A 60,948-nucleotide genomic window follows, 5' to 3' on the forward strand; every position below is an offset into this window, starting at 1 on the left:
TCACATGCAAGTAGTACTAGTAACCAGAAAGGAATAAAAGTTCTCCTCTCTTCTCTCTGCTAGGGTTGAAGCCCTTTTATTCTTGTGGAGTCCAAGAGGGAGGCTGCCGCCGCCACCGCTATCTTGATAAGGTGGTGGCCTCCCTCCCCCCTTTTTTCCTTCCCCTTTCCCTCTCCCTCCTCCTTCTTCTTACTCTATTCTCTCTTTTTTTTTCTTCTTTTGGTTTCTTTCAGTTTTCTTTGTTTAACTCTGTTTCTCTTCTTATTTTCTTTCTTCTCCAAACTTTTTATCCTTTCTTTACATCCTTTGCTTCTTTCCCTTCGCTTTTCTGTTTATCTTTTAATTTGTTTTAATTTCTGTTTTTTAATATCCCTATGTGGTGTATTGTCTCTCCTTTTGTGGTGGTTTATTGTTCTCCCTTTATGGGTAGTGTGGGTACATTGGTACAGATCTATCAGATCTTGGAGTATACACTGAAGTTCACTTGTTGTTCATGGAAATATCTTCAGACTAGAAGAGAATTCAGCTTTAAGCAGAGAAGAAGAACAGTTTTTTCAACATGTTGCATCACTTTTAGTGTTGATTTAGAAATCATAGAGATTCAGATCTGTCTATGTTTCTACTGGTTAAGATTCTTTGTAATTGAACATTGGGCTTACTCTTAGTTTATAGTTCAGCATAGAATTTATGTAATCATCTTCTCTAATTTTAAATCTAATTTATCTCTATTATCTGTAAGTGCCGTTTGCCTTTCCTTTGAATGATATGTTTTTTTTCTGTCAAAAATAATAATAATAATGTGGACTCCCCTCTCTCTCCCAAACTGATACTACCATGATGATGATGATGATGATGATGATGATGATGATGATGATGATGATGATGATGATGATGATGATGATGATGATGATGATGATGATGATGATGATGATGATGATGATGATGATGATGATGATGATGATGATGATGATGATGATGATGATGATGATGATGATGATGTTTGTCTCTTAAGTTTAATAAAAAATTTAAAAATATCTTTATGTTTTATTTTGTTTTAATTTTGTTCTAAAAATTTTTGATTTGCATCAAATATATTCCTGACGGCTAATTTTTTTAAAAAATTTAAGACCAATTCAACAATAATTCATAAGAACAATCCTCAATACAAGTAAATCAAGCATAATTTTCATGCATTATTGTTAGATTGGTCTTAAATTTTTTGAAAATTTAGCCGTCGAAGGTATATTTGATGCAAATCGAAAATTTTTGGGACAAAATTGAAACAAAATAAAATTTATAGATATTTTTAAAACTTTTACCAAATTTCAAGAACAAAAAGTATACTGTACCCTAATGATAATAATAACAATAACAATAACAAAGAAGTAAAAATGGAACCTTCGCTAGAGACTATTGCAAGTAAATCAAAATTGTTGCTGTACACCACACTATAAATAGAGTGTTGAATGCAAAATTTTAATGGATGTTCATATCCTGATCCTGATCTTAAAAAAATTAATCTATTTCCACGGACAAAAATTGATTAAGAAGTTTCATACTTCAAAAACAAGAAGAGAACTAATCTTATACCACCTATAAAGTGGTAGACATTGAAACAAACAAACCAAAGGAAAGAAAACTATATAACAGGAGGGGAACAAAAGGCTTCATGCAACCTTAATTGTGGGATAATTACCTGAATCCTGTTAGTAGTTTTGCTTTAAACTGGTTAGGAGTTAACATTGAAGCTACTGGAACAATCTGCCAAAATGTGTTATTTAGATATGTAGTTTTGAAATTAAAAATATGAAAGGTAACATGAAAAGGAATTTTGCTTGAATCGTTTCATAACTAGGAACCAGTACCAGTGCATTAAAATATAGTTTTCAATTATTGGTAACTGAGCTAAAAGATTTATATTCTTTAAACTTGATGCATTGTATATATTATTTGCACATGAACACCTGTAGAAACATCTTTATTAAATAGTCTTACCCTTTTACGATAGACTGATATTAGTTTTTGAGGAACAGAAAGTTTTCCTTCGTCACCCATCACTGGATCACAAACTGACAATGAAACACAAATTCTTTAATTAACTGAAGATATAAAAATTTGTTTAAATAATTCAAGTCAACTTAGATTATCCAAACTTCAAATATAACCCATCATCAGGAAATGGAGAAAAAAAGAGATTCTAGTCCAATTCTAAAACAGAAAAATTAAGTCGTATTTTCCAGTCTTAACATACCACTAACGAGTTAAAATTGCAATAAAACATTCCAGTAACGTTGAGGCAGTTCGGCACAAATTGTAGTTGATACTAACAGAGAAAAAGCAAAATTCCTTCTAGCTACAACAGTACGTAAATTTCCTTTTCTGTTTCTCACTTTTTCTCTGAGGACATGAGCATTCTTTACTTCAATTAATATCTAAATATTCATAAAGCTAGACCACTATAAGATGGTCACATGCTAAAATAAACCTGAAAATGATAGTGAAAATATTTTATAAGGCAAATATAGGACAAAGAGAAGGTCTGGCCTAATGGATTTGGGATAGGAAAAGGAGGATGCCGCGAAGACACTGACAACGACGGACGGCGGCGGCGGTTCCGCTGACGAAGCTGGGTTTTAGGTTTGGAACCTTAGAGCTTGTTTGGAAACATTTAACATGAGAAAGAATTCTATTTCCTTTAAGAAAAGAATTTATTTCTATTTGAAATTCAATTTCATGATTTGGAATAACTATAATATATTAATGGAATAGAATTTAAGTTTAAAGAGTGTGAGAGTTGATTTGGAAATCAGACCCTTTTTAGTCTAATTTACAAAAGAAGGAAAAATGAGAATTGGAATTCTCAAAGGAATTCAAATTATTCATTTTTAGTTGTTTCAAAGCAAGAACCAGAATTCAACTCTTGAGTGTGTGTTTCGAAGGAGGGATGTTTCGTGATTTGGGGGGGGGGGGGTATTCGGGTGTGGACTCACGTGGGGGACTGGGGTGTGTTTTTTTGTATAAAAAAAACAATGAACACGACGGCGTTTCTTAAAAACCGGTCAGTTTCTGATTCGATTCAACTGGCCGGTTCAGTGGTTTCTCAGCAGTCTAGAGAATGGCGGTTTTAGAAAGAAGATTGGACCGTTTTCACGTCGGTTTCCGGTTGAATTGGTCCGACTGACCAATCTGATCTGATTTTTATAACATTGCATTAAATAAAACTTAAATCTATGATAAATTAATTATTGACTTGTCAGATTAGGAAATACTGTAGATAAAAAATTATATATTTTGTAAATATCAAAAACAAAAGTGGACAACAAAAAAAGTAATATAATTTGTAGATACCAAAATCAAAATGTAATATACTTTGTAATAGTTGTCATAATCGAATCGATAATCAAACCGATCATATTACTAGATTATTGATTTAATTATTGGGTTATTAATTGAACCAATTTACCCGATATTACTTAAATAAAAATATAAAATACTCAAATATTTAAAATTAAAATTTGAATTATATGCTTTCACTAACACTTAAAAAACAATCAAGTCTCAATTTTTAAAATAACTAACACAAAAATAAATATAAAATTAGTCAATATTATAATAGTATCTTAATTTGATAAAATAAAAGTAACATTTCATAAATTAAGTCCATAAAATAATTTCAAATTTTGGATATTCATCTGACAAATTTAGAAAATAGATTCTAATGGTCTTCACTTTGATTTTCATTTTTCTTAGAAAAATTATTAGTTCCATCATCATTTTGATCATCTATTAAATTTAGTTGATTTAGTATTTAAATCATTTTCACAAATTAATATTAACGTTAATGTAAAACATTTTATAAAGCATGTCAAAATCGTAACTAATCATAATTCATAATTCAACTAACGACTAAAATGTTTAACTAAATTAAAAAACACCTTAAATCATTTAAGCTAGTTGAAGAGATATATTTATAAGATTATTTCGCAAAATATCAACTTTTTCTTGAGTTAAGAATAGCGGTAAATATTTTAATATTAAATCCGAATGATTATTAAATGCATTAAGATAAATTTGATTATAATTTTGTTTTTTTTATTTATCTTAATTATCAATTTACTTGATTACTTTTTTAATGACTAAAAGTAATATTTTTAAAAAGTGTTTTATATATTAAAATATTTAAATAATAATTAAAAAAATACTTTTGTTATAGTCTCGAGTTATAATGAATATAAATAAGATCATTAAGTTTTTTATGCTCTAATCATTTTTTTTTGGGTGAATGTATTTAAAAATATTCTAATTATGTTTACAACTTAAAAAATTACAAATTTAGCTTAAAACACAAATCGTCAATTTTTATAAATTTAGTGCTCCACATTCATAAAATTCCTACAATTGATCTTAACATAAAAAATAAACAATATATCACAACAGCAAATATCAAATAAAGAATCAAAGACTCTTCTTAATAAGAAATTCACCTGACATCATTTTACTTCATTCACATATTACAAATTACTTTTCAAAGTCTTATTTAACATTCTTAAAGATTCATTCTCATCTCACTTGCCAGCTTAAAATTCAAATATAGATCATCATAAATATATTTTTCAATGACATCTAATAGGCCAAAAGTCATTTGCTATGCTTTTCAAATTTTTTCTGAATTAAATCGAAAAACTGAATTTAACCAATAACTAGAGCAGCAAGAAGATTATTACGAAATTATAAATTTTAACGTGTATCTAAAATCTTTAAATATCGATCCATAATCTTCTATCTCTTTTGAAACTTTTTCACCATCTCTTCTCTAATCTTATTAATAGCTTAATAAAAAAAATTCATTGCAGCTTTGTCTTCAATATCCACAATACGCAAACACGAATAAGTGGTTTAATAAATTTAAAAATATCAATACATTGACTCTAAAGTTTAGAATCCAATATTTGATTTATAAACCTTTTAGTTTTAGGTTATTTGGAATAAGATGAGGTTGTCCATTCTTTAGAAGCCACCATAACTCTCAAAGCATCCTTTTGAGTTAAAATATTTAAATAAAATAATAAAATTAATGACAAACCGAGTTAGAGATGGACAAAGTAATTTTTGTCAACTTGTAAATTTTCTCATAAAAAAAAATACAACTAATGACTGATTATAGACATACTTAGAACTCATTAGAACTAGTGACACAATAATTTTACTCATTTCCTCTAACTTTTCAATATCTTGGAGCATCAAATTAACACATTAAGAAACACAATGAGACTAGGGGTATTTATAGTCCGAATTTAAATGGACCTAGATCTGTTCTTAAAAAGTTACTGAGTCTATTTTGACCTGACCAGAAAGTGACCTGGAATAAATCGGATTAAATCGGAACGATTCGATTTAAAATTAGTATATACAAATTTGTAAATTTTATATACTAAAGTAATAAAATTTTACTTTTAAAAATTAAATTTAATAAATATTATGTCATATTTATATCAAAATAAATTATTTTAAAATAAAATAATGATGTATAATATAAAAATATTAATTGAAGTATAAAAGTATAACATGACATTACTAATTTTACTATAAAATATATTTTTAATCTAAAAAGAATTTCGAGCCAGAATGGATGACCCGAAATATAACCCGAATCCGAAAATAAAACAGAGTAAAAATTGCAAATACAAACCTGACAAAATATGCCTCGGGTCCAAGTTGGGTTTCAGATCTGACTGGATCTTAAACACCCCTAAATGAGATCAATACAGTTTAAAAAATTCATCAGATTTCAACAACCTCCTAACAACAACATAATTTACATCATTGTCAGTTACTAATGCAAAATATTTTCATGAACAACAAATAAAATAACATTCTTAAATAACTTAAATAAAATATCAATAGTTTTTGAGACACAAGAAACAGAAAAGTTGCGACGCGAATGGAGGCACGGTATTGCAAAGGAGCCAGCAAGAGAGGCGACAATGAGACCGCAACATGCAGTGTCGGTGATAGAGAAGGTTGAGGACTTGAGGGATGGGACTTTTCTCCTTCAAGAAATTAAGGTTACTTTTTCCTTTTTTTTTAATTCAAAACAATGTTGTTTAGAGAATTAAAAAAATTTAGAAGTAATTCAAATTTCATAAATTCACCTGTTCTCGAATTTTAATGAAAGAATTCTGCTAGGGAGACAATGGATTATTTGTACAATGTGTACAATTTTTATCAATTTTTTTCTTCTCCAGTCTTATGCTCAATCTGGACCTGTCTTAAACTTGATTCACCAATTTTTCAGGCTATTTGAATGGGTCTGAATTTTACAATTACTTTGTAGTTTTAATATAGTTGCATATATATAAGTTAATTATAAGAATTTACAGGTCCAAACCAACAAGTTATAATTCAAATAGCATAATCTTTTCATACTTATCTAAAAATTGAAATTTTGAATCTTTCTATCTTTAAGGAGAAAAAAATCCACAAGTCCAATGTAAAAACTCACAATAATTAGAGAAATTTCAAAGTAGAGTACTTACTCCAGTTTAATTTTAGTTGTTAGAGTAAATCCCGATAATAGTTCCTGATATTCGCATGAATACTCAATGTAGTCTTCAAGATCCCAATTTTTTCATAGTAGTCCTTCAGATAGAGTTTCGAGTACTTATAGTGATTTCTGGGTATATTTCTGGTGATGAGTCATCACCGGAACACTTACATAGCGTCGTTTCGCCATGTTGAAGCCAACTTAGCTGGCACGTTTCCAATTTATACCCACATTGGTCCCTCCCTTTATATTTATCCTAAATTTCAAAATCTGAATCTCTAATCTTCTTCTCCGACAGCTCTCAGTCTCTGCCGTTGTCAAACACCGAACGACAACCCACTTCTTTCTTCCAAGCTCCTTTGGGACATCACCGACGAATAAATTCATATGCAAAGCAAGCAATTGCAGGTTACTAATGTTCCCAATTTCAGGAGGAATCTCCCTGGACAGTGAGTTTTGCCATAGAATCAAGTTGGTAAGGTTCTGAAGCTTTTGAAGCTCCCTTGAAATTGAACCTTCTAGCTAATTTTGCGTTAAATCCAATGTCTCCAAGCTGTCACACTCACTAATCTCGGCTGGTATTGGCCCCGATAAAGCGTTCAGTCCTGCCCAAATAACTCGAAGCTTCTTCAACTTATTAATTGATTTAGGAATTCTCTCCGTTAAGTTGTTGTTATATATAATTAACTCCCCAAATGAAGTTAAGTTCCCAAGATCTTCAGGTACCTCACCATGCATATAATTTTCACAAAGGTAAAGCTTCCTAAGTTTTGTTATATTCCAAATTGGAGTTAAAATTTCTCCATGGAGTCTATTTGTACAAAGATCTAGAATATCCAAACTATGGCAATTAGCAAAACCATCCGAATTTGGACTAGAAAAAAATTCTTTGAGAGATTCAACTCAATTAGCTTTGGAAGGTCACAGATTCTAGAAGATAAAGTACTAGATTAAGGTGGTAGAGTTTAACGAAAGTTACCAATAATGAATGGGTGCGTTGCGCACTAGTCCAATTGCATGGTATTCTCAATTTCGGTCACTTTCTCTGTACTCTCTCTCGCCGCCGGTCAGATCTCTTCGTCGATCTCCTCTCTTCTAGTTTTAAACTTTTCATTCTTGCTTGGTGATCAATGTTTGGTTGTTGAAGAAGCTTAGAAAAATAGAAATATGGAATATTTACATTTGCTGTGATGTGTGAATTTTGAATTTGATCTCTGTCTTCATTGCATTTGAAGAAAGAAGTGGACTGTCGTTCAGTGTTTGACAAGGTCAGAGACTGGGAGTTGTTGGAGAAAAAGATTAGGAATTTAGATTTTGAAATTTAGAGTTAAATACAGAGGGAGAAACCAACGTGGGTATAAATTAGAAATGAGCCAGTTAAGCTGGTTCCAATATAGCGAAATAACGTTATATAAGTGCTCCAATGATGACTCATCACAAAAAATATGTCTAGAGACCACTGTAAATGTTTGAAGTTCTATCTAAAAGACTACTATAAAAAAATTGAAATCTTAAAAATTATATTGATGTTTCACGTAAATTTCAGGAACTATTATAGAGATTTATTCTTCGTTGCTGTGTATGATCAAAAGATATAAATCATGTTTGTTAGATGCATAGTCAATGCATCGTTACTTAATTCTTCACCACCATCACATTTCTTCTTTTCTGGCTAATTAGTGTGACTCTGATCCAAGTCAGCACTCATATCTCTGTATATATGGTGAGTTCTTCTTAGGAAGCCTAGAAAATCAGGGGACTATATAGTAATTTATTATATTGTCTTATACAATATGCATTTTTTTTTTAATTAAAGCAAAGACCGTTAGATGTTATATATGCTCCATTAGTGCACCAAACCAACCAGTCCAAAAATAAAGGATTTCATTATTATATTGCGCCTAGTTTAGCCTTTTCTTTTCTTTTTTTTTTTCCTTTTTTTTTTCAAACAACTAATGAAGTAGCCGTGATAGCATTATTTGTATAAATATTATAGAATCAGTATGCATTCTTTTATTCTGATGATTATATTCAGATTTTTGTATATCGATTTTTATAATTAAATTAAAAATGAGAAATATTAAGGTCAGTATATTTTATAATTTGTAGCCATCAATTAGTTATCATTAGTATTTTTAATGTTACGAGATTACATCAATAAATACGAACTAGATTTTAATATGCCAGTTCAACCAATTAAATTACTACATATTAGTCTCTACTCATCCATTTCATGTTTAATTCCAGAATTATTTAAAAAAAAATTATTACGTACATCATATAGACATAAATCTGCTTAAACAAATATGTGATGAGTCTAAAAATTTGTATATCACAAAATTTTAAAATTTTTATATAGGAAAATTAAAAAATTATATATCTAAACCTTGTATTAGATGATTTTTGGTTAGTTTTATAATTTTCCAGAGTTTTATATATATATATATATACGAAAACTCAATAACACTGCTACAAGGTTTTAAGTTTGAACTGCAACATTAATAATATCAGTAATATTGTCTTGCTCAAAACTGGGCATTGTTTATGTAGTAGAATGATATACATAGATTACTGGAAAAGAAATTCGTAATTTATTTATTACCTATATTTATAATTGAACAAGGCTTTGCAATTAATCATATGTTATTGTACTATTATGAATGATGAAAAACAATAAAGATCAGTCGTTAAAAATTATGGTAAGTGTTAAGGTGCAAGTAATTCATATATACAGCACGCACCAACTTTTTCCGTCTTATTCTACTATCAATTAAGAATTCATCTTTCACAAGATAATGCTAAAAAGTGAAACGTACCTAACTTTGTTTGATGCCTCTCAAGTGTCAAATATGATCATGTACTATACCTGCTTATACATAGCCCGCATTATTAGCATGTATACATTTCCTCTGGACTTGTGATAATCTTACGTAATTTATTATAGACTTTATTTTAAATATTAAGTATGATCTGTTATTGAATTTGATCTTGTCTAAAACTTGAAACTTGATAAAAAAAAAATTGATATATATATTTTACCAAAATAAAAAATAAAAAATATTTTTTAAAAATATTTATATACAATATACTAAATTCAATCTTTATAATAATATTTAATTTTTTAAAGTATTTAAAATATAAAAAATATTTATAATAAATTAAAAAATATTTTAATATTATTTTAATTATAAAAAAATATTTTTTTGTATTCCACTCCTACTTACTGGCCGAGGAATGAGAATGGAGAACTCTGCGGGATGGTACTATACTTTTCTCTTGCTCTACCATCAATAAGAAAAATGTCTCCTATTTTTAGATGTTTATTTATTGATTTTTGTAGAGGTGGCGAATTTCTATAGATATATCATATATATGCTATGAGTATTAATTGAAAAAAATTAAAAAATTCAAAATAATAAACGTAACACAATATAATTGAATAACATAATCTAATTTAAAAGATAAAAATTTATAATTTATCAAAAAATATAACATAAATTTAGAAGACAACATAAAAATTTATTTATATTATTCGGTGTCAAGTTATTTTATAAGATTGTTTTTATATTGTCTATCATATTTCTATGATAATATTATCTAGTTTTATACTAATAAAATCAGATTAGGTATTTTTAGATGGCTGAGATGTATTATCATTTGGTTTGAAAAAATTGATTTGAATAGATTAAATAACCATCTTTAAAAAAAAGTCTCAGTTTTTTTTGCATGTTATCCCTAAATTTCTAAATGATAAATTTGATATGTTCCTTCTTAACCAATCTTTTTTTAAATTTATCTTTTATTTTTATTTATTTATTTTTCATCAAATATATGTATATAAATTGTTTGAAAAAATAAAATTTAGTATTTTGAGAAAAAACCAAATTCATGTTTTTTTGTCTATATAAGAATGACTAAAAAGGAAAAAATTAGAATTCACATGGAAGAAAGAAATCGAATTTGTGATACCCACAAAAAGTTATAAATAGTATCATTGTCTCTGTTTTTTTATCTCTATTTTTATATTTTCGAGGAGTTTTGTTTTGTATTTAATGACTCAAATTTTTCGTCGCTAAATTCCTTTTCTAACATAGATTTTAAATTAAACTATAAAAATATGTTCAATTACAAATTTATAGTTAAATTAAATTTCATGGTAATCAATCAATTAGCTTTCATATTAATTATGAAAAATGAGAAGAGAACAAATTTTAAGGATGTAACGAAGAAGAAGAGAGTAAAAGTAATTGTTTGGTTCAATTTAAATTAATTTTTTTAAGAGTAAAGTATTGTTTTTGTCCCTAACGTTTGGGATAAATTCTATTTGTATTCCTAAATTTTAAATCATTTTGTTTGTATCTCTAACGTTTGTAAAAGTAATTCAATGTTATCCTGCCGTCAATTACACATCATGAACGCTTTAGTTTGAGTTTTAAAAATCTCTTCTTGAAGTTAGAATACAAATGTTTGGGATAGAATCGATGATCCACTTCGAAAAATAGCTCATCAAAAGTTGAAACTAATTTCTACAATATTTACATAATTCACTTTTCTAGGGACATAATTGAATCTAAATACAAATAGTGGGTATAATATTAAAATCGAATACATTCAAGTGAGACCTAATTGAGAATGAATACATCCAAGTGAGAATAATTGAAAAATATAATCTGATTTATTAGTGTAATTGATAGTAAGATAACATTGAATCACTTTTATGAACGTTATAGATACAAATAGAACGATTTAAACATTAGAGACATAAATAGAACTTACTCCAAACATTGAGGATAAAAACGATACTTTACTCAAAATTAAAATATTTATATAAAATAAACCTTTTTTTTTCAAACCAAATGATAACAACTTTATGTGAAGTCAGATGAATTTCTCCCCATAAATAATGAATACGACAAAGTAAAAAATAAAATTCAATTTCTATTCGGTCAATGATCATTAAGATTAACAAAAAGTTGTCTAAAATGTTGAATGCAATATATAAAAAATTAATTTATTTAAAAACTGATTAAAAGTTGATTAAATTTGGATGAGTTATTAGCTATATAGCAAATTTTTATTTAAGAATTTAATTTCCGATCCATTGATATTTGATACCCAATTTTAAAGTCCTTTTTGTTTTTCCCATCCCAGATGAGTCCTCTTTGAAAAAGACATTTACTTAACAGCAAACAATACATAGAATAGAATGGAGCCCATCCTACAGTAACCAAAACCACCGGTCAAAGTCAAACCCAGCAATATCCCCCAATGCCATATATCTAATAAGCCCCAGCCACCAGGTATGGATCCATCATCTTCTAGGGCTTCATTCAAACATGAGAAAACCTTGTTGCGACAAGGAAGGTACCAACAAAGGTGCTTGGTCCAAGCAAGAAGACCAAAAACTCATTGACTACATCCACCTTCATGGCGAAGGCTGTTGGCGTTCCCTTCCAAAAGCCGCCGGCCTTCATCGTTGCGGTAAAAGCTGCCGACTCAGATGGATCAATTATTTACGACCCGACATTAAACGCGGCAACTTTGCCCCTGATGAAGAAGATCTCATCATCAAACTCCATGCCCTCCTTGGCAACCGGTACGTCAATATTAGAGAACTATCAGAATTTATTGTGCCTTCACTTTGACTTCATCTCTATCATGCATGTTTGTTACTTTAGGTGGTCACTTATAGCGGGAAGGTTGCCAGGACGCACCGACAATGAAGTCAAGAACTACTGGAATTCTCACATCCGCAGGAAGCTCATCAACATGGGAATTGATCCAAACAACCACAAGTTATATCAAACATCTCCTCTTCTTCCTCACGCTGCTTCTTCTTCATCCCACCACCACCACCTCAATCTTGACCTAACCATTGCTTTCCCTGCTCATTATTCTTCTTCCCCTACATTTACCCTCGCCGAAGAAGACGACAACAATAACAACGATAATCCTAAACCAACTTCTGAGAACATGGATGAATCCAACCCTACCCTTCTTTTGTTTCAATAAGTTGTAACTTGAACCATCATAATGCCTAGTGCTTTTCACATTCATTTATTATTCAGTAAGATATAAGTATTATTTCAATTATACCATTCAGATAAAAACTCACGTGAATTTGCCTTCCAAGTTGATAATCGAAAAATATTAGATAATAATTTAATCAAATTATCTAATACATTTTGACTATTAACTTTATATCAATATAACTCCACATGAGTTTTTACCTTATATTTATATCTTATTTAATAATGAATAAATTGTGATAATAATCAACTAATTTAAACTGATTATATTTATATTTAAATAAATTTGTGTGTATTTGTTTAATAATTTTATCTTATATATATTTAATTGATATAAAGTTACAGCTCCTTTGTCTCGTAACTACTATATGTACTTGGTGGTGATGATGATGTCCTGTGCTGGTATATATGACAAGAAAGTAATTGTGGAATTATGAGAGAAGGGTTAGTTGGCTGATGAAGGATATAATGTCATCATCATCTCGATATGATGCGTGCTTTTCGTGACCATATTTGAGCATGCATGCACTTCAATCACTTGCCACATCTCTCTACTACCAATCTTTGTCTTACTAGCTTTTCTTGTATTTATATAGTTTAAAGGGAGAAAAGATTTCCATAATTTCTGCCAGAAAAATTGAATCTGCCAAGTTTCATTCAACATTTTTTCACATCATTAGTATCTGAATTGTCACTGTTTTGTGACTACACAAGCATATTATCACCATAATGCATAGGTCTTGTTTAATTTAATATAAATATCACATGGTTTACCAGAAGTTCATGCTCTAAGAAATGTATTCTATGGGCAACATATATAAGTAGCGTTTGTTTTCAGGTACTGAGACAGAGACTGAGAGACTGAGACTCAGTATCGTGTTTGTTAGTTCAGAGACTGGTACTAAAATTTCTGTCTCTGTCTCCAAAAAGTCAGTATTTCAGTACCTCTAAAAAGTAGGGACACAGGAGACTGAAATTTTTAAAGATGGAGACTGAAACTTTAATAACATTTTATACCTAAAATACTTTCATTTCAATTAATTAATTCCAATTTTACCCTTTGTGCAAATTAAATTAGAGTTTCATTCTTGTTTCAATTCCTGTCTTCCATTTTGCACCAAACAGAATACTGGGATTTGTTTCAATCCTGTCTCTTAGTCTCAGTCTCAGTCTTTCTGTCTGTGTCTCTCCACCAAACGCTACCTAATAGAGTGTAGTTTAACTCTAAAATTTACTCATAAGCTTGGTAGTGTTTTATATATTTTTTATGTTTTTGTTGAATTGAAATTTTGGAATACATAAATATTTTATAACAAAAAATATTAGTAAGATTATTAAAATTTATTATTTTAAACTTTATTTAAATTATTTAAACATTTTTTTATTTTTTAGTATTACTGTTTTAAATATAATACCCAAATTAAGAATAACAAGTGAGGGAAAGAGAGAGAAAGAGGGTGATAGTTCGGCAGAAAGAGGAACGACCTTGCATAACATATTATGGTAGGATTTATTGTATGTAAAAGTTTTTGTTGAAATTTGTTTAGCTAGAATTGGAACTGGAGCCACATTTAATGTATTTCCATTTTTTCGTCTTATGCTTGTGTCCTAGCAAGGTTATGATGAAAAAAACTTCATTTATTACATTTTAGTGAAAAAAAAATGTAAATGTTAAAGTTTCGTTCAGGGTTATGTAAATCCTTTTCTTCGGCTCTACACACTACACTTTAAATCCTATTTTAAAGAGTGGTGCAGGATGCTATCTAAATAAATTTGTTTAAACTACAGGGACATGCAAATTTATTCAAACCAAAAGTCTTTTCATGATTTTTAGTAAAAGCTGAAAATTTTCAGTTAAGGAAATAGTAATACAGTTACTAAAGCCAAACTGCTACTTTATGATTATATCTTTAATTTTACTTCTCTAAGTAAAAAGGGTTGTGTATTTTATATTTCTTAACTTGAAGTATATTTTGTCCAAATTGCTGTTTTTGGATTTGATCTAAAGTGTGTACCTTCAGAAGATACTTTAACATTTAAGTGAGTATGACTGCACTTAAAAAGGAGATTGGGATTGGAAGATTGAAAATGGAACGAAGAGAGAGAGTGAAACTAAATTAAATTTTTATATTGTGTTTAATATAAAATATATTGGATTCATTTATGTTATAATATTATATTTAGTTTAAAATAAATATGGTGATAAAAATATATATTTAGAATTTAAAAAATAAATAAAAATATTTTTAAAAAATATATTATTAAAATTTTAATTTTTAATTTTAAAATTTTAGTCTCTTCTTTTTTTATTTTCTGAAAGTCTTAAAATTTTAGTTTTAATTTCTAACTACAAATCAATAACAACACTGATATCAGTTTCATAATCTCAATCTTTGAAAACAAATGCTATTTATATATCTATAATAATATATTTCAAAACAATATCAAGGAGTTACAATGACTATTCTACTTTTTTTTTGTTACTCAAGTTTAGAAATGTTACTTAAAAGATTCAGAGAAAGAAAAATATAATAAGCTCAGCTCTATGAGAAAGAGCAGTGATAAATTTGAAAGGAAAAGAAAAATTAAAACAAAGACAAAGACTTGTAATGAGAGTGTAATAACTTTCATTTCTTTTCAGAATCATATATTTGCTAAGTCAAGTTTGTTATATATATATATATATATATATATATATATATATATATATATATGGCTAGTGACTATTGAAGCTCAAGACTTATCAAAAAGAACACTAGTAACTAATCAAGAAAGACAGTAATACAAAGAAAGACAATAATACAGTTTTACACACTGCTCTTGTACACTATTACTCTCTATCCTTAATATCCCCCCTCAAACTGAGGTATGAGTTCTGAAATACTCTCAGTTTGCGCTTATACCTATCAAATAGGTGTTGTGACAGTGGTTTTGTTAAGCAATCTGCAATCTGATCAGAAGAGGAAATATACACAATATAAAGAGATTTCTGATTAACTAGGTCCTTTAGAAAATGCAGATCCAGCTCCAAATGCTTACATCTGCTATGAAGTATAGGATTTGCTGCAAGAAGACACGCACTCTGACTATCACAGTAGATAGTAGGCACCACGGTTTGAGGTATCCGAAGCTCTTGTAGAAGCTGTTGTATGGACATAATTTCTGTTTGAGCTGCACACATAGCCCTGTATTCTGCCTCTGTGCTACTTCTACTCACTTTAGTTTGTTTGTTGCTCTTCCAAGATATAGGATTATTCCCAAGATATACACAGAATCCAGAGATAGACTTTCTATCCTCCAAATCCCCTCCCCATTCTGCATCTGCAAAAGAGAAAATTCGAAAATCAGCAGCTTTTGTGAACACAATCCCATGATCCAACGTACCTTGCAAGTATTTGAGGATCCTTTTTACACTTTTCCAATGTAGCAAAGTTGGACCGTGCACAAATTGGGACACACGATTAACAGCAAATGTGATATCAAGCCTTGTCATAGTGAGATACTACAGTGCACCCACTATAGACCTATATTGTGTTGGATTTTCAAACGGTTCTGAATCATTGGAGAAGAGTTTGACATCTGTAGCCATTGGTGTAGGTAATGGTTTATAATTCTGCATTCCTGCCTTTAGAAGCAACTCTCTTGTGTATCTGGCCTGAGAGAGCATCATGTCACCATGAGGGAGATAAGTTGCCTCTAAGCCTAAGAAATAGTTAAACCTGCCAAGATCTTTCAGCGAAAAAACTCTGTTCAATTGAGATATCAATAGTTCAATTTCTTTTGAATTATTACCCGTTACAATAATGTCATCTACATATACTAATAAATAGATTACATGTGACTGATTATGTTTTATGAACAATGAAATGTCTGATTTTGTATTCTTAAAACCAAATTGGAACAAGGTATCTTCTAATGTCTTGAACCAAGCTCTAGGAGCTTGTTTTAAGCCATAGATTACTTTATTTAGTTTGCAAACTAAATGACTATTGGTACTAACATATCCTTGTGGTTGGGCCATAAAGACATTCTCTTCCAATCTGCCATTCAAAAAAGCATTATCAAAGTCAAATTGTCTTAATGGCCAACCTAAGGAAATTGCAATAGTTAGAATGACTCTCACTGTGGTTGGTCTAATAACTGGGGAATAGATTTGCTCGTAGTCTATTCCCTCCTTTTGATGAAAAACTTTACCTACTAACCTTGCTTTATACCTGAGTATCTCACCATGTTGATTCTTTTTTATAGCAAAGACCCATTTGCTTCCTATAATGGTTGAGTTTAGTGGTGGTTCAGTGAGAATCCAAGTCTGACATCGCTGTAATGCTTGTATCTCTGCATCCATTTCCTGTTTCCAATGTGGACAGTTAAGGGCTTGATTGACAGTAGTTGGGGTATGGTGTATAAGGTCAGTGGTTTGTGTGACAAATGCCTTAGGTTTACAGATGCCTGCTTTTAATCTGGTGATCATAGAATGAGTATTTAAAGGTGTATTGGGAGATAAATTTGTCTCAGGGTCAATGATAAAAATGGGTGTGGGATGGTGTGATAGAGTTTGAGTTGGTAAGGGTTGAGGGGCAGGCTGAGCAAGAGTAGGGAAAGGATTAGGTGATGCCAATGGAAGAGGAGTAGTTGGAGAACAAAGTTGCTGTGTAGAGAGTGGAAGTGAAGAAGGATGATCAATTACAAATTTTGTCAATTTTGCAGGATCTGCAACAGTCTCTATAGCAGATTGGATTGAGGAATCACAAAACATAGATTGATAAGGAAACAAATTCTCAATAAAAGTTACATGTCTTGCAAGATATATCTTACCATTCTTATTCATACATTTGTAACCTTTGTGGGTAGAATCATATCCAAGAAAGAGGCATAAGTCAGATTTATAATCAAATTTATGTCTATTATAAGGTCTCAAATAAGGAAAGCAAGCACATCCAAAAACTTTAAAGAAGGCAAAATTTGATTTTTGATGGAATAAAATTTCATAAGGACTCGTATTGTCTAAAACTTGTGTAGGCAATCTATTTATGATATAGACAGAGGTTACAAATGCATCTTCCCGAAATTGGAAGGGAAGAATGCAGAAGCAAGAAGGGACAGTCCCATTTCTGTGATATGTCTGTGTTTCCTTTCCACACTTCCTTGTTGATGATGTGTGTAGGGACACGACTGTCTATGATGAATGCCCTGTGTGTTAAGAAAATCAACAAATGCTGTGGATAAAAATTCACTTTCTTTATCAGTTTGTAAAGCCTTAATCTGATGTCCTGTCTGTTACAAATAAGTCTTTTATAGTTTTGAAAAGCTAGTAAAGATTGAAATTTATTTTCAAGCAAGAAGATAACTGTAAATTTAGAAAAACCATCAACAAAGCATACATAGTATCTAAATCCATTTCTGGAATTAACCGGGGCAGGTCCCCAAAGATCAGCAAAAACACATTCTAATAGTTGATGATATGTAATTTGAGTTTCATTAAAGTGAAGTCTATGCATTTTAGCCAATAGACAAATTTCACACATATATTGTAAAGATGATCCAGAATTAGAGATAGGAATAGAACATTGATTCATTACTATATGAACTGTTTTCATTGCATAGTCGCCAAGTATTTTATGCCACAAGATTGTATTATTACTATTCTGATTACAAGAACTGTGAAAAGAACAAAAATTAGGAGGATTGGTTTCTTAGTTGCTAATCCTATCTGAATTACATTGTATTGAAATAGAAGGATGATTATTACTAAAAGGTTTATGAGAATAGGTAGAGTGGTAAGACAAAGAAGATTTCGCAGAAGCATGCCTAGGAACTCTGAGATTGTAAAAGGAATAGATCCCATTCCTAGCTATGCCTTGTAGGAGAAATTCTCTGGTAGCCTGATCACGAATAAAGCAGAAATTAGGCCAGAATTCAAAAAAGACACCATTATCAGCTACAAACCTAGAAACGCTAAGCAAATTTTGGGAAATTTGGGGTACATGGAGTAAATTTTGTAATCGAAAAGTGACATTAGCATATGGATCATGCAAAATTGAAGAACCATAGTTTTGAATGGTAATACCTGATCCATTACCTACATACACTTGATCGGAGTCATTGTTGCTCGCAGTGGAAGTTAGCAAATTGGATGGATCGGGGGTCAAGTGATGGCTCGCACCAGAATCTGCAAGCCAGGCAACATCACTTATGGAGGAGGAAGAGCCTGTGAGATATGCAGTTGGTTGATGGAAACTGGAAGGGGGTGGTGGAGGTTGAGCATTAAGGTAGGGACGCTGAGAAGATGAGTTAGGGTTTCCAGAATTAGGGTTGAAAGACTGATAAAATCTATGATAGCAGTTCCATACCACATGGCCCATTCTTCCACACAGTTGACACTGCATTCTTGTGTTATTGTTGTTGTATCCAAATCTGCCTCCTCTATTATTTCTGCCTCCACGTCCTCTTCTAAAAGTATTACCTCTGTTGGGATCGAAATTCTGAGAAGGGTTCTGCACATAATGGGCGATAGGCATGCCAGAAGTTGGTTTCTTGAAGCGTTCAAGCATTTCTTCATGGGAGAGCAAAAATGTTTCAGCCTCTACAATCCTAAAAGACCCTCTCTTTGCTGTAACGGAAGAAATATACACTGTATATTCTTCAGAAAGACCCTCAATAATAGCCTGAAGATGATCATCTTCTGGCACTTCATATCCCACAGCAAATAGAGCATCAACAATTCTTCTAATTTTGGACAAGTAATCACCAGCGGAACCTGTTTTCTTGCACAATCTCAATTGACTCTTGAGACTTTGAACACGAGCAGAAGAGGTTGCCTGAAAGTAATCATCAATCTTCGCCCATACTTCAGAAAATCTTGAGAGGTGAATCACTTTGTTCTTGAAGCAATTAGTCATGGAAGCAACGAGCCACGTTGTGAGGGTTCTATCTCTCTGGCGCCAGGTTTTGTATTCTTCAGATTCTGTTCTTGTTTTCTTGGTAGCATCAGTTGTGAACTGCTCAGGGATCTTGGAGGGATCGGGATGACTTTTAAGACCAAGACTCTCAATAGTGAGAATTGCAAGGTACCTCCATGTAGAATAGTTATCTTCATTTAGTTTTTCAGCAATTGGGGAGAAGGTCTTCTTTGTTGAATCAGAAAGGATGATTTCTATTGTAGAGCTGAAACTAAGCAATAGGCTCTTGATACCATAAAAGATTTAGAGAAAGAAAAACATAATAAGCTCAGCTCTATGAGAAAGAGCAGTGATAAGTTTGAAAAGAAAAGAAAAATTAAAACAGAGACAAAGACTTGTAATGAGAGTGTAATCAACTTTCATTTCTTTTCAGAATCATATATTTGCTAAGCCAAGTTTGCTATATATATATATATATATATATATACATGGCAAGTGACTATTGAAGCTCAAGACTTATCAAAAAGAACACTAGTAACTAATCAAGAAAGACAGCAATACAAAAAAAGACAATAATGCAGTTTTACACACTGCTCTTGTACACTATTACTCTCTATCCTTAATATTACTTATCATTATTGTGTTTTTTTTTTATCGAAATATACTCTAATTTAATTCAAAATTAATATTCATTGTAGCTAACGTTGGCTAACTTTTAGTTAGTTGTTAATTAAGGTAAAAAAAAAACTCCTGCTCTTTAATCATGTTTCATATTACCAATACTACTTTTACATTACTTTTTATTGTTTTGGTTATAGTTATTTTTCTGCTGTTAACAGCCACCTCTAACAACTTAGTATTTCTTTACTTTTACATTAACCATCTCTTTACTATTTCGTATATCATTCCTAAAAATTTTTAATCATATTTTTTACATATTAGTTTTATATAATATATATAAAATAAAAGACGATTTAACAAGCACATCGATATCATTGTCAATACTCAATAATATGTGTAACACTAGACCCCAAAAAATGGTGGGTAAGAGTTCATCATCTTTTAATAAGAATTTTAAACAGATCATAACATGGCATCTCTAAAGCATTATGTACTAGAATATTCAAATTCTGTCATCAAACCTAGCTACAAGCAAATAAAAGAAATAAGTGAATAACAACTGAAGAAGCAACAGAATAGGAGAGAAAAAAAACTGAAGAAGAAAACAAAAAAGATTCTAACAACAAATAATGCACACACATACAGGAAAAAATTAATAGACAAAAGTTTGAAATACCCTAATCTTAATAACTCCTTAAAGAGGAAAAAAGTAGAATGAAAATAGGGAGAATTGCATGCATGACAAAGCTGAAAATCCTCTTCAGGCACGTGTTAGTGTGTTACTTTTTACTGCTTATAAACTTTCTTTCGGCAACTAGAGCTAGCGAGAGCAAATAGACAATTTTTCTCTTTCAACGAGTACAATTTCGAGACAACCTAGTATAAGGTTTTGTCTTCTTCTTCTCTTTTTTTTTAAAAAAAAGGAAAATTGGTTGACCATGTTCACGATAAATAATATTGAGGTAAGAGTATTCTCTTATCAGATTAAATCTTTAAATACTAAATTCTCTCAATATATATACACCCAGATATAGATTAATGATAATTGACCACTGAATGTTTTTTAATCCCAACTAACTAGCTTCTAATTTTGTTATTAGGCCTAATTGTTCTTTTGAGATAAGCTCTGATTATTTTCGTAGTAGTACTGTATCGTCATTGATTTCTCTAACCTATTATATTGAGTGGCAAAAATTCAGAGAGAGATTTCTAAGTGTTCCCTTATGTACAATCTTTGGGGGATACAAAACCAGAGAAATGTTAGAGCTAATAAATTTTATCAATTTTTAATTAATATTTTGAACTAATATCTTATTTTATCATATTAGAATTAAAATTTGTGTTTTAATCTTTAATATTTAAAATTAAGTAAATATTAATAAAAAAAATAAATTTTATTAGAGATATAGTAATATTCAAACAAGTAATTAAAAGGCAATAATTTGACGTCATCATAACAAAGTGATATGATGAGGGGATTCTTTGCATTGGCACATGCAGTATGGTCTATGGCATGCATCTACCATTCAGAATCCACCATACGCAGGCATGTCACATGGTCGGGAACTGATTTCCTTTCTTGTTCAACATATTCAATTAATGTCCAAATATATATATATATATATTCAATTATTTTCGTTGTAGACATATCATATCTCAGTTCAGTTTCTTTCGTTTTCTAGTTTTGGGTCCAGTTCATCCAATTACTCACACTGCACACACATCTGTCCTTGTACAGTCAAAAGCAATCTTATCTTGTACAACATGTAACGTGCGTGAATGATTTTAATAGGATTAGTTTGTACATGGTCATGGCATAATCTTATTATTAGATATGAAATTACTAATTACTAATTTAGTAATAATTTTTTTTTTGTCTACGGTATTTTCAATCCGACAGATTAAAGACTAATTCATTGCGGATCTGAGTTCTATTTAAGGGTCTGTCGCTGGCCAATAAATTACTGTTTACACAAAGTAAAATTTAAATCCTCAACGCTTGTTTAAACAGACAAGTGAGCTTACGACTCGACTAATCCGATTAATCCAAGTTGATTATAATTTAGTAATTTGCTATCGTCTCCGTTGACAATTTTTTGTTGAAATACAGGGGGTGCCAAAGCCCAAAGAGAATAAAACAGGAGCAATCAATTTTAACATCATAAACCATCATGTCTTTTGAATATTGGGCTTACCTTACAGCAACTATTTCCCATGTATGTTTGTGTCATGTATTAATATTCTTTATAAAAAAAATTATTTTATGTTCCACATGTGTTATTGAGGATATAAGAAAGAAAAACAGTTTACAAAAGTATTGGGATAGATGATAAATTTGGAAAAGTCAGAGATTATTTTCAGAAGTCAAATTTCTATCCAAATGAGGGTAAATATTAAAGAGATAGTAGGAATGTCTACATGAAAGGACTTAAGAAAATATCTTGAGCTACTGGCACAGTAGAAAAGATCCAAAAACAAGGCACTAATATAAATAGAGAAAAAGGTAATGAACAAGTTAGAAAGTTGGAAAGAAAAATTACTAAATCAGGTGGGCAAAAAAATTTTGATTAAGTATGTGATACAAGCAATCCTAGCATATATTATGAATGTTGTGATGTTGTCAAAGAATTTCTGTGAGAGAATTTTCGCAAGAATAGCAAAATTCTGGTGGAAAAGCTCAGGAAAAGAAAAAGGGGGTGCATTGGAGAAGTTAAACAAAAATCAGCATGAGCAAAGAGGAGGGAAGCTTGGGTTTCAGGGATATGCAAAGTCAGAACCTGGCGTACCTAGTGAAACAAGCTTGGAAAGTAATAACTAGGAACCCTGATGCCACTTGGGTAAAAATACTGAAGGGTATATACTTCTCAGAAACAGATTTTTGGGAAGCGAAGGAGGAAAAAGGAGGATCTTGGGCTTGGAAAAGCATAATACAAGGAAGAGATTTTCTAAAAAGAAAAGGAAGATGGAGTATTGGACATGGCAAATCAATTAAAGTAAGAGAGGATAATTGGATTATGGGAATGAGTAGAATTCAAGTAGCCATAAACACAACGATGGACATAGTGAGAGATTTAATAGAGGAAGGTGGAGGATGGAATGAAAACAAGATCAGACAAGTTTTTGCATAGAACATAGGAGATATGATTATGAAAACACCTATAAACTTTATTAATAAAGAAGATCAGACAATGTGGCCTTACAGATATGATAAAACATACACAGTGAAGACAGGCTATTATGCGGCAAAGATGGAGAAAAGAGAACATAAAACAGGATTAGCGTCATGAAGTACAAATTTAAAGGAACTTTGGAGGGGAATATGGGGAATGCGAGTCCCTAAAAAAATCAAAATGTTTGTTTGGAGGGTTGTACATGATATAATTCCAGTAAACAATAATATATACAAAAAGAGAATCATAAGAAGCTCTATATGTCAAATCTATGGAACTAAAGTAGAAACAATGGAGCATGCACTATTATTATGTCCCAGGATGAGGGCTATTTGGTTTGGAGCTCAAAGTCAATGCATCTCAGCACCAGAAAATGTTACTTCATATGGAGTATGGCTATTAGAGAACATGAAGCAAATTAACAGGGAGGGCAAAGAATTGAAAGAAACTATGATAAGCAAATTAGGATACCTAAGTTGAGAAATTTGAAAATTTAGAAACTATGCAATTTTTCGGAATAGTAACACAGAACCAATGGCAACGATCACAAGGGCGAGAATTTTGGAAACGGAATTTGTAGAGGCAAATAAAATAGATGAACAAAAGCAGTCAATCACAGACAAAAGAAATAGTATTGAAAATAGAAATTTTTATAGAAGAAGAGTTAACTAGAGGTCGCCAATAGGAGACAGGCTCAAAGCAAATATTGATGGAGCTTTCAGGAAGGAATCCGAAGAGGGCGCAATAGTTGTTGTAATCAGAGATAAGAAGGAAAAGTGGTAGCAAGATCATCTAAAATAGTTATAGCAACATCAAGTTTGTCAGTGGAATCAATGGCATTAAGGAGTGCTCTTATTCTAGCAAAAAACTTACAATTGGAAAATATCCTATTTGAATAGGATAGTTTACCTCTCATCCAAGCAGTAAAAGCGAAAGAAACTATTGGTGAGATAGATCCAATTCTAAGGGATATCTATGTCCTGGTGAAGGGTATATCGAATAGCGGTTTTACGTGGACACATAAGGAGGGAAATCAACTAGCACACCAAGTGGCAAGCCTTGCGATAAATGGCAGACTGAATCGAGATTGGACTTGGGACCAACCGGTGAAAATTAGAGAGATTGTAAAAAGAGAAGCACGGAGTACTTTCAGACAGACCATGGCCGAGCAGCAACATTTTCAACAAAATTTTAAAGCTACGCGAATAGTGAGAGGGCAGTAAAAAGACACCTGAAGTGTTGGCGCAAGATACCTAAAGACTCTAAACCAATCTTGCGTCGTGGCATCTTTGTAAGTAGCAAGAATCAGAGTTGCGGGAGAAGATGGATTAGAACCGTTGGGATTCTCCATAAAAGAAAAGAAAAGAAATCAGTCGCGAAATTTTTGGCTTGCTGTCTTGGTGCGATGCAGGCACCATAATCGAGGATACAGATCTCACTGCTGGCTGGGGGTGTGTTAAATGTCAAAATAGGATGGAGATCCTGCTATGCCTCCCCTAGTGTCGCGATTTAGTGCGGAAGAAGAGTGACGACCACAACGGAGCTACAATGCACCAGCCACTAGGACAAGACTCCTAGGCAACCAACTCTGACTTGGGCGGCGGCAACTTACTCAGAGAGGACTTACCCGGAGATGATGACAGCTGCCGAAGTCCGAAGTGAAGGTGCCACACTTCCGTCTTCGATGATTCTGGCTCGGCATTTCAAGCAAGGCAAGAACGAGGGAGAGAGTAGGACAGAGCAGCATTGCCGATGGTGGAAAACCCTGCGCGAGCGTCGATACAGGAGACGGCAGGAAGAACGGCTAGAAAATAGAGCTCAGATCGGGATAAAGCACTGGTAAGGGAGTGGCGGGTGCAGTATGGGGAAGGAGAATGCATCCAATGCCGGGTTGGGTCATAGGGTTGGGGGCTCCGATTTTATGTAGTCTGGGCCTGTCTGTTGGCTTGGACCTGACAAAAAAACATTAAAAATACTTTTAGAATATTTCATCGTTCACAAAAATAACTTGTAATTTCGTCAATAACAAAAAATTTTTTTTTTACCAAAGATAGGGAGATTCAAACTCGCGACCTCTATTAACAGAATTGGCTGAGGTGGTAAAATATAACTGAATTATAAATTCTTGTCCTAATTGAATCTCAATTAAAATACCTTAATTTCCAAACCACTCCTCTTTTAGCCTTCATCCTTTTACCATCATGGTGCCATAACTACCGCTACTATTGCCAAAGCTTTGTCTTCTTCTCTTCCCAGTGTTATTGTCGTCTTCTTTTCTTCCCAATGTTATTGCCATCCTAATTGCACTTTACCATCGTGGTGCCATAACTGAATCTGGGTTGATCTAGTAGCAAGGGGGTTGTAGCTCAAACCCACTTGCTCCGCGATGGGTGTTTCAGTCCATGGTTAGCTACTAGGACGTGTCGGGTTGGCTATATAACCGACAGATGATATCATCAGTCATAGGGTAGGCATGCATCATTTGTATTTGAGTGTATTGTTTGGGTGTGAATCTTGTTTGTGGGTTTGCCTAATTGAATAATCGCATCGATCTGCTAATTGACCTAATTGCTCTATCTGTACTCTCTAATTGTGTATGCTTTGCTTCGTCTTGTCTGTGTTTGACAACTGAGAGATCTCTCATGCTGGCGGTGGTGACGCTGAGTGTAACAACCCAGACCACCCGCTAGCACGATATTGTCCGCTTTGGCACACAAGGCCTCACGATTTTGCCTTTGACGATAGGGATGATAGCCAAAACCCCCCACACTCACTAGTCAAAACACGTCATGCTAGGGAGAGGTATCCACACCCTTATAAGGCATGCTTCGTTCCTCTCTCCAATCGATGTGGGACCTTACAATCCACCCCCTAAGGGAGCCCGGCGCCCTCGCTGGCACATCGATCCGGGCTCCGGCTCTGATACCATCTGTAACAGCCCAGACCACCCGCTAGCACGATATTGTCCGCTTTGGCACACAAGACCTCACGATTTTGCCTTTGACGATAGGGATGATAGCCAAAGCCCCCCACACTCACTCGTCAAAATGCGTCATGCTAGGGAGAGGTATCCACACCCTTATAAGACATGCTTCGTTCCCCTCCCCAACTGATGTGGGACCTTACACTGAGGGTTGTACTTGATGTTGATGATGGGATGTTTGTTGAAAGCTGAGTTTAACACTGAATCGTTGAAGTATATGTTGATAAACTGTGGTAATGAAAAGAGATAGGCTGAGAGGAGTGTTGGATAAAAGCTTGAGAATGTATGTTGTAGCTATACTGATTTCGGATTGGAATGGGGTAAGTTATTGGGTAAGGAGTCCTATAGACATGCCTGTGGTCCTTTCAATTTTAAACTATTCACCGTACTATTTTGTAAACTAAAGAAGTTTCCTTACGGCTTTTCAAAGGAATACTTTTCATAAAGTATTTTTTTAAAGGGTTATTTCAAGGATAAACTGCTTTTAAAATGAAACTAATTCTATTTGCAAGTATTTCTTTACTTTAATGGTATTCTTGTCTCTACTGAGAATGTGTGGTTTGTTCTCACCTCAATATCTTCCACCCTTTCAATGACACAAGTTCGAAGACTCAGTTTGAAGTTGCGGGCGATTATTGACTTTATTTATGAGTTAAGTTATTTTCATAGAATTCCCTCGCTTGTTGTTTAAAATTTTTATTTTATACAGAGGGATAGGTGTTGTATCTGAGCCTTGTTTTGATTTACTTGTATAAGATTTATTATTATTAGTAATTATGTGATTATTATTACTCGGTGATGTAGTGATATATGATTTTTAATGAGTTGTAAACGTTTTTTTTTTTGACATTTTATTAAATATTGAAACACGATATCAAACTAAAGGCTCAATATTAAATAGTTAATAAAGAAAACAAGTTAGTAACGCCTTACCTTTGATACGATCATGACGTATTAAAAGTTGGGTTGTTACAGATGGCAGAGAAGAAGGAGGAGATTCAATGGCATAGAAGGAGGAGATTCGGCGCTAGAGACAGGCTCGAGGGAGTTAGGGTTGCTGGAGTGGCTGCAACTACTTAGGTTATGTGGATTGTGGAGGAGGCTAGTTTTATATTAGAGTTTTTAAGAATATTGGTTCGGTTGGGTTAAAAAATTTTTTTGTTAGAACTGAAAATTGAATCGAACCACAAAAAAAATAAAAAATATTTTTTTATTTTTAGTTTGTTTGGTTATCAATTTTTCAGTTATTAATTTTTTTTTGTTTGATTAGTCAATTTTGTTTGAATTTGATTGATTTTAAATACCTCTAGTGACAGTGGAATATAGTGTAAAAAATTTGAAAATTAAAGTTTTAAATTAGAAAATTGACAGTGGAACATTTTGTTAATTTGGCATGTTTTTAATATTATTAAAATATTTTATCGTTAACAAAAATAAAAAATATTTCGGAGACATTTTTTTTAGTTAATTCTTTTCAGAACTTATATATATATATATATATATATATATATATATATATATATATATATATATATATATATATAGACAAACAAACACAACTAGAAAATGGATTAATACAGACAAATTTACAGATAGATTTAATTTTTATTATCGACGGATTTTTGGTTATCGACGGATTTTGTCCCTCTGTAAAAGTCTCGTCGGAAATTATTTACCGACGAATTTTTTTCGTCGAAAAATTACCGACGGATTTTTTCTCTGTAAATTCTCCATCCGTTTCATTAAGACGACGAACTTTCCGATGGATTTTTCGTCTATAATTATAGACGGATTTTTCGACAGATTTTTTGTCTATAATTTTAACCTTGGAAAATCATCTTACACTCTGATTACAGATAGAAAATCCGTCTGTGAATCCATCAGTAAAGTAAAATAGATTTTTTTTTATTTTTCCAATTACAAAATAAACTTGTTTTCATACAAAATAAATATAAATTTAATACAAATTTTTATCTAATTTGTATTCGAATATTTATAATATTTCAAAAAATAAATAAATTCATCGTATTATCAAACTAAAAGAAAAGTACTATAAACAAGCAAGTCAATATAATTCAAAATATAAACAAAGTGTATTGATCATCAACTATAATTCTTAGTATATTGTTCAACCCTTATGGCCTGCGGAATAAAGTTCACATTCAAATTCTGATGAGAGCTCCTAAAATTAACAGCCTGCAAATCAGATAGACACTCAATAATTGATGTGTTTCTATTTTGAATCAATAATTAATATGTGTTTTAGGAAAATAAAACCCTTTTAGATAAGAATAAAATTGAGAATATATTATTATAAATTTATAATATAAACTAGTCTTATTTATACTATGTCTTAGCTTTTATATATATATAAACCCAAAACCTTATATCAATATAATATTCTGTTTTACATTAAAATAACTCAAGTAAACAAATAATTTCAAGTAAACAAATAAAATTGATTTTGCTATTCAAGCAGATGAAAAAAGTTTATTGTTTCTTTCGCAATATCAATTATTATAGAACAGAAAATGTGTACACAGAAAATGAAACTTACATTATTTAATTATAAGAACCTGTAAAATCAAACTGCAGATTCCGCACCCTCTCCAACTCAAATTTTCGTTTTCATTTAGCGGCCTTAGCTTGAGCAGAAGCTTTTCCTTCAGCTACTTGTCTTAAGGCCTTTGCAATGGTTAGAAGGAGTTTAAGATAAATAAGTGGGGTTGGTATATGGATACTTGTTGATGGCCACCGTAGATAGACAGATAGAGAAGAGATAAAAGTAAATAAACCTTAGTAATAAAGTGAGTGAGTATGTAAAAATCTCAAAATTCAAAACCCTATTTATGGTAGCAGCTCAACTAAAGTGAGTTTAGTTTTGCATAAATTTTATTTGTAAGTTAAAAATTTGAAATTTGAAAAATGCTTTTTGTTGATATTTTGCATAATCTACCACTATTTGGACCTCAAATAAGATTAACTAAAGAAAAATAAGTTAAAATTTGAACAAAATTTATACATAAATTCAAGGATTAAGAAATTTGTGAGAAACTATGTCAAAAAACAGTTGTACCATTCACTGCTGAAGCTCTTAAATAAAGATTAATTTACACTCTCCTAATCCCTTGCTCTCTCTCCGTTCTAATAAATAGATAAGGAAAAGAAACACTATATTAATAAAATCATTCTTCATAATATATATAATGCTAATTAATCTATCAGAAAAAATAAGATGAATTCAATATATAATGTAAAATAGTTTTATTTATAAGTATATTCAATTACATAATATTAAATTAGTAAAAAAATTTGTTCCGAACTCCATAAACTCATATCTAGTATTTATTCCGAATATGACAGAGCAACTGCAGATTCAAAATCCAAATTGTTTGATAAAGATAGATATTAATGTAGACTTGATTTGGTTCAAAGAAAAATATGTCATCTTAGGAGGAATAAATGCTTACCAAGTAATGATTGAATCCAATTCCGTGTATTTATAAGGTCTTTGTAATTCTTCAAAAATATATCATAGTAACTAAATAAAAAAATAAATAAAACTTATTAATATGACTCAGAAATTATTTACCTAATATCTGACGCAACACAAATAAATAAATAAATAAAATAAAAAAATACTAAGAGATGCTTATTAATATGAGTCTAAATATATGCAATGAAAATTTTATTATGATGATTCAAAGAATTTGAAAAAGCTAACTGAATTTAATTCATCTTCACGTACAAATTAAATGTTTATTTTTGTTCTTTGGAACTATGTTGTAGGAACAACAAAAACAAAATCAAAGAGCAAATGCAAAAGTAAAAAAAAATATGTTGCATAAGAAAAATCATCATCAACCTATGCATGAAATACAGAAAGATAGAAACAAAATGAATTAAATAAATAAGAATGAAAAAAAAGAAAAAAAAATCATTGACTTTAGATGACTGAGGAAAAAATATAGAGCCAAAAATCCCAGAAGAAGGTGATAGTTGAGACTCTTTGGAACCAAAAAACTTAAAAGGAAATGAAGGAGAAGAATAAGAAGAAGAAGAAGTACCCTCTCTTTCTCTCTGCAAGTTTTAAAAACTAAAACCACTGTATCAGAATCACTTTAACCCTTTAACTAAATTGAAGAGTCTTCTTCTCAATGATTAAGACTTTATCATAATTTGACTCACAAAATCATGGTTTTGGGTTTGGGAATGGTTAGTAACATAAAGCATACCAGAATAACTAATCTACTTAAATTAGGTATTTTTTTACAACAAAGATTTTATATGACATAGAAACAGATCTACATTATTTAATTTATACAAATGAAAAAATATAAAAAACTTACCCTCCACCACGGCCTAAACGTCTTCCAGATTTGTCAAATGCCAATCCTGCAAAGTGACATAAGAAAAAAAAATTAAAAAATGATGTGAGTAAGAAAGGGTATACGTACTACCAAAACACCATTGCCAAATGTGTCATTCCAAATCAATATCCCGTTTCTCAAGCTTTTTATCAAACAGTTTACATGCATTATTCAAAATGTTTTGATTAAATAAAAAATTCATCACAGCAACTAAATAAATTACAAAATTAAAAGCAAACGCTAGCTTAATTCCAAATCGAAAATGAAATCAAGCAGCAACTAAACTAACTGGAAGAAAATATAGTAACAAATTCAAATACTTACCATCAATGTTGGGTTTGAAGAGAAGAAAAAGTCACTGAAGGAGGATTAAAGTTTATACTCATAAAAGTAAAGTTAGGTTTAACGAGAGTGATGATTGACGACGACGAGAGTGATGGAAGTCCCAAAGGCATTGATGATGGAAGAATGCGGTGGATGACTATGGTGATGGAACAGCAGTGATGGAAGAATGCAGCGCTGAGGAGAAAGATTTGGAATGTGTATGAAGAGGAAAATGACTGTGAAACTCGTTTGGAGTGTGGACTGTAGAGCTCGAGGGGATAGAAGTAGAGTTTAGGTTTAAGTTAATATTTCCGATAGAAAATTTTAAATTACAGATGGATTTTTCGTCTGTAATAATTTAATAAAAATGCAGCATTTTGTCCATTTAATTACAGACATATTTTTCGTCTGTAATTATTTTTTACGAAAAAAATTAATTTTTTCGATAGAATTATCGATGGATTTTTTTAATTTGTAATTTATGCTAATTTTTTTTTGATAAAAAATTTCTCTAAAATTTTGTCTGTGGGATAAAATTTATTAGAAATATCTATTTGTAATAACTAGTTTTTTAGTAGTGAAAGATGTGGGGGTTGAGATGAATTTAATTACTTGTGGATAAGAAAGAAACGTTCTTCTAACCATTAGTAGAAGTTGGATTTGGACAGCATTATTAAAGGAAGATCGTGTTGGCAGCGGCTGCCAAAGATATGTTACATAAATTGAATCTTATCGATAATCATATATTCATTGTTATTTCAATCCACCGAAAAAGTAATAGTGGCGGTCTCACTAATCCGAAGGAAAAATCGGCTCAATTACTCGCCAAGCTTATTCAAAGTACAAAACCAAAAAATTGCACCATCATTTTGAGATTTGACACCCATTTTTAATTGATAAATTTCAAGAATTTTTTATAAAAAGAAATTAAGTAGAAAAAATATTACAAAAAAAATTTAATTATTTTTTTTAACATAAAAAATATAAATTAATAATAATGTTATTAATATCTATATTATTAATTTTATTATTTTATAACATTAAATTCATTTAAAAACTTTTAAAATAAAAATAAAATATTTAAAACATTAAAAATTAATTTAAATATTAAAAACTAAAATAATATTTTTAGGTTGATAATAATAAAAACAAAAGTGTGTGTATATATATATATATATATATATATATATATATATATATATATATATATATAATGCGGTTACTCGTGTTTGCTTGTCACTATTATTGCTATGAATAGGTCAGAATCCACATTTGATGAATTTGTCATTCACTAATACATACACGTCGTTCTTGCTGATAGGTTGTGAAACTCTCCGGCAATATAACTTCAAAAATACTTTATGGTTTCTATGAATTAGAATTGAAAGATAGCAAGGACTTGAAATATGATCAGTTGTTTTAATTGGAAGTAAATTCATAAAGGTAAAATTTATTCAATTCTTTCTAAAATAAAAGATAAGTTATCTTTTATAATATATTTAATGATTATTGAATAAAATTGATTAATTTATTATGATTAATTTTAATTTTAATTTAATCTAAATTTTGATTACCTAATTAATTGATTAATTATCATATAATTTTTTTGTGAATTTTAAAAATTATTAAACATCAAAATTTTCTAAAACTCTCTTTTAATAAATTAGAGGGAGAAAAGATTACATGTACATATATAATATTGCAGAAGAATCAAAGAAGTTAAAAAAAAAATGAAAAAGAGACTAGAGTGATCAATTTTTTCTTTGTATATATGGTAGGTATTTGGTGAAGAAGTGAATCTAAGGAATGATTGATAAATATAAACATATGAAAAAATAGTTAATAATATTGAACGATAAATCATATAATATAGAGAGTGTAGTAATATTTTTTCTTGGTCTTAAGATAGAATGATATAAACAGAATTGTTATTGATTTTCAACTTCAAAGAGGCACTAAAAATTTTATTTATTTATTTTATTATTTAATTTTTTTATTATGGTTAAAATTACAAAATATCATTTTTTTTAGTAATTTTTTATAAATTCCAAAATAAGTTATATCTTGGTTAATTAGCTAGTTAGATTATCATAATTTAAGTTAAATTAAGAATTAATATTAACCACAATAAATTAAATTATTTTATTCAACAATTATTAGACATGTCATAAAGTAGAATAATTTATCCTTTATTTTACAGAAAATTGGGTAAAATTTACCATAAATAAAATATGTATGTTTTGGTAGTGTGAAAATTCACTCTATTGAATTAAATGAAATTAGAATATAGCATAGTTTGATAATTTAAAAAAAAAAAAGTCTAGCAGGATCTTTGTACTTGCATGATAATCTTCACTTGGTAAGCATGAAGCAGAACAAGAAGAGATTGAAGACACGTACTACATTCATCGCTAAATAAAGAGGTGAACGTTAAAGGAGTCTGAAATGTTAGGTTGAGGTTTGGTCCAGGCTATAAGACTCTATGCCACCCAAGTTTGATTATGGTGCATGTTTATGGTTGGTAATTTTAGTTGATTTGTTGAATTATGACATCTTGTCAATGTCTCTCTCCTACTTTACATATATGATAAATTCACATGGAGACACAAATTTAACACAATATTTTAATATTTTTCCTGGAGTTCATGCTTAATAAATGATTTTCAATAAGATTAGTGATACCCACCAATTTTACTTTTAAGTATGTGTTTTTACCTTCAGCTTTCATACCTTTTATTCTTCCCAGGTCAGATAATTAACTAAACTTAGTAAAAGAATTGATCTAATATGTATCTTAAAAGTATATGATAAATTAATTATTAGTAAAAATTTTAAATATTTTTATTTAATAAATATAAAATAAATATATCAAAAATTTACATTTTTTATATTTTTAATTAATTCTTTTAGTTTATAAACTTAACATGTGTCTTTAAGACACATGTTAGATAAACTCCTAAAAAGTAATCTTAATTATTGAAGTGACTAATTCAATTATTTACCTTTTCTTTGTCAAGAGTGGTATCCTTTATTCAAATTAAATTAATTCTTTTTTTATTTATTTACCCTTGAATAAAAATAAAAAAGGAACTTCATGTTTGTATCACAGAAAGTTTAACGAACTCACTATTTGCTAAAAATTGCCTCTGTAACGTGAAGAAATCGATTGATTTCTTCACGAACGGAAGTGGAATTGCCCTTTTTTTCGCGTTACCCGAAATCCATTTGCCTTCTTTCATCCCATTTTAACGAAACTAAAAACTAAAAAAAAAATTCTTTCGCAAAATAATCCATCTTTTTCAGGCTTATTAGTTTTGTAATGAAAAGTATAGGGCTTTATAGTTTTCGTATTTGAAGGCAGAATAGAGATATTGTTGTCGTTCTTTTTTCGAAAAAAAACTAAGAGTCTAATTTCAGTAGAAAATAGAATTCTGAATTGTAATAAACTATTGTTATCATTCTAATGAAGGATAATCAAATTTTAGTAAACAATTCCGATATATATATATATATTATATATATATATATTTATATTATTTATGATAATATTAGAAAGACAAAAAAAATTTTAATTTATCTTATTTAATATTTACTAATTCTAATAATAATTAATGAATATTAAATAAGATAAATTTTAACTAATTTTTTTAAACAGACATTTTCGATTATTTAAAACATGTTAATCATTTTCCTTTTTGTTTCATATGGCTTATTCATTTGACGTAGTAACGATTAGTAGAAGACTAGATGTAACTACAGACATTTAAGTTGGTTTGGTGAGATTACCTCAGATACGTCCCTAGACTTTGAGGCCTTGATGAGAGGAATTCGTTATCAATGCAACTTTTTACTAATTATTAAGGTTCAAATAAAAGATCAAACTGCACTTTAATTTTGTCTAATTACACTACAGTTATTTCATCATACGTTCGTTGTTGAATCAGTTAGTTTATATGAATAGTTAATATGGTTAAAATTCATTTTTCCGAAGCTTTATATATATTATATATAATTTATTTCCCGTACCATGTATAAATTGCACTAAGAGTGATAAAGGTTGCTTTTTAATTTTTTGGTCAACATATTCTCACAACCAACTGACCTAAGTACAAGTTGCTTGGCTTTTAATTAATGTGTACCGACAAAAATGATGAACTCAAAGCGAATCAGAGAAAGAAATTTTTAGAAAATTGAATGCACAATAGAGAAACTCGGTTTGCAAAAGTCCATATTGGAGGATCCTCTATACCATTTAAGAATAAAAAAATGGAAAACTAAAAGAGATCAGAGTACAAAATGTTATTAAGGCCCCTTCCATCCTAGTCCTGGCTGCTATCCATTTTAAGTGTTGCCTAACATGCATTATATGTAGTTTTTATATATACATATAAAAAAACCTCTCTATATATATATATTGCATAAATCAAAATTCAAACATTTAAACACACAATGCAAGATTGTTGGCTTTTTTGAAATAAGATATACTCTTTGGCTCATCATGTTCGGTTCAATTGTTGCATTATGGCTGGTATACAAAACAAAAGGTTGAAAAGTTTTGGTTCTATTTTGACCCAAGTGTCTGTATTAGTTACATGTCTACAACACCAGAAAGGGGTTGGGACTGTAGATGAGTAGAAATAAGTTCTTGAGCGAAACTTCCATACAATATGATAACCCAAATCCTGTGTTGCTTTAGTAGTTATTCTAATTAGAAAAGTTATAATTAATGTATAGTAATTTATGTAATACTGGACCAATTTAGTATTGTTATTTCATTATTGATTATTTAAACTAATCAATTTTGTTAACAAAATTTTAAGACTATTAATCTAAAATTTGTATAACAAATGCTTACCAACTAACCTTAAATACAATACCACAATCAAAATAGCATGTGACAACTCTTACTAAATAGACAGGTAGAGTAGGAATAGAAATGGAATAGCAAAACATTTTTTAGCTAATTATTTTAATTTTCGTAGAGATCTAGATAAACCAGATATGAAAAGAATACTATGGGAAGATTTTTTCTTTATTTCTCACTAGGAGGACAAGAGTTCAATTGAGTTTGGTATGGCTTGCCCCACAACCCATATTTAAACCTATTCAATTCTTGATCTTAACCCCACCAAACTTTGTCCCCATGTAAATCTTTTTGGTACCGTAAAATATGTTGTCATCACATGATGATTGAGTGTCAGCTCATTTTTCATTATTTACAATTGTAATTAACATGTATTGCCTTAGGTCTTATATTATTTTATAATTATAGTTTCAAATATAAAATATATATTAAAAATAAGTTAAATTATATAAATATATAATATTTAATTTTAATGTGTAAATAATATTTTAAATTATTTTGTTCTCCAATACATCAAATTTCTTTCTATAAGAGATCGAGCACATATGCTGCAAAATACGTAAATTATTACGGTCCGAATTTTTAACAAATAACTAAAGGAAAAGTGTAGGGACGAGCACTTAACTATTAAAAGAAAAATGAGTGATTTTTTATTGTTAAATATAATTTTACACTATTAAAAATATTATTGATAACCAATTGATAATTACAAAATACCAAAATTGCTAACCTTAACATTCCTCAATCACAAGTGTCTCTTGTGAAAATAATTAAATTAAAACACAATTTTTTCATAAATAAATTTAGTTATATATATATATAAAGAATACTAAAAAATTATCAAAATTTATTAATTTTAACTATAATTTTTAATTATTAATTAAATTTTTTTAATTTAATAATTTGATAACGTATTTTAATTTTTTTTAAATATTAATAATTAACTAATAACGAAAACACAATAAATTTTAATGACATGGTATTTCTCCACAGACAAAGTTAGTTCATTAATCATTATAGATAATTTTAGGTTAATAATTACATTGAACCACGTAGCACCGAGTTTCATGAAAAATCCAAGGCTTCACACCACTATTTAATACTATACGTCTATGGTGGCTACAATCATAAAATTTATGGAATCTTGAGCAAAATTCCACTAATTCACACCACATCTATAAATTCAAATCTGCTTTTTGTCAACCTCTTATTAATCCTATGTCCATGTTGGCAATATAAATAGTTCCCACCACCACACTTTGTCTGTTAGAGAGAGAAAGAAAAAGAGGTAGCTATGGGAAACGCTATGGCGAGGAGTAAAAGAGCTAAGGTGATGAAGATAGACGGAGAGACCTTCAAGCTGAAGACACCGGCTGTAGCCAACGACGTCGTTAAGGACTATCCCGGTCACGTTCTACTTGATTCTGAGTCAGTCAAACAGTTTGGGCTTCGGGCCAAGCCACTTGAGGCCCACTACGAGCTGAAGCCCAACAAAGTTTACTTCCTTGTTGAGTTACCGAAGCCTCAGCAACAAGTTGAGAAGAAGCCACCACTTCCTCGGAGGGCGCGATCCAGTGGCATCATACGTGGCATGAACGCTCAGGAGAGGCTCGATTTCTTGATGCTCTCTAAACGCTCCGTTTCGGACCTTGCACTCGTTAAGAATTCCCCTCCCGCTATTGGTGGGCCAGGCCCAAATAATGGTGGGCCCATGAGGGTGAAGATGAGGATCCCTAGGGCCCAATTAGATATGTTGATGGAGGAGAGTGGCGACGGCGGCGAGGTGGCGGAGAAGATCATGAGCTTGTATATAGGGAACAATGCTGCTGCTGGCGGAGGAGGAGGAGAGGCGGCGGAGGCCGAGGGTGGGGTGGCTGGCGGCAATAGAGAGGTCAACTATCATCATCATAAGGCTCGAGGGGTATGTGTTTCTTTAATTGTCACTAGCTATTTTGTTAATTATAATATTGTTGATTACTTTCTCGAATCTTTGAAAAAGTTGTTTGATTTTGGTGGACTTGGTGGGCTGTTATGCTTTTTAATAATGATTTTATTTACGCGATTGCTTGATACCGGGATGCAGCGTAGGTATGATCCTTTTCTTCATTTGGACTTTATAGTGTGTTTATACGTGTTATTCAAATGCTAAATTAATATAAATTCTTAACAACGTGGAATATGTCGGGTTGCAGATTAGTTATATTTGCATTGCATGTGTATTATACTATTATTATACTTGTTGTCTGTAGACTTCCGTTGAGTTTGACCACCTAAAAATAGATATTGAGAAATAAATAAATTGAAAAAATTGCAACCATGAGCGTCTTGTCATTTTTTAAGAACAAAGAAATTTGCAACAAAAATGAAAAAAAAGGGAGAATAACATGTATAATAAAATAGTTAAGCCGACAATTTAATAATTGTTTTCATGTATCTCATTTAAGATTTGTATTTAATTCTCACATCTCGTCCAGCATCTCCTAAGAGTAATGCTTAACGTTCATACCATCATAGCAATCAGCCGTAGCTTGCTGATGTTAAGAATGTGGGAAAATTAATTATGTTCGTACTTCTTCACATGTTTAAGTTTTGAAGGACTTATTCTGTCTTTACTTGTTTTGTCTTAAGCTAAAAGAGCAATACATGCATGATGTATCGCCGTTTTCTTAGGTCTGCTGATTCATTATTCATATATGGACCACAAAGGAAAATTAGAAGTGGAAGCCAAAAGTGAGAGCGTATGAAATTAACGTCGGTGCTTCTTTTTCACACTACTATGAGAAAAACATTTTTTTTTGTCTGAATCGTCTATCAATTTTTTACAAATTGCAACTTGAGAATTTTATTTTATTTTTTGAAACGGCTTCTTAAATTTCTTCGTTGTTAAAAATAAGTTATTCAAAATATAATTTCGAAAAGGACATGTAACGATATATAAGCACTAAATTAAATATGATGCTTCAGTCGCATCTACTTTTCAATTGTATAAGCTTGAAAATTTTGTAGTCTTCACGTGAAGGTAAATAGTTCATGACAGTAACGTTTAGTTGTTTTATGGAGCATAGACTCTTCCTTTGACCTTTGAGCAAAGTTCCCTGCAAAGAAGGCATATAAACTATGATGGTTCCTCGATCGTTTACTATTTTGTGGTACTTATCAAACGTGTAATTGAAAACCCGAGTTTACAAGTAAACATGAGTACGAGCAATCTACATTCAAACGTTAGTTAGTTAGCCTAAGATATCATATCTATAGCTTCCTAGTGATTTGTTTCAAATTCCAAGTTAATTAGCTATTAGCTATTTTTTTTTTTAAAGAAAAGAGCTCAAGACAAAATGGTGGAGAATTAAAAAAAAAGTTAATTAGCTAATATGAAAAATGAAATTTTCTTGGGATTATATTAATGTTCTTTATTGAATGGTATGAATTTTCAGAAACGAGTGAGTTTCAGACCAGTGGAACAAGGAGAAATTCGTGTGGAGGCAGCAGCTCCTCCTTCCTCATAGTCATTCATGTGGAAGCAATCCTAGCAAGATAGCCACAACCACAACCTTCTTTTAACTCTCTTTTTGAAGCTAGTTAATTTTTGTACTATAATCTGTAGACTTTGGTAGTCTGGTATGTATATTGAAATAGACATAGACAAGTCTATAAATTCATAAATTTTTAGTGCTCAGATAAGATTAAGCAGATGCAAATGTTATCTCAAATTATTTTTTTCCCCCTTAAGAAAATAGCTTCATATGTCCCTGTGGACATAAAACTATAAAGATGAGACATTCAACAAGGAGCAATTGGTGTCTAGCAAGACCACTCAAATCAATCAACTTTTGAAATGTGTAATAGCATCCATCATAATTCACAGACATGAAGTATTTCAAATGTCAAATGTCCAAGTCTGAGTATTCAACTTCAATTTTCTACTTGATATCAAGAGTTTGATAGGCACTGAATTCCTTGCCAAAGAATCACAAAATTGTAACATGATTATTTAGACAACCTAAGGTCATACTTACCTCTAATGGATTCCCAGAAGGCAGGTATTGAGATTTCATCACCTACTTCCTTAAATGAAGGGAGATAATTAACATCCACAATTACATGATCTCGCGTACCTTCCTGAATTACAACATCAAAACCAAAAATGGTAAGCTGAAGCCTTCTTCGAAGCCAATTTGCAGCATCTGTAACCAGTTTAACATCGATAGACTCTCCGCTCGTTGCGCTGCAGTCACCGCTGGCGGTGGGTAAAGATTTTAAGCTGTCAAACTCTAGAGGTTTGAGTTCATCGCCATTGGATGATTTCTTCAAAACATCAGCATTTGGTATAGAATTCTTGACAGCATGAAAAATTTTCTCACCCAAAACATAAAATTTATACAAAGTAGATGAATGATCCACATATTCCTGGATAACAGCTGGAAGAGGAACATCAACATTCTTAAAATCATCAACTCTGAAAACAATTGCCATCTTATGTGCATCACCAACACCACAAGCAATCTTAGGTTTCACTATACATGGAAGAGACAATCTAGCTTCAGCTAACCCAGTCTCGAAATTAAATTCTTCAAAATTATCTATCTTAAGAAAATGGGCCCCTCTAATCAAATGGCTTCCTTCCCTATTTAGTTCTTCTAAGCCAAGTAGAATTTGCTGTATTTCTAGTCTATCCAATAATGGATATATGTTCGTCAGTGGGTCAATCACACAAAGATCCTGGTGAAGTTCCAAATATCTTTGCAGTTCTTGTATGTTTTCCGTGAAAGTAATTTTATTGTCTTCAACGGATAATATCTCATCTGTGGCTTTGTGGAGAACTATATCAATGTTCTTCAATTGAGTTGATAAAGGAAGCATGGGTGTGAGAGGCACAAACATCAACCCATTTTGAGTAGGACATAATGGAAATGCACCCCTGTTTGCAAAATCTACAACTCGAGAAGGCTTCATTATATACCCCACAGTTGCAGCATTAGTTCCAGTTGAACTTTTATTCAATTGGCACATAGTCAAGGGAAACTCTGCCAAATTTTGTATCCGAAGTGCATCTGTTGTGTAATACAAGCTTTCATCTCCATCGTTCAAAACAACAAGAAGCCATTTATAACTGCTTAATTTAGGTAAGACCTCCTTCTTGTTAGAAACTAGATAAACAATCCCGCCATCAGTATTAATGCTCCATGCAGGCATAATCTCATTCGTAGGATCATTTAAGATAAAACAATCAAAATTTTTCAAACTTGCATTACTTTGAAGAACACTCACCTTGCCATCTGGAGAGTCCACGTCATACGAGATTCCTATATGAATTTTGGACCGGGAGAGTGTTTGGATGAGAGACTCGGCTCCTGGCCGTAGTATGAATCCATTTTTATCCTCACCACCTTCAGTTAAGAGTACCGATTCATCCAATATCACTCCTCTCACTACACCCATCTGATAGTGTGAGCAACAACACAAAAGGGATAAAATTATTACAAACTTTGGCAAGTAAAAAAATTAACAAGCATGACTTCAAAGTTTTTCCAATCAATCTATTATAAATTCTCAAAAAAGAAAGAAATGAAAATGCACTAGATTTATCCGGCATATATTCTATATAGTATATAAACAATGGTCTAAATACCAACTTTTCTTCGCAATCCCCCTCCCCCAAAAAAAATTCCTGTTTACTATGACATGATTAATTGCATAGTCTCTTCCATTACCTATTTTATTTCATATATCATCAAGGTTGAGCAGATCTCTAGAGAGGAAAAAGGCATTTAATGAAATCGGTAGATTACAAGTTTAAAATTTTGGAAATAGACCTAAGTTGACATTGGGAATTTGTTTATTAATGAACATGGTGAATGCGACCCAAGAAAAATAAACTTGTGGATGTAACATAGAATACAGGGAGAAATAGAAACGTGTAAAGTAAAAAAAAACAAACATGCATGCAAATTGGATGAAGAAATCATGGAAAGGGTGAAGAATTACCGAAGACCTGGTTCAGATTTGAATTTGTCTCTGCGATATGAGAAAGTTGTGTGTCCTAATAGGTAGCTGGAATTGCGAGGGATGGGTTCTAACTTCTGAGTACGAAGCTGCAAATCACAATTTCAAAGCTTTACTAAGTGAGAGTTTGGAAGAAGAAAAAGAAGTATCAAGTGCGGAAACGGCTGTTGATGTTGACAAAACAGTTTTATTCGGATTGGATCGGGTTTGAACACCCCATGTAACTGCCTAATTAGTACGCAAAGCATGCTGGCAGGGAAATTTAATTTTTTGGTAAGTGGCAGGGAATTATTTTATAGAGCTTGCGATTAGGGGATTCTTTTTATTTTCTAGGGCCAAGGCCCACTAAGAAGGTCATTAACAAAAAGATGTGTCTAGGCCTAGTCCCTGTACACTGTTTCTTTCATTTCTTTTAGCTTCATTTATGATGTATCTGCTATGTTTAGTTAGCCATGGCGAATTCAAATTTTTGAATTAAATCTTTTAGTGTTTGTGGGTGAATGTATAATATATAGGCCACGATTCTGGTGGCTGAGGTAGTGGTGACTAGTGGTGACTATTGGTTGACTAACCAATAAGATGATGATAGATGGAGTATGTAGTGATGTCTTTAATTTGTATTTAAATGTTTAAGTACAGTAATTATATTTTGTTTACTGGAAGGATATTTTTGTAAATAAGTAATGTTCCAAAGAATAAAAATGTCAATTTGTGAAATAACTTTGGAGAAGAAATGGCGTGGTCTGCATCGGCCAAAAATTGATGACGAGATGCACAGCCGACATAGTTGGACAAAATTAGCTTTAAGTGGAGGAAGGATACGCTGGTTATGTGTCGAATGTTGTGACTTTATTCACAGTAGCCATGGCCGAAAGTGAAAGTTGATTTTATACTCAGTGTGTGTTAATGGTTGAAGAAGTGGAAGAAGGTGGCACTGGTCCTTCTGTGAAAGGCGTTTGATAGTTCTCTGTGTTGTAGGATCGGCGTCATTGAGTTTTTCCTGTCTGTTTGAATATCCGAAGCAAAGGGAATAACTGTTGAAAGTGACCGTGGTTGGAGCTCTGAAGTTGTTTTCAGGTTGAACAAGAGTGTCTCCTTTTTTTCTCTGGGACATGAAAGATGGATCTTTGTTGGTTCAAATGGGTTAAGTTTTTTTCTGTCAAAATAAATTTGGGTTTTGGCTTATAATTTGACGGAAAGTGTTATTCAAGACTTCAAAGAGATATCTCTGTGTTGCTTAATTTTTATTGATGATATTTTTTTAATTTTAATTTTCTTATTTTCTTTTTTCATCTAGTTTTTTAATTATTTTTTCATCAGAATAGCCACCATAGCCACGGAACACAACTAGGTATCATAGACAACACCATATATATAATATATTATGTATTATGATGTTGTAATATCCAAAATAGAGGTTGTTTAATCTATCCGATAAAAAAAATTACCCATGACAAATTGAGCTCTAAATTTATGATCTTCCTCCATTGAGTTACATATACGAGTATGTGCATTCTGTGATGAAGCTGAGTTGAGTATGTATTCCAATATTCCTTGTTCATGCAGTAAACTTGTGTGCTCCTATAGTAATGGTTCCAATATGATCATTTTAGCATAGAGTCTTCGAGAATATATAAAGGACGAGTCGTTTTTCAGATCACAAACTCATCAACTGCAAGTATGTTTAAATGAGTGTTTTTTAAATGAAAGTGATTTTATAGAAATAATTTTGAATAGAAATAAGTTTGTGTTAATATTTTTTTTGTGATTTAAATAAGTTAAGTAAAAAAATAAGAAAAATAAGAAATGAGTTTGTGTTAATATAATTTATGTTTGATAATTTTATACTAAAATTAATTTTGATAAAATAAATATTATTTGAATAATATTAATTAAAATTATTTTTACATAGATAATTACTAAAAAAGATATAATATTAAATTATAATATTATTTTTTTAATTATATTTAATTTTTATTTTTTTCTAGTATGTTTTTGATATAATATTTTTCTAATATTTTTAGTATTTTTTTTGAGTATGTTATAATTTTTTTATTATTTTTATTTATGATTAATTTTTTTGTTTAATTTATTCTACTTAATGAAATTAATAAATTATATTATAAAAAATAATAAATAAAAATTATAATTATAAAAATGTACAATATCAAACTAAATAAAAATTAACAAAAAAAAACTCATATAAAAAGAAACAATAAAAATTTTATAAATAAAACAATGAAATATAGAAAAAATGAAATTGATAGAAAAGAATTAAATATAGAGTTAACAACACTAAATAGTGAACGCAAAACTAAAAATTTGTTTTTTGCAAACGTCCATTTAAGAACAAAATCTCATCTATCTGCTTTCAAAAAAAAGGGGAGAATAGGGAGCTAATGAAATATTTGTACAATGTGTATAATAGAAATTTAGGGAAGTTCGATTCAATAAAATATCATATGTTTATTATTTCTGATACCCGGATGGTTATTTTGGATAGTATAAGTGTATTGTGTTTGATAAATTAGTAATATTTTACCCTAAATATTTATTTTTTAACTCATATTGAATCAAATAAATAGTCTATTGTACACATAGTATAAATATTCTCTAACGGGATTAAAAAAAATATCCAAACAAAAAATTGAAACATTCAAATAATTTGTACGTATCTTTTAGGGACGTCAATGGGGCGGGACCGGCGCGGGAATGCCTCATTGCTCCTGTCTCTGCCCTCAAATTTTGTCCCCATCTCCACCTCACTTCTTGCCATGGGAGAATAATTGTCCTCACCCCATTTTTCACGTTCCCCATATTTTTCGCAGGTCTCCATTTCCCATTTACTTATGTTAAACATTTATATAAAAATTACTAAAAAAAAATTTAAAAAAAATATAAAAAATACAAAATGTCAAAACAACACACAAACATACGTATCTTTTTCAAGAGTACAACTTACAAGCAAAGAAATATAAAATCAAGTGATCATAATTCCTAAAACGAAATTTTAAAATACAACTTCCATTCTTAAAAAAAGCCATAAAATAAATTCTTTAGCTTCTAACAAACAATTTCATGTTATTTGTTAAAATACAACACAAACATAAATATATTAACATACATCATAAATAAAATACCATATTATTAATAAGAATTTGACATAATAAAAAAATAATTACCTAAACTCCTAAATCTCCGTATCCATCAAACAATTTGTACGTATCTTTCACCTCCCAAATACCAAAACAAATACTTAAACTTATACTAATTAACCGAAAGGAAAAGTATATGGAACCAAAAGTTATCAGTCAAAAATTAAATAAAATTACATTAATTTATATTAATAATTAATTTTAAATTTAAAATTTAAAAAATTTAAAATTAATTAAGTAAACTTAATTAAAACCTATAAAAATCTTCCTCTTTTCTCTCACATTAACCTACCCACCTTCAATAGACCTCTCTCTCTTTCACCAATACTGTTGGAAGCGCTGGCAACTTTCATACTCTCTGCGAACGCCCTCAAATTGAATGCACTGTTTTTCATTAAGATCTTAAGATGTGTAAAATTCTACGAGTCTTGAATGCAGTTCGCAACCTGGAGATCGGCATTCCTCTTAGCATTCAGCAGTATAAGGTTTCTAAGATTTACTTGCCTATTTCCCAATCTGATAAAGTTGCATTTGTTGACATTTTAGGGAATATGTCTATTGCTTGCACTGCGGATATCAGAATATCTTGAAATGAATCAAGTAAGAGCATATACATATACATTGTATTTTTTTCCTGAATAATAGATTAATAGTCTTCTACTAGTATACTAGTGAGTTTGATGTTTATATTAGTTCGTGTAGGAGGTGGGTTTTTTCGATCCAATCCAGTCTCACATGTATTGTGTTAGTGTATGTTTTTCTTAATATAATACAATATGAATTTTGATGATGATGCAAGTATATTTGTACCGAAGTCGTTACATCTTAAAAGAATGAATTTGGAGAAAAAATACTATTTATCAGTATTAATTATAAAAAATATTCATTTAATATAAAAAAATAATTCTAATACTTAACAAAAGAAGCATTTAATTATATTTTAGTAAAAAAATTAAATATCTATAAAATTTAAAAAAAATATGAAAAAAGAAACATTCAATTATATTTTATTAAAAATAATTAAATATCTATAAAATTAAAAAATAAAATTCTTAAAGAAATAGAAACATTCACATTTGCAATACAAAAATTTTAAAAAAATATATAAAAGAACGTCCATTTAGTATGAAAAAGAAATATTCTCATACTTAGTAAAAGAAACATCTATATATATCAACTCGTAAAATTTTGGATTCACCCAAAATATTTTTTGATTGCTAGCATTGCTCTGCTGTGTTTATTCACTGATTTTAAATAGTATCGGAATAAACAAATTAAAACAAAACATAACATTTGTTCTTGGAGTAGACAAATTGACCCTCACTCAGAAAAAAATTTTAAACATGCGAAACATACAGCTTCAGAACTTATTAAGATTTTGGTGCACATGTATAATTAATGAAACTGCATGCATGGATAAAGCTATGCTAGATGATCATATAATCCGTAGCTTCATAAATCTAGGTGGCTGGATATGGCGGCAGGAGCAGCAAGAACCAGCTTCTGAAGCTGATCAATGAGCTCAGTCAAACTGTTGTACGAGGACCCACCTTTCTGGACCGCATTCCAAGCCTTCTCCTTCATTTCTTTGGCCTTACTCTTTATCCTCTCCGCTTCATCTCCACCGTCCATCAACTTCTTCACCGCCTTTTCTATCCTCTCCGCACCCACCACCTTCGTCTTCGGCTCGAACGGCGATATGCTCCATTCCGCTGCACCAACCTCCACTCCAAAACCATGCACCTGAGTTATCAGCTTCTCGTTATAGTATTGGTCTGCAAAAGCCGGCATCGTTATCATCGGAACCCCCGCACTGATAGCTTCCACCGTGGCGTTCCACCCACAGTGCGTCACAAACCCTCCAACAGCCGCATGATTCAAGATCAACGGCTGTGGTGCCCATCCTTTTAACACCATCCCTCTGTCCTCCTTCTTCATCCTCTCTTCAAAACCATGGGGCAACCACTTCTCATCACCTTCACCTTCATCGTCATTGGTTTTCTTCCTATGCACCACCCACAGAAACTGGTGTCCAGAGCTCTCCAGACCCAAGGCTAATTCGTAAAGCTGCTCATCCGATAAAAGACACATACTCCCGAAGCAGATGTAAACGACCGAACCGTTTTCCTTGGTAGAAAGCCACTTCAGGCATTCATGTTCTTCTTCACTAACGGAACTTGTAGCCGTCTTTTGCACCATGAGAGAAGTAGGACCAATAGGCCATACTTTCCTTCCGGTGTGATTCTCGTAGTGCTCGGTGTACTCAGCGTCGAGCTCTCTGAAGCTGTTGGCAATGACGCCGAGGCTGTCCTTCTCGGCCTCAACGAGTGGCTCCGTGACTCTAGCGAAACCCGGCGATGGTTTTATCGGGATCGTTAGAGAGTGAGGTAACCCTGGGATTTCGTACGGACCTGAATTAGATTCGAATACTTCTGGGTGAGCCTTAATGGCTTCGATCATGCAAACGTCGAAGATAGAGATAGGGTTAAAGACGACCCTCGGGAGGTTGAATTGTTTCGCCGAGGCTACACTCCAGGTGAACATGATGTCCGGGATGAACACATCCGGCGGGGATTCGGAGATGAAGGAGTCGACGGCAGGCTTGATGAGATGTGCCGCCATGTAGATCTTGCTGGCGGTGACACTGTCTGAGACGGCGAAGAGATTCTCGATGCCAGCGGGGATGCCGAGGCGATCTGACGGGAACTTGAAGATGTGGACGCGGATGTGGTGGCCGGCGGCGGTTTCTTCGTCGATGATCTTGTCCAAGAGTTGTGCGTTGGAAGGGGTAGTTAGGATGGTCACGTGCTGGCCACGTGATGCGATGAGGCGTGCAAGGTGCACGAGTGGGATGAGGTGTCCCTGCGCGAAGAAGGGTAGGAAGTAAATCTTCAACGGCCTTGATATTGGCATCCTTCGGTAAGCCTCGGTTACAGGGTTCACTTTAGTTTTGACAGCTAAGTTAGGTGTTGTGTTTCGTTCCATTTATAGTCATGTCATGTACAGGACGAACGAAGCTTGACCACGAGGCCACGAGGTGCTCGCACTTAATTATTTTATATATTACTTTTAAAATATAACATAAGATATGATAGACTGCATGCATGGCTTCAATCCCTCGCTTTTGGCGTGGTAGGCAATATTATATTAGAGATCCAATTATAGAATGACATAGCATGTTTTTCAGTGTTCAATTGAATTTTCTTTTATATATGTCTTCTTTATCTTGCTTCAAATAATTGTACCTAGTGATGTATTTTTTTTTTAATTGTGGCTTTCTGCTATACTGCATCCATCAATGCATGATGTATATATTAGAAGTGTAGACCGATACATACACAACTAACGACTATGTCTGGTGTGCAATTATATTATAAAAGTCCATCCAAATCACAATAATTTTAGCTATATTTAATTAATAAATAATTTTAAATTGATATAATGTAAATAGTAATTATTTAACTAAAGTTGGATTAGAGTAAAAAAGATCACTACTCCGATTTCTTTGAATTTCTTCCCTCTGAATACAAATATTTTTACGTTAATTGATTTTAAAAATATTTGCTTTTTTATTTTATTAATATCAATTATGATATATGATTAAAATTGAACTTTTTGTTTCTGGGCTTACATCGAAACTTTCTCAGACTACTAACACAAAAATGGGGTTTAGTCATCAAATTTTAACTACGAACACTAAATCATGATAAAAATAAATAAGTATGTCTTCTATTTATCGCGAAACCTTGTCATGGTGGTTAAAATATAATCTTTTACCATAAATAATACTTTTTGTAACTATACTTCCTGTTTATATTAATGTATTATGATTATACTGTCTTGAATAAATTAATTTTTTAAATAAATTTATTAATGTATAGTATCATTTTTAAATATTTTGACATTAACACATATTTATGAAATTAAATCTAAAAATATAAAAAAATAAATTTAGATAAAATAAAAAATTATAAAAATAAAGATAATATTCTAATATTTAAATTAATTATAAAAATAAAATTTATTTAGCTAAAATAATATAATTTAAATAGATAATAAAATGCTCAATCATTTTTAAGTATAAAAAAATTTCAGTTTTTATTAAAAATAAATTATTTTATTATTTTTTAATTAAAAAATGAAGATAAATTAAAAAAAATTAGTCTTTATTTACATGGTTTAAGATTCATCGTATATTTTTGTGAATACTGTACTCTTATCTTATTATATGTATAACTATCTTTTTAAAAATTATTTTGTGAAATTATGAATTAAATTTTTTATTTATACTATTATTTAATTGATATATTTTATTAATTAATTATTTTATAATTATTTTTAATTATAAAAAATTGATACTAATTAATTTATGAATCACCTGTATAAAAGTTTACAATTTTATTAAGTAACAAAGAAATTGATTTGTAATTTCTTATAACAATTTAATGTAATAAAATTTTAGTAACTAATTTAGTAATTAAAATTTATTAAACATTAAATTTTTCAGATAAAAATATTTACAAAACTTACTTAATTAATGTATAATTTTTATTATATTATTTTGTGTATAATAGATAAATAATTAAATGATAGTGCATTGTTTGAATCTTCAACTATCAACGGCATGAAATGAGAGATTGTGAGGGTTATATATTTATTAAAGTAGTTTTTTGGTTATTTATTGTTATAATAAAAATTAAAGATAAAAATATTACAGACTCAAAATTTAAATTTAAATTTTTAATCATATTTGACCATTAAAAAATAAATAAATAACTATTGTATTAAAAATAAAATAATTTAAAGTATATTTAGTAGATAATAAACAGTAGAATAGAAAAAAATATTCTTAAGATTAAAGAAAGTTAAAAAACGATTTAAACAACAATGATTAAGCTAAATTTTTAAGATTTAGCATTTTAATGTGTGCTTAACAGCTTTTGGCAGAAAGTTAAAGTAATCACGGACAAATTCCAATATAACTTCATACTTTTTTCAACACTTGAAAACACTCTCTTTAACCACACTATATGAATAGTTGTTGGAACCGAACCGATAATTGAACTGATCAAGTTACTAATTTTACTGGTTTATTGGTTTAACCGATAAATTACTGGTTGAACTGGTAAAACCGATGTCACGTAAATAAAAAATAAAAAATAGTTAAAAGTTTAAAATTAAAATCTTCACTAACATTTTATGAAAGAATTAAGTCTCAAATTTAAAAAATAACCAATATAAAAAATATATAATTTTTCAGTAATATTACAATAGTATCTTAATTTGACACAATAAAAGTAACAATTAATTCACAAATTCTAACTGATCAGTAGATTTTAACACTAACATCAAAATAAATAACCTTAATCACAATTTTAGCATTGAAATAAATCAAGCAGATTAATAAAATTTTAGTAAAATTTATATTTATATTAATAATGGTATATAATTAAGATATAATTAATTTGAAAAATAGAGAATTTAAAATTAAATTAAATTAGATATCTATAAAATTATATAATTGAATGTATACTATATAATTAATATTTGTCATTTATAATAGCAAGAAGCTTTATATAAATTTAGATTTGTATTATCAAATTTTTGTTGTCAAAATACAGTGGTGTATTTAATAAATAATAGTTGAAATTTCAAATATATTTATTCTATAAGGGATTAGAATTTATTTTATTTATGTTAAAATTTTTCTTATTTTTTATTATATATAAATTTAGATTTGTATTATTATTATTATTATTATTATTATTATTATTATTATTATTATTATACTGAATCTTTATTAGTATTTTTCACACAAAAAAAATTGTGGCTGAAAAATCCGACATGCACATATTAGCTACGGATGAAGTGTGGTAGAATTATACTTTTTTGATTTAATTATTCTTATTTAGCTACGGCATTATACGTGAACAATAATATACAAATTGTGGCTCTTTAAAGGTCTTCACAATGTTTAAAACGGTAGCTAATAACATTAAAATGGTGACAAATTGAAAATACAATCCTCCAATTAGTCATAAATATTTTTTTTGTGACCAATGTATAGTTGTTAGAGTTATCTTAAAGTTTAGCCATAATTTTTTTGTGACTAAACCCTTTATTTTTTGTAGTGGACATTGCGAATAATACCGCCATCGTAAAGCTCACCATTGCGTCGCAACTCATCCTGCCGCAGGTGGAATCCTTCATTGAAAAGGAAGTGGATAAAAAAGGCCGTGAAGAGGTTGATGGGCGGCTACGATGAAGCGGAGAAGATCAGGAAAAAAGCCAAAGAGATCCAAGAGAAGGCTTTGAAAGTGGTTGAGGAAGATGGATCCTTACACAATATTTTGATGGAACATAGGTTGTGTTTGTTTGTTGAGACATGAATATTAAATTAGAAAAAGTTTAGGGGCTAGTAGATTTTGTGGTTTTTAGTCATCAATTAGCCATCAATAATGTTTTTAATGGTGTGAAATTATATCTAATGATGTAGAATCATTCAATTTTCTTTTGATGGTTAAGTGCTGACCAGAATTTAACAAAAATGCTGGCACCCTAGCACTCCTCTATTAATTTATAGATATAGTAGTATATGTTTATTGTTTATTTGTTGAAATATGATGGTATATAAATATACAATATATATATATATATATATATATATTTAGTTTTTTTTTAAATTAAACACTGATATACAATACATAGAACACAAAATTTAATCTTTTTATTTCTAATTATTTTAAAAATTATCAATGTATAAAACACGGTAATGCATAAGATATAGAAAATAAAATTAACATTTAATTTATACACGTGTGTCTTATATATTATTATCAAACACATTATAAAATTTGTGTATCTTTGTTTATGTATCTTTATGTATTTGTATATGCGTTTCAAAAATACTGACCAAATACAACGTATTGATCAGCTTCAGAAGCTCGTGATGTTCAAAGTGTTTTTTTGTCCACTCACTTGGGAAAACCTACCACTTATAGTGTTAAAGTATTTATAAGTGGGAGCCACTCAAATAAAGACGTTTAAAACATCTTTTTTTAAAGATATTTTTTAATAATTAAAATTTAACACATATAATCGATTAAATCATGTTATTTTTGTTAAATTAGGCCACATAAATTAATTTGACCGCAAAAATAGTGAATCAAATTTTGAACTGGTCTAAATTAATTATTATTTTTTGTATAGAAAACGACTACAATACTCCTATTATAGAAAATGACTAAAATACTCTTATTATATATATTAATTTTGAGAATCCTTTTTTCTCTGCTGTCATAGGGTTAGGATTTAGAGTTTTCAAAATTAATATACATATACATACATACATACATACATACATACATACATACATACATGAGTATTTTAGTTATTTTTTATAATAAGGATATTGTAGCTATTTTTATATAAAAAAAAATATTAATTTATACCGGTTTAAAATTTAATTTATTGGTTTTTCAGCAAAATTGATTTGTTCGGTCAAATTTTAATAAAAATAACACAATTTAATCGGTTATATACGTTAAATTTTAATTATTAAAAATATATTTAAAAAAGACGTTTTTGATATCTTTATCTAAGTGACTCATTTTGCAAGTACTACCTAGCTTTAAATATTTTTTCTATCATAAAATATAAAAAAATTAATTTTAAAAAAATTAAAAATATTATTTTTTAGGATTTATTTTTTTTTTCATAAAGTTCACTTAACAAATAGGCGAACTTTTGTAATACATGCGATGTGGATAAGGATACTGTCGTGTATTCTGGTAGTCTAAAACAGATATCCACCCACATAAATTTTTTTTCGAATGTCTGAATTACAACGTGAATTTTTTTTAAGAATTTGTGTTGAGTTCTTTTATGTTAACTCGTATATTTGCTCCATATATACTAGTAAAAAAGATAGTGTAATTTTTTTTGGGTTGAGAATGTAGAATAAAATGATAATGGAAGAGAAAATGTTGCTCCAAATAATAATGAACAAGCAAGTGTCAATCTAACTTTGAAAATTGGTAAGTTGAGAGCTGATGAAGTGAGCACTCATGTATAATATAATTGTTAGGATTGTTGGTTTTTCATGTTAGTTATTATTTTAGTTGTGATGGTAAAAGTTTGACAATATTAAATGTTGTATCTTTACTCAACCCTTGGTCCACAAATTGCATATATCTCGGAGTCTGATATAATTGGCAAACACCTTCTCTAACGAGCTCCCCACTCAGACTACCACCATCCTAACAAACCGGGATGATAACAAATCATGAACCCTGTCAAACTTGCAACAAAGATACGAATAACTAACCTAAATAACAAACTACTCGAACAACTCATTATATATACTGATGAGCTAACAATCTAAAGGTACGCAATTCATTTCAGTTTTATTCTGAACTCTCCCACACTCATACTTACTTGAGCGTTGGAATCTATTTGCAGGTACCCAACGCCACCACCCCAGAAGAAGACGACGTTCCATTCCCTTTACTCCAAGGAAAGCTAGTTCAAGCATCACCAGAACGAGCTATACCTCGGAGTTCACTTTCACACAGGAACATTTGGTGCCCACCGTGGGGCCGAAATTTCTCTAACCCCACAACTTTTTACTCTGCATATTTTTTCATTTCTTTTTGCAGGACACAAGACATGGCGAACGAACACAGCCACACCCCTTCCGACATCAATCAAGCCAAAATCATAGCGATCAATGAGGCCCTCAGGGCCGAAAATCATAGAATGGCTGAGCTCCTACGATAGATGGAGCATGACCGTACCAAAGGAGAACACAAAAATGTTGAAAACAAGGACGATAACAACGAACACACCTCGAAAACTAAACACACCGTCCCCAAAACCACAAAAAAACTACCAAAAGAACTAACCCCTTCACAAAAGAAGTTATGAGCTTTGAGATGCCCAAAAATGTCACTTTGCCTTCAACCCTAAAACCCTACCAAGGAATAGGAAACCCAAATGTCCACGTCACCAAGTTCCATGCCATGATGTTCATGAATAAGGAGTCTGGCTCCATCCTATGGCGAACCTTTCCAACCTTCCTAGATGAAGCCGCCCTAATTTGGTTCTCCAACCTACCCGAGAGTTCCATCTCAAACTTCGATGAGCTGGCCTACCAGTTCGTCAATCATTTCGCTGCATCCAAAATATACGTCCACAATTTTGATTACCTGAGCACCATCAAACAAGGGCCGAACGAAAGCCTAAAGGACTACATGACTAGATTCGCTGAAGCAACCAACGAAATACCCAATCTAAACCACGAAGTACATCTCCACGCCCTAAAAAGTGGCCTTCGGCCAAGGAAATTCAAAGAACCCATAGTAATAGCAAAACCCAAGACCCTGGCCAAGTTCCGAGAAAAAGCGACAACTCAGATCGAAATTGAAGAATTTCGAGCACTGCGAAGGGCGGAAAAACCTACACCAAATAGAGAAGAAGAAAGACGTAACAGGCACTCAAGCAGTAGAATAGATCAGAAATCATTCAGACTAACTCCTAAGTTTGACAGCTACACCCCCTTTAACGCAAAAGGGAGGACATTATAAAAGACATATTACATTCAAAACTCATCAAATTCCCAAACAGAGCCGGTACATATCAGGACCAACGGCACGTGGACAGATCCAAATATTGTGCTTTCCACCAAAAGTATGGCCACACCACAGACAACTGCGTAATAGCAAAAGATGTCCTTGAGAAGCTGGCCCGCCAGGGACTGTTAGACAAATACATTGACAGCCAAGGACGAAGGCGGAACACGGAAGACCTCGGCCAACAACCTAAAGCATCTGATAATTCCCGAGATAAAGAGAAAAAGGTAGACAGTGATATCAATCCACCACGTAGGATAATAAACTGCATTTCTGGTGGTTTTGCAGGTGGCGGATGTACGAACTCGGCAAGAAAAAGGTCATATCGAGCTATGATGACAATGACAGAATCAACTCTATCTCAACCTATCAACAGGGACAAGCCATAAATTTTTTTCCCCAAAGACTATAAGGCAAATGATCGAAACCTGGACGACCCAGTCGTCATCACAGCATAGGTCGGAGAACCACTGGTAAAGAAAATCCTGATGGATCCAGGGAGCAGCGCGGACGTGCTGTTCTATTCAACATTCCAGAAGATGAAACTGAGTGACAAGAACCTTCAACCCTCATCCGGAGAACTGGTAGGTTTCTCAGGTGAGCGTGTCTCCATTCGAGGTTATATTTGTTTACAAACAACTTTTGGGGAATATCCTAACAGTAAGACAATAGATATACAGTACCTTGTCGTGGATTGCAAAAGCCCTTATAACATCAATATGGGCAGATCATCTTTGAATGCATTCAATGTTATTGTTTTTACTGTGTATTTGTGTGTTAAGTTCCTTTCGCAGGACAATAACCAAGTTGTGACTATCCATGGAGACCAAAAGGAAGCCAGGCAGTGCTATAATGCCAACCTAAAGACTGAACAACCAAAACAACTCGAGCAATAGTATGTTTAGGTAGTATACAACTCGGAACAACTGCCTCCCTTGGCCGAGCTACACCCGCGAACCAACCATCAAGAACGGTCAATGCCAATAGATGACCTTGCTAAAATCCAGTTGACAATCAACGAAGGAAAATATACATACCTCGGCAATGCGCTACAAAACAATAAACAAGGTCAACTAGCCGAGCTATTGAGACAAAACGTCAACCTATTCGCATGGATCTCAGCAGACATGCCAATGATAGATCCTAAAGTCATCTGCCACAAGTTGGCCATCAACCCATCAGTCTAATCTATAGTCCAGAAAAAAGACACCTCGTCACAGACAAAAGGGCAGCCTCTCTGGAAGAAACCCAGAAACTATTCAATATCGGTTTCATCAAAGAACTCAGATACTCCACTTGGTTAGCCAACGTGGTAATGGTAAAAAAGAACAACGGTAAGTGGAGGATGTATGTGGACTATATAGACCTTAACAAGGCCTGTCCAAAGGACGCATACCCCCTCCCATGCATTAATAAACTTGTTGATAACTCATTTGGTTTTCAATGTTTAAGTTTCATGAAAAATCCTCCGAACAGGTTACTATTGGCCAACGTTACAACAAGACTGCATGAACAAAGTCAAACATTGTAATCACTGTCAACGCCACGCACCAATCATTCACAACCCGGCCGAGCAGTTACACGCATCCGAGATATGCTGGCCTTTCAATAAATGGGGGCTAGATATCCTCGGACCATTTCCACCTGCTCCAGGCCAGGTTAAATTTTTAATTGTCGCTATTGATTACTTTACAAAATGGATAGATGCAATACCTTTGGCAAAAATCACATCTAAAAAAATGATTTCTTTTGTATGGAAAAACATACTATGTCGATTCGGTATTCCTCAATTTATTATAACTGACAATGGTAGACAATTTATAGATCAAATATTTACAAATTTTTTAGAAAATTTCAAAATAATCCAACAATTCTCTTATGTCAAACATCCACAAACTAACGGTTTAGCAGAAGCAGCAAATAAGATCATTTTGCAGGGTCTCAAACAGAAGCCCCACGACTCAAAAGGAGAATGGGCCGAGCTCATTCCTGAAGTATTGTGGAGCTATAACACAACTGAACAATCATCGACAAAGGAAACACCCTTCAAGCTGGTCTACGGATGCGACGCCATGATACCAATTGAGGTATCCATACCAAACACCAGAACCATAAATGCAAACGAAAGCAACAACGTTGAAAACAGAAGAGCTGAGCTCGACCTCGTCGAGGAAGATCGAGACAAATCAGCACTATGACAATTAACAGCAAAACGGGCTATAACTCGAAAATACAATAAGATGCTCAAACCGAGGACATTCTCAGAAGGAGACCTGGTCCTCAGAAAAGTCAAAGACATACGAAAGCCGCAAGGACACGGCAGGCTAAGCGCTAATTGGGGAGGTCCATTTAGAATACATCAAGTTATCGGCAAAGGAGCGTACAAAATACAGAAACTCAATGGAACTATTCTATCAAATACTTGGAACACATCATCTCTAAAAATGTATTTTAGCTAGTCTATAAGTCGAACATAGTGATGCACTCTTTTTCCTACTACCAGATTTTATCCATAAGGAGGGTTTTGCTGGAGAGGTTTTAATAAGTCACACCACCCCGCAATCTTCCATTCCAACATAATAGAATACAAACAATTATCTATGCACCATCTCATACTCTAACAATACTAACGAAACGACAAATTCAAAACTTTCCGCCGAAAAACATATCAGGGATATAGCACAAATATAAATTCAAACCCTGCACATTACCAAGCCTGTTTGGCCAAAGGCCAGCAATTCAAAACATCTAATATCAAAAGAGCTATAAGCCTAAAAGAGTTCCCAAAAAAATCCAAATAGTTAAAAGTCAAATCCTACATATCCAACATATTTCACTACAATTCAAACATCAGGGTTTTCACCCTCCCTCTCCACACCATCCTCATCCTCAACCAGCTCATCGCCTACAACAACTTTACAAGGATCCATTTTCGACAAATCAGCAGCAGGCGCCAGAAGTTTCGCCTGATGAACCGCCCTTTCAAACCCAACCGAGAACATCTACAGACCATGATCCCCCTTCTCAGTCTCAGCTTGTTTCTTTTCTACACCAAGCACCACCAGTCTGGCTTTAAGAGACACGTTTTTCTCTTTCAATTCCTTTTCAGTTTTCTCATAAGCTGTCAACCTCTCTTGCAACGAATTGACTAAATCAAGTGCATCATGCAGCTTACTCGATTTCTCCACGTTCTCTTGCATCAGCTGAGTCATGGAAGCCCTATCAAAGGAGTCCCGAGCATTCTTAAGTTCCTGAGTCCGACCAACACAGAGCAACCGTAATCCCATTACATAAATAAAATAGAAAACAAATCCAATCAAACGAACAATGCAACAACAAGCTAAAAGCTCAACCAGAAAACAGATAATAGCTGCAACTACTGTGCAACTCCAACATCACCAACATCATGCACAAGTTTCACATCAGAAGGATTTTGAGCCTGCCCATCAGCAACAATAGGGAAAGGGAAGTGCTCACACCAAACTGACGTCAAGTCCTCATTCCCCTATAACCATGCAATGCCCTCTGATTATCAGCAAATCTCTTAACCTATTCCAAATCCATGCTTTTCCCACCGAGCTTATCCTCGACCACATCAGCCTCTTTCTCTTTCCTCTCCCCCCTTTTTCTCTTATAGCTAACCTTCTTCGCTGGGGAACTCTGATTCACCTCGGCACCAACCTCAGCCACAACCTAACTACTCGAACCTTGCTTTTCAACATTCTTTGATCGAAAAAATGCCCTCAAACTACTCGACGTCACCTTGGGGATTTCTCCACTACAAAAGTCAAAACAATTAGAAAACAAACAGCCACACGAGTATACAAATACATAAAAGAAACTAGATTATTTACCTATATATTCAGATAAAGCGTCTTTATCAAATTCAAGTTCAAGTATATCCACAACAGAAAGAAGAGAGGACGATGATATATGGTTTACCAAGAACTCAACAACCATTTCATTCCTATACTCCATCCTATCCATACCTAGAATTCGCCTAGGCCGCGGAACCCAGAACAAGGGAAACCTTTCCAGCAAACAATGATCAACATACCATGGAAACTCGCTCTCAACTACCCCAACTTTCAGGAACATGGACTTGAAAACTTTAAACGACGAACGGTATAAGCTAAAAATAGCACGCCCTGGGGCACTAGCAAGGTTCAACCAACACCCCCTTTTCACACCCTTACATTGAAACAGTGCAAAAAACACCTCAAAAGATGGCTCAATTTCTAAAACACCCATCAAAATTTCGAACGCTCTATCAAACGCCCAAGAATTGGCATGCAATTGCGATAGAGCACACTTCAGTTGCATTAAAACGCCACACTCAAACTAAGAAAAAGGAAACCTACCCCCTAACTCTACAAATACAGCACCGTACATATAAAAAAACGTAAATCCCTCACCATGATGGAAAACCCTATCAACAGCACTACATGGCGAAAACTTTAGTTCAATACTACTACCCTCCCTAACCCAAGAACACGGCGAACCCAATTGAGAGACGCTAAGATCATCATCAAAAGCGGATACCCAACCTCTTACCGACTCAGCAACCCAATCGTAAGGATTCAGAGGGTCGCAAACGAAAATCTCTTCCATAATCTTATCAGTACTATCGTTAATCACCCTTTTTCTCTTACCCTTAACCTTCTTATCAACCACCACCATTTTCCCCTTATCCATCAGTAAGAACAACAGTAGAACTAGCAAGGAAGAAAGTAGAACAGAAACAAAAAACTAACATTTTTTCTCATCTTCAGGAAACACAGAGAAGAAGTAAAAACGACAGCAATAAACCAAAGGTCCAAGTAAATCCACCAGCCCACTAACCAGATCTTCAAGTAAAAAACCAAAACTCCAAAATAAACTACAACCATTGATTCCGAATACCAGTCCACCAAATAACGGTCCTAATTCAAGACTGTCCCTATTCTCAATAAAGCATTAAACCACCTAACACGTTCTCCGAGAATTTTTCTATCTTCAAAACCCCCAAATTAATATACCGCCAAAAACGCAACCTTGACACATTTTTTCAAACAACCAAGGAAAAATAAATTGACCTTGTGGGCTGCCTTTATACCCACCTCCAAGCTATACATTAAGCTCGACCTATTATACCTCGGCTTTGAAATACAGGTCAAGTTTGGGGGCTATGTACCGTTACTCAACCCTTGGTCCACAAATCGCATATATCTCGGAGTCTGATATAACTAGCAGACACCTTCTCTAACAAACTCCCCACTCAGACTACCACCATCCTAACAAACCGGGATGATAACAAACCATGAACCCCGTCAAACTTGCAACAAAGATACAAATAACTAACCTAAATAACAAACCACTCAAACAACTCATTATATATACTGATGAGCTAACAATCTAAAGGTACACAATTCATTCCAGTCTTATTCTAAACTCTCCCACACTCATACTTACTTGAGCATTGGAGTTCTTTTGCAGGTACCCAACGTCGCCTTCCTAGGAGAAGACGACATTCCATTTCCTTTACACCAAGAAAAGCCAGTTCAAGCATCACCAGAACGAGCTATACTTTGGAGTTCACTTTCACACAGAAACAAATGTAATTTGTTTATGGATGAATGAAAGTATTTGAAGATCATTTTCTGTTTTATTAATGTGGTCTATATTGATAGATTATAAAACCTAAATACCAAACTGAATAAAAATCACAAATAAATTAACAATAGCAGTTTCTGATCATAATTATCAAAATGTCAATGCAACATATAAAAATAAACACCATAGAGCAGCTACAAAAAAAATTACAAAAAGATCTCAAAGATTAAATTGTCACTAAAATATGGACTACCAAAAAAAAAACTATAAAGTTTGGTTGATGTGGTATTCATAATTCTAAATAAATAAAAAAAGCCCCAATGCTCTAGCTAATTCCATATATGATCAAACATCATCATCAGCAAGTGTATCTAATAATATATAGGTGTTTTTTTCTTTTTGGTGCTTTGAATCATAGACAAACTTCATAAAATTGGACAAGTTAAAAACTATTATTGCATACTTGCTTTTTGTAGGAGATCAATATTATAGAGGTGAGATCCTCTTTTTAGTTAGCAACTTCTGTGATATTATTGTACTAGTAATGCTGGTGCCAATACAAAATTAGAGAATTTATTGTTAGTTTGAATTAGTGTGACAAAAGAACTATGACAAAATAGTGGTAACAAATTAGATTTATTACTCGAACCTCATTTTGCGATCCGCCATAATTTGGTTAAGATAAGTCAATCTTTGCATCTTAGGGTACAATTGTTGGTGTTAAAAAATTTTCTATGATAGTAACACCAACAAGATGAAGATTTT

The 60,948-nt window shown here is 31.8% G+C and overlaps 7 protein-coding genes across 9 annotated transcripts in view; 4 read left to right on the top strand and 3 right to left on the bottom strand.

Annotated features, from left to right (window-relative positions):
- Positions 1–7,928, bottom strand: part of LOC112791610 (pyridoxal kinase-like) — a 10,957-nt gene extending 3,029 nt beyond the window's left edge. For both annotated transcript variants that reach the window (XM_072233524.1, XM_072233523.1), the window contains exons 1-4: positions 6,537–7,928; positions 5,690–5,749; positions 1,996–2,069; positions 1,697–1,761 (exon numbers count right to left, since the gene is read on the bottom strand). In XM_072233524.1, the coding sequence (XP_072089625.1) occupies positions 1,697–1,761; positions 1,996–2,055 (125 nt within the window). In that variant the 5' untranslated portion in view covers positions 2,056–2,069; positions 5,690–5,749; positions 6,537–7,928. The remainder of the gene's footprint in view (positions 1–1,696; positions 1,762–1,995; positions 2,070–5,689; positions 5,750–6,536) is intronic.
- Positions 7,929–11,807: 3,879 nt separating this feature from the next.
- LOC112782593 (transcription factor MYB3) lies at positions 11,808–12,751 on the top strand. Its single transcript, XM_025825063.3, has 2 exons — positions 11,808–12,140; positions 12,223–12,751. Exons 1-2 carry the CDS (start codon positions 11,881–11,883, stop codon positions 12,554–12,556), a joined length of 594 nt encoding a protein of 197 aa, XP_025680848.1. The 5' UTR covers positions 11,808–11,880; the 3' UTR covers positions 12,557–12,751.
- Positions 12,752–36,871: 24,120 nt separating this feature from the next.
- LOC112791612 (uncharacterized protein At1g66480) lies at positions 36,872–39,514 on the top strand. The gene is made up of 2 exons (XM_025834520.3): positions 36,872–37,725; positions 39,239–39,514. Exons 1-2 carry the CDS (start codon positions 37,099–37,101, stop codon positions 39,308–39,310), a joined length of 699 nt encoding a protein of 232 aa, XP_025690305.1. The 5' UTR covers positions 36,872–37,098; the 3' UTR covers positions 39,311–39,514.
- Positions 39,515–39,598: 84 nt separating this feature from the next.
- On the bottom strand, positions 39,599–42,071 carry LOC112791611 (inositol 1,3,4-trisphosphate 5/6-kinase 4). 2 transcript variants are annotated; one of them, XM_025834517.3, is made up of 2 exons: positions 41,790–42,071; positions 39,599–41,243 (listed from the first exon to the last, which is right to left on the bottom strand). In XM_025834517.3, exon 2 carries the CDS (start codon positions 41,241–41,243, stop codon positions 39,792–39,794), a length of 1,452 nt encoding a protein of 483 aa, XP_025690302.1. In that variant the 5' UTR covers positions 41,790–42,071; the 3' UTR covers positions 39,599–39,791. The 2 variants fall into 2 exon arrangements, with proteins under 2 accessions (XP_025690302.1, XP_025690304.1); XM_025834519.3 differs by having other exon boundaries at positions 41,797–41,996.
- A 4,077-nt stretch (positions 42,072–46,148) lies between these two features.
- LOC112791613 (probable UDP-glucosyl transferase 73B6) lies at positions 46,149–48,194 on the bottom strand. Its single transcript, XM_025834522.3, has one exon. The coding sequence runs from the start codon at positions 47,945–47,947 to the stop codon at positions 46,415–46,417; it is 1,533 nt and encodes a 510-aa protein (XP_025690307.1). The 5' UTR covers positions 47,948–48,194; the 3' UTR covers positions 46,149–46,414.
- Positions 48,195–53,883: 5,689 nt separating this feature from the next.
- LOC112782605 (uncharacterized) lies at positions 53,884–54,980 on the top strand. Its single transcript, XM_025825086.1, has 2 exons — positions 53,884–54,452; positions 54,587–54,980. The coding sequence occupies exons 1-2, from the start codon at positions 53,884–53,886 to the stop codon at positions 54,978–54,980; spliced, it is 963 nt and encodes a 320-aa protein (XP_025680871.1).
- A 99-nt stretch (positions 54,981–55,079) lies between these two features.
- LOC140183608 (uncharacterized) lies at positions 55,080–55,487 on the top strand. Its single transcript, XM_072232066.1, has one exon. It carries the CDS (start codon positions 55,080–55,082, stop codon positions 55,485–55,487), a length of 408 nt encoding a protein of 135 aa, XP_072088167.1.
- Positions 55,488–60,948: the final 5,461 nt, after the last annotated feature.

This window comes from Arachis hypogaea, chromosome 3, assembly GCF_003086295.3.
Source record: "Arachis hypogaea cultivar Tifrunner chromosome 3, arahy.Tifrunner.gnm2.J5K5, whole genome shotgun sequence".
Taxonomy (NCBI): Eukaryota; Viridiplantae; Streptophyta; class Magnoliopsida; order Fabales; family Fabaceae; genus Arachis; species Arachis hypogaea.

Coding starts and splice junctions, on each gene's coding strand:
- LOC112782593 (XM_025825063.3), top strand. CDS start 11,881: ATGAGAAAACCTTGTTGCGACAAGGAAGGTACCAACAAAGGTGCTTGG. Junction 12,141..12,222: donor CATGCCCTCCTTGGCAACCG/GTACGTCAATAT, acceptor TTGTTACTTTAG/GTGGTCACTTATAGCGGGAA.
- LOC112791612 (XM_025834520.3), top strand. CDS start 37,099: ATGGGAAACGCTATGGCGAGGAGTAAAAGAGCTAAGGTGATGAAGATA. Junction 37,726..39,238: donor ATCATCATAAGGCTCGAGGG/GTATGTGTTTCT, acceptor ATGAATTTTCAG/AAACGAGTGAGTTTCAGACC.
- LOC112791611 (XM_025834517.3), bottom strand. CDS start 41,243: ATGGGTGTAGTGAGAGGAGTGATATTGGATGAATCGGTACTCTTAACT.
- LOC112791613 (XM_025834522.3), bottom strand. CDS start 47,947: ATGGAACGAAACACAACACCTAACTTAGCTGTCAAAACTAAAGTGAAC.
- LOC112782605 (XM_025825086.1), top strand. CDS start 53,884: ATGAGCTTTGAGATGCCCAAAAATGTCACTTTGCCTTCAACCCTAAAA. Junction 54,453..54,586: donor GAAGAAGAAAGACGTAACAG/GCACTCAAGCAG, acceptor ATTCCCAAACAG/AGCCGGTACATATCAGGACC.
- LOC140183608 (XM_072232066.1), top strand. CDS start 55,080: ATGGATCCAGGGAGCAGCGCGGACGTGCTGTTCTATTCAACATTCCAG.